The 72,089-nt window shown below is 39.8% G+C and overlaps 1 protein-coding gene, 2 long non-coding RNA genes and 1 other non-coding gene across 6 annotated transcripts; 2 read left to right on the forward strand and 2 right to left on the reverse strand.

Moving 5' to 3' along the window:
- The first annotated feature begins 15,597 nt into the window (after positions 1–15,597).
- Positions 15,598–18,440, forward strand: LOC118484102. 2 transcript variants are annotated; one of them, XR_004872674.1, is made up of 5 exons: positions 15,598–15,741; positions 15,816–16,185; positions 16,275–16,631; positions 17,145–17,226; positions 17,668–18,440. It is a non-coding gene; the product is annotated as an uncharacterized LOC118484102 (long non-coding RNA). The 2 variants fall into 2 exon arrangements; XR_004872673.1 differs by having other exon boundaries at positions 15,601–16,185; positions 17,668–17,869.
- Positions 18,441–20,569: 2,129 nt separating this feature from the next.
- Positions 20,570–23,257, forward strand: LOC118484103. 2 transcript variants are annotated; one of them, XR_004872676.1, is made up of 5 exons: positions 20,570–21,147; positions 21,222–21,588; positions 21,678–22,034; positions 22,548–22,629; positions 23,071–23,257. It is a non-coding gene; the product is annotated as an uncharacterized LOC118484103 (long non-coding RNA). The 2 variants fall into 2 exon arrangements; XR_004872675.1 differs by having other exon boundaries at positions 20,576–21,588; positions 23,071–23,252.
- Positions 23,258–32,090: 8,833 nt separating this feature from the next.
- LOC110944097 lies at positions 32,091–39,893 on the reverse strand. The gene is made up of 2 exons (XM_022185812.1): positions 39,375–39,893; positions 32,091–32,108 (listed from the first exon to the last, which is right to left on the reverse strand). The coding sequence occupies exons 1-2, from the start codon at positions 39,891–39,893 to the stop codon at positions 32,091–32,093; spliced, it is 537 nt and encodes a 178-aa protein (XP_022041504.1).
- LOC118484577 lies at positions 33,495–33,601 on the reverse strand. Its single transcript, XR_004873685.1, has one exon. It is a non-coding gene; the product is annotated as a small nucleolar RNA R71 (small nucleolar RNA).
- Positions 39,894–72,089: the final 32,196 nt, after the last annotated feature.

The following is a 72,089-nucleotide window of genomic DNA, read 5'->3' on the forward strand; positions in this document are numbered from 1 at the left end:
CGAAAATGAATGGATGATCCATTTTCCTCAACGGATTCTTCATCAGAACGGAAATGAAGGATTAAACAAACGGATATTCATTTCCATCAACGGATATTCTTCAGAAGCGAAAATGAATGGTTGATCCATTTTCTTCAACGGATTCTTCATCAGAACGGAAATGAAGGATTAAACAAACGGATATTCATTTCCATCAACGGATATTCTTCAGAAGCGAAAATGAATGGTTGATCCATTTTCTTCAACGGATTCTTCATCAGAACGGAAATGAAGGATTAAACAAACGGATATTCATTTCCATCAACGGATATTCTTTCAGAAGTGAAAAATGAGTAGCTAGTTCATTTTTCTTCAACGGGTGCTTCATCAGAATTGGAAATGAACAAGGTTCACTCAAGGCACATGACAAAACTCGCTGTGGTTTCTGTGCACTAAATTCCATAATTATGTAGGCCTCCATAATTACGTAATTCCTTGCATAGTCTGCACAGTTCATTTCATAATGTGTAGGGGAAGAAAAATCAAACTTGTGATGAGTGTGGCTAGACTACCATAGGGTCCTTTTAATTAGATCAACAAAAGATCTCTTTAATTAGACCACTCAAGGAGTCTTTTCAGCTATATCATCACATGATATTCCTAACCAGAATTTTGGATCAATCTGTTTAACTAGACCACTCAAGGGGTCTAATTATGGAATAGTACTTCATAACCCAAGGGACTCAACTCCAACGTAGAAGTCCATTAAGGATTTAAGATAGTACCTTTGGATATCCTACTATGAATCCCTTATACGAAGATATGGAAGATTCTACGAGGATTTGGATAACAAAATTGGATCACAAAAACATAAAAGGGAGAACATAAGCATATAATCACATAATTGTTTAATTTGGCCTTTAAATTGTTATCTTTGAACGCGGATACTTAAAGCATACCAGGAATCCAATCCGTGGATTTCATTTGGCACTTTAATCATTTTCAAGAATCTATCTATGAAGATAGGAAAATCTTAATAGGAATTCGGCTTTGTCCTTATTGAATTGTAATGTACGTATTGAATCATACAAAGAATTCAATTAAGGGCTCCGATGAACGATACCCATCCACAAGGATCTAATTATGAGGATAGAAAGATCCTACATGGATTTTGGAATTTGTGTAACGAGAGGTGTTCCGACACCTTGCACTAGGCGTGCTTACGTCGATACACAAGGTAGAAAGTTCATGAGGTTGAGGCACTAGATATGCCAAGGCGACATATGAAGCAGAATTTGAAGGTTGAGTAGCAGCAGGATTGGTAACAACTTTGCTTTGGATCGCAAAGCGGCAGATGTTAACCAAATGTCCCCATCGTCCACCATGGGTACATTTGAAACAGGGTATTTAATTTGGGTGATGACGGTGGCATTGATTGCACCAAGGAGCAGTTCCCTTATACGGCTTCATCCCTGAGGCGAGTCATGGTGATAGCTAAAACAACGGTCCTCTGGAGTACGACGCCTACTTACTGGGTAGTTGCAGCACCTGGTTCGGACATTTGGGTGTTGTTGCGATGAAGAGGCATCTTGAAGACAATGGAAGGCATAGGAGGAAACAAGCAAAAGATAGCCAAAAGAGAATGACAACACATGAAGATTGTGACCATTTGTTTGTTACCAAAGGTAAACAAATGAGACAGTGACTAATCAAAGTAAGCGGTTCAATATAATGTATCCCGAAGACATGCTTGCCTATAAGTGGACACTCACCCCAAGAGTTCCCAGGTAAGAGTGACTGGTCCGATACTGCGGATTTGTACGAACACTCTAGCCTTAGACAGAAGACCCAGGGTACAGGCATCCACTCTTCCAGTTTGCACGTGTTCACATTATTTAGACCCAAACTTTGACGAGTTTGAAAACTCAAGAGGCACTAAGCCAAATATGAGTCAAACTGGAAGGGTTCAAAACCTTATAATAAATCATCCTAGAACAGATGATTAGTTTTCAAGGCAGATCAATTTATGTTCTTATTGTGGTTGTCACTTAAGGATAAGTGACGGTATTGTTTTATGACTAAACGCAAGTAAACTCGCGTTAGGGTCCTAGGAAGGTTATAGTCTAGGTCAAAGCATTACTAATAACCTAATTCCCTATAACCATTGGCTCTGATACCAACTTTTCTGTCACACCCCGACCACGTAAAACAACAAAACGTGGCGGAAACGTCGGGGAGTGTTGTAACAGAATCATTGTTTCACAACCATGGAATAAATAGTTTCGTTTATTGAATTATTGAACTAAATGTTTTGATACAAATTTGATAAATATAACTATTATCCTCCAAGTTTTAAAGTCGCTAAGGCCTTGTCCATTCCTATGTGAGAATACACCAATATCATCATCAAAGGCCATCAAATAATGTACCTGAAACACATGTGAAAATAGGTACGTCAGCATAAAAATGCCGGCGAGTACATAGGTTTTGTATGAGTTTCAGATTCATGGCTCGTTTTACATATTTCAATACTTATTTAAAAACCTTGTTTTGAAAAGTATAGTATTGCGACATAAATAACCAACTCAAATCAAATTGGTTATATTTTATAAAAATCTCGTAGCCATGATTCTTAACCCCAAAACATTTGTTTAATTAAATCCAGATTTGTAAATCGTGTATGGAATAAAACTCGAATAGTATAATATACTGTTGGAAAACCTTGTATTACAACTTTGTTTTGTTTACCATTGCCCAAGTGATCTAGATAACGCAACGATATATAATGTATTAAAAGCACTTATATATAGGAAGTACCAGCGGCGTATCCACCATGCTTTTAACACATTATACCCGCCCCGTTACCTAATCACTTCCCTAACCCAACGGTTCAAACAGATTCAAACAGTTCGTGTCAATCAACGGTTACAAACGGTTCACATAGTCAAATAGTCACTAACGGTTCACATAGTCAAATGGTTACAAACGGTTCACATAATCAAATGGTTACCAACGGTTCATATGATCAAATGGTTACAACGGTTCAAATGATCATATGGTTACAACGGTTCAAAATGTAAAACAATGTGTCCATATGCTGGATGAGCATATGCGACAAAATGTAGTATATGGAAATCAATGTGCTAGCATGTTACGTGAACATACATAGCAAAACACAATGAAATCGTGTACTAATAATGTACTATTGAACATAGTAAGCATATGATATAAAAACATGGGAAACATGAAAGTATCAAGTAGGCACATGTGTTCCACCCCAAAACAGTTTGAAAACAGTAAAGGAGGGGACTATGTACTCACCTGAGGGTGCTTAGAAGTCTTGAACAACAACCAAGCAAAGCTAGAGTGATTAGGGAATCAAACGGCACCCTATATAGGTAACTATGTAAATAACCGGACCTAAATCGGGAGATAGGATAGAATGAGGTTCTATAAATCAAATGAGTAATTAAACTCATATGGTATGATTTAATAGACCCTACATTCTGATTGAAAGGCCTACCTAAGTGCTCTTGACCCGTTTCGACACATTATGGTAACATAAGCTACTATAAGGCGTCGTTAGCGTAAAACTATGTTCGGATGGTTAACTATGTGCTATGCCAAGTCTTACATGCCCAATTATCCCTAAACATGTTACTAAATCAGATTACTTGTCAAAAATATGTTCACATAGGCAAAATACGGATTTTAGCTTCAAAAGGGCATTTTGGTCATTTCCTATGGGCATACAAGCTAACAAGCAAATGACTAACCAATCCTATGTGATCATAAGGTATAACCTCAGTGGTTATTCCCTATGCAACTATGATCACTAACTAAGCTTGGTCGGATCCTAAAGATCGACCAAACGGGTCGGGTTCGAAAGGCTAAGCGGTGGTTTAGACCGCTTACCTCACGACCCTAAACAAGCACAAACTAGTAGTGTCGTGTTAGACATGTCAAAACATGTCTAACCTACTGGTTTGGTATCAAAACAAAGTGTTTTGATACCCTAAAGTAGTTCCGTTGCAAAATGCGTGCTAAAACGCATTTTGACCGAAACTTTGACTCGACACTACAACTAGATAACGTGGTAATCAGCGGTTATAATCGCGAAGGATTATAACTATCGTGATTACAATCACGTTTCAAAGTTCAATTGAACTTTGACTTGACCAATTGATGGTCAAAACCGAAAGTCAAACTGTTGGCCAAACTGTTTGACTTTCTGCACTACATAAGGAAAAAACAAGAAAAAGAATGAAAGAAGCTCACTTAAGGTCCTTGCTATCTTTTCTACAAGAAGACAAAGTCCCAAATGCTTGAGAGAGAGCTCCAAAGCAGATGTGAAGAGAAAAATGAGAAGAATGAGCAAGGAATGAATGAAATGGATGGGCTATTTATACTTGTGGTGATGCTCTAGGATCATCACAAGTGGTTTGTTTAGCCATTAAGGAATAAATCTCATCCATACAAGTGTTAGGAGCAGGTGCAAAGCCTTGGAGAACACTTAAACTTGCTCAACACACCAAGAATTTACCAAAACAGCCCCTGAATTTGCAAACAGATGCTGAAAACACACTTTCTGCCCAGATGAAGCGCTCGCGTAGCGCTAGGGCATAGGCCTTAGGGCTCGCGCTACGCTAGCATGTATCAGGTTCAGCAAAGTTTCAAAATTGACAGAAATGGTCCCTGCACGTGTTTAAAGCCTTTTTCGATGCGTTTAAACCCCGTTAACCTCATTTCAAGGCTCTAAAATGAAGTTAAAGCATAGGGGACTCAAAACATGCTCAAAAATATCTCGGATGTCGGTTCGTTTGGTCGTACGGTCACGTTTTTCGGTTATTTACGACGAAACTCGAACGGACGCGAAAACGATCCAAATTAAGCGACGAATGGAATTTTTTTGCATGGCGATCACTAAAACAAAAATATTTTAGTGTGTACAAAAATTTTGGATGTCCAGATGTGTCCAGAACGTAAGATATGCGCGAAAATGCAAACTTACGCCGTTTTTGACACTTTTAGTCCCTGTAAGATCATATAAGCATGTTTTCACACACCGAACCTATCAAAGCTTATTTCTAAGCCATGTTTAGGTTATATATGGTATGTTTAACTTATGATCAAGTTCCGGACTATACGTTGCCTTACGAAACGACAGACTTTTGCAAGTTGACGCAAATAGTCCCTGTAAGCGAATAAACTTGATTTCGGCATACCAAACCATCCAAAACTTATTTCTAAGTTATGTAAAGGTTATTTAAGGTATGTTAAGCCTATGTCACTATTCCGGAGTGTTTGTTGCATTAAACTGGTTATATTTACGCATCAGATCGTGTATAACCTTCCAGAAAGCGACTTAAAGCCCGAAATCGAACAAGAATTGATATGTGCAAATGATACACATATTTTCACAATTCCCAAGTATGAAATACAAAATTTCATTGGTTTGGCATTTGTTTGACGGTCACAGTGACACAGGTGTCACAAAACCCAAAAAGATTTTTTTCTCATTTTAGTTTCGACAACTGATACTGGGGATGGGAAGTTCAAAGCCTGTGTGCAGATCATGTAGGTGTCTGATGAGGGTTGGGTAAGCTGTGATTGCAAACAAAGATCTGGTATGATGTTTGAAAGCTAAAAGGTGTAAATGGTTGAAAACGTTGAAAAGTTCATTAAGTTGAACTATTTTTGAAGCAAAATAACAAAGTACTTCATAAATTTGATCATCCAGGGCCATTAACTTGGACTTGGAAGATCAATCAGTTGTTTCAAGGTCATTAGCTTGGACTTGGTCAACTGGGTGCCAGCATGTGAAATCAAACAAGTTGAAAAATGATTAAAAATTGAATTTTTTGAAAAAGTTAAGAGTGGATCGCTTTTATGACATCTATGGACCGCTCATGTGACAAGTTACAGTGTGAACCGCTCATAGGGCATGACGAATAAGCGGTTCAGTCCCTCATATATAAAGAACAGGGCCCGCTTATTCTACCATTACCCTAAACTGCTCATACGTCGATTGTCTCTGGGGCGATTCCACTTGTTTATCGTGTTCATCAAGATTTCATGCTGTTTTGACCGTGTTTTCGCTTGTTCGTGATAGATTACTACTTTTTACATCATGGGCAAGGTAAATCTTCTTTTAATTTCAGTTTTAATGTGGTAAACCATGTCTGTCGGCGTGTGTGTCTGAACGATTCATGTTTTAAACATGTTAATGTCTGTTTTTGTGTGAAATGATTGTTGATTTAGTGTCGCATGATGATATTAGGTGGTGTATTACATGTTAATTGATGAGATTTGTACATTAGATGAGGGTTGTCGGAACTGAAGATGTTTAGATCTAGATCTAGGATGTTTTAGGCTATTCTAACAAAATTAAAAGACACCTTTAGGGTCGGAATGTTCAGCTGAATCTGATTTTCGAATCAATTTTAAGTTTTAAGCTGTTGTTACACGTTGTATATATGTGAACCGCTTTTACAGTTGGGTTTGTTGAGGACCGCTCATAGATCATTCTTGAACCGCTTTTGCGAGCAGATGTACCTTGAACCGCTTATAGGTCCTGTTTTGAATCGCTCATAAGTCATACTCTAGGACCGCTTTTGTGTATTTGGTTGAATCGCTCTTGGGTACATTCCAGGACCGCTTTTAAGACATATTAGGTTTGTATCGCTTATGTGACCAGGGGCGGATCGCTTTTTGTGTAAATATTATCTAGGATCGCTTTTTAGTCAAAAGTTATGGATTGTCTTTAAGGGTGTACAGCTTATGAACCGCTTTTATGGTTGAAATGAGTTTGGATCGCTTATCTGGGATCGCTTTTTAGTCAAGTTTCAAAAGTTCAAAATTTTCTAAGTATTGATTTTTGTTGTTGTTATGCAGGCTTCTACGAATGTGTTGTTCGATCCAGTCCACAACAGTTGTGTGGATTTAGATGTGGAGAAATATCCGTTGTTATCTGAATTCAGCAGTATTCTGAGTTATATGGATCGTATACCAGTAAAGAAAGCAATGACGGAACAGAGGCCATTGTATCGATCACATATCAGCAGATTCTGGAACAGTGCTAAGTATGACGAGGAAAACAAAGTGATTTCAGCAGAAGTGGAAGTGAATGGAAAGATAGAGACTATACTAGTGACCGAAGCATTGGTTCGAGAAGTTATGAATTTTCCTGATGAAGCTAACTACCCAACTAGATTTCCTGAACGAATGATGAAGGGTTGCATGCTACGTTTGGGATACAGAAGCACGTTGAATACTGGGAACTACTTAAAGTCAAAATTTCAGAAGTCATTCAAGTTCTTGATTCACTGTATTTTGATTTCCCTGAGTCACACAAAGGGTAGTTATGATCAGATGAGGGATTATCAAATGAACATGTTAACTGCTTTAGTGTTGAACAAAAAATACAACTTTTCGCATATCATCTTTCATTATATGATGGAGAATCTAACGTCAGATGTTAGAGTTTGGAGATATCCACGCTTTGTTCAAATGATGATTGATCGTGCTTATCCTGGTATTGACAGACACATTAAAGATGATCTTCTTATTCAAGCACACATGTCTAATATCTCATTGAAGAACTTGATCAAGTACCATCCTCATCATCCAGAGCCGGAGTTGGTGATTGAACACTTCGGATTACTTAAAGATGCAAGTTATGTGGATCCTGATCCAGAAAATCATCAAAACTGGAGAAATGAAGAAGAAATGAAAGAAGCATTGTATGCTGCAGAGTTGAAGATAATTCAGGGTTTCAAACCAACCAAGAATGAGTGGTATGTGAAGGAGTCTGGGCGCAGACGTAGACTTGTATCTCTGGTAGCTGAAGGTGAAGGTTCTTCATCAAAGCCAAGAAAGAAACAAAAGAAGAAGGCTGAAACTATGCTAATAGATGAGTCTGAAGAAGAAGTTCCTGAGGTGAACATTGAAAAGGAACAAGAGGCGGCTAGTGTAGCACATATTGAAATTGAGACTGATTTGTTCACAACAGAAGCAGATTTTGTTGATAGACCAGTTACTTCTGAGGTTCAAAAGGAGAAAGAGAAAGTGATAGATAATGTTGAAGGCGACGATGTTGATAAAGACACTACTAGTTCTTCTAGTGGGTCTGTGTTTGAGGTAGTTGATGCAAAAGAACGTGAAAAGCGAATGAGAGAGGAGGTAGAAAAAGAGAAGTTACTCAGAAAGAGGAGGATAGAAGAGAAAGAAGATGCACCTTATGAACCGTCTCCAGAACATATTTCTGCATCTCAATCTACTCCTAAGAGTAAAAAGAAAGCTGGAGGTAGAAAGAAGGCTACTCCAAAGATAAAAGTATTAAAGCGTCCTCAAAAGATCATGCAAACACAATCTACACTTCCACGTCAACAAACACCTCCACATCAACCAACACCTCCACAATCTCCAATACATCAATCACCACCTAGACAACCAACACCACAACAATCACCAAAACAACCTACTCCTCCATCACATTCAACACCACCCAGATAACCTATTCCACAACAACAATCATCTCCTCTGTTTCCACCATCACCACCTCCATATCAAACATTCTATTCTTCACAAAATCTTTTTGGTACACCTCCTCTTGCTCAAACACAACATGGTTCTTCAAGTAGAGGTCTTGCAATACCGCATGATAATCTGCTAGATGTTGATTTTGATTTTGCAAACAATTCTCAAGTCTTGAAGTTGGAAAAGAGAATTGATGAGGTGATAGCAGAAAACAAAAAGTTGGCGGATGAATGTAAAAGAATTGCTGAAAGAGAAAAGTCTCTTGCTGGAAAAGTGCAGAGATTAGAAGGTGAAAACAAAGTGTTGGAACTAAAGATTGAAGTTGATCAGACAGAAATTGATGTTTTGAAAGTTCGAGTGTCTGAGTTAGAAGAGGAGAAGAGTCGTCGGGAAAGTGAAAACGAGTACTATAAGCTGAAGAACAAAGAACTTATGGCTGCTAAAGCACTACATGAACATAAGTTCTACATGCTGAATAGGGTTGTGGAAAGTATGTTGGAGACGTCTGTGGAACAAAAGTATGAAGAATTGAAGTTAGAGGATCTTCGTGCTGAACGTAAAGCAGAAGTAGAAAGGCAAATGAAAGAAAAAGGTAAAGCTGTTGAAGGAAGTTCTGTAATGTCTATTGTGCCTTCAATGGTGGTAGATAATCCAGTGCCTATATCCTCAGTTCCGGGTATAATTGAAGAAGAAATTCAATCGCCAAAATTAATTGGTGGCGAAGAAGAAGAGGATGATGAAGATGATGATGAGGAAGAGTTTGTTTATTCTGCAAGCAGTCACAGTTCAAAAGGTGATGATGACGATGACGCTGCAGGAGGTTCTGGTGTGAGAGTTACTGAAGCTTCAAAAGAAAAAGTCGTTGAAGATCTGTTAAACGATACAGTTAATGAAGAAAGTGGTGAAGCTGGGGGAAAGGGGGAGTCGAGCAAGAATCAGATTGTAGAGCATCACGAACCCCTGTTCTTATGTCTAGACGTGTATAGGGAGATGTTAAATGATGTAAATCCCGAGAATCCAATTGATCTTGAAGCTGATCTGGAATCTTTTGATATCAATAAACAGAAAGATTACAAGTATAACTATGTTGAGGATGCAGATCAGTACGATAGGGTTGAAGTAGAGGATTGTTCTGATAATGAGGATGTCCCTGAAGATACATCAAAACTTCCGACGTTAATGGAGTTTTTCGCAGCTGAAAACAGAGATGAGTTACGTCAGAAGGTGACTGAAGCAGTAAATGATAATGTGTTCGAGTGCTTGAGAAAAGAAGCTGAACAAGTAAGTCAATCAAATGTTGAGAAAGAAGATCATTCAAAATGGTTTAAAGACAGTCATGAAAGAAAGTTCAAGAGGCCTTTGAAGTTTTTTCAACGTGATAGATCTATTTCTCTTGGTGATATCATCAGTTGGGGTTTTCTTCCTCAAGTCAACGCCTATGCAGTTAGAAGAGAATATGGTGTACAATACTTTAAACGTTTATATGACATTATGTCATTACCATGGTGGGATGTCGATGAGTTATCTCAGGTGAGAACGTTGGAGTATCAGGTGAGACAGAATGATAAAGCAATGTGGGGATATATCAAGTATGAGACTCTCAGAGGTTATCTGAAATGGAAACCTCATCGTCCAAGACGGGTTGAAAGAGTTGATCCTGAAACTGGTGTACGGGAAACTATTCTGAATGTAAAGCCTCCAAGAACCATGACGACGATTCCTATGCCAGAAATGGAACAAGATTTTTACAAAGGGTTCATTGATTGGGTGTATAGTTGTCTTACAACTGAAGCTATCATTACATACAGAGCTGGGAGTGAGCTGAGATATATTCGTGTCTATGATCCTATGTGGCTGGTGAATTGTTCGGCAAAAGACATCGAATGCTTGTTTATTCACAAGATTCGTTATAAAGCAGAAGATAAAGATCAAGCTCAACAATTCCAGCGTGTGGTATCACTGTGCTTTCAAAAAGGAATCAATTCCGAAAGCAAATGGAAATCGTCTTGGTGGGCATTGGATGAAAATATGAAGAAGAAAGCTAAACGTGAACGTGAACGTGAAAATCATAGGATGGAAGAGAAAAGAGGAAAGTTTTTGAAGAAACAACAGGAAGAAGAGAAGGCAGAGAAGCGAAAGCGTGAGAAGATCAGAGTTGCATTGAGCAGGAAGCCTAAAGGGCGTGAAGAAAATTACAAAGCTGCTATCTGAAGACCAATTTTCAAAGACAAAGACTGCGGCTTCATCCAAGGGGGAGTTTGTTAGTACATTATGTCTAAAGCCTGCGTCTTTGTGAAGTTAGATTAACGTATATGGTCTAGATAGGTTATTTTGTAATAGCTCAGGGGTTAAAAGTGTATTTGTATGAAAGTAATGTTGCTGGACCGCTTTTGTGACAGTTGTCCACAAAAGCGACCCAAGCTGGATCGCTCATGTGGACATGTCACATGAGCGGTTCCAGATATCTATATATACCCCTGTGCTCATTTCATTTGTAACGTTGTCCTGTCCTGTACGTCGAACTGCTGACCTTCTGGCAATTGTTATCAAGTGAAGTAAAAGTGATTAAAGTGTAGATCTATCTGTTTTCTACTCCTTTCTGTACCGTACATCATCGTATCATGATAAAATGTGTTTCCGCCACATTTTTAGCAGGCTCTAGCTTCTATTGACTCCTCAGTGAGATCATACTCAATCCTACAATTGGTATCAGAGCCAGTTGTAAGCTAGTTGCTAGATACGAAGTAGTTTTCTTGGACTTTTGTAGATCTGGACTGATTTAGCGGTGGAAATGGACTGAATTTTGGACAGTAGGTGGGAAATACAGTAATAGTAAACCCTTGAAAGTTTCGGACCAAAATTCAGACTAAAAGTGTACTAAAAACACTCGTGAAGTTTGGACCGCTCTGACGTCATCTTTGAACCGCTTATATGGACCGCTCCTGAGTGCAATTCTTCCTGGATCGCTCATAATTTTCTTTCTGGATCGCTCCAAATGGTCATGTTAGGTGCTGGATCGCTTTTCTGAACCGCCTGAAAGTATGTTTTGCTGAACCGCTTATCTGTCACTCTTTGATCGCTTTTCTGAAACCTCTGGATCGCTCAAAAGTTCTTGTGGACCACTCCAAAAGTCAAGTGCTGGATCGCTCTTAGTGCAAAGTTTCTGGATCGCTCTTCTTGAAAGTTTCTGGATCGCTCTTTGTGCAAGTGTGTGGATCGCTCTTAGTGAATTTCTGGATCGCTCTTCTTGAAAGTTTCTGGATCGCTTATTGTGTCTGTTTGAAAAATTTTTCCATTAAGTCTGAAAATGGATAGTCAAGATTTCTATAACATGTTTTCGGGTGTTGGTGCTACTCAAAGCCAAGCAAGTATTATGTAGAATGTGAGTCTAGAGAACGAGCTTGGTACGATGCAGAAACCTCCCAAACTGATGAGTTTGGACGAATATTCAGGATGGTCAGTGAGGTTTAAAAATTGGGTACAAGCCAATCATTTAGAGAGTTGGATTAAGATCGAAAGAGAGTATGTGCCTCCATTAGACGGGATGAGAATAAAAAAGACAGTTGCAAGTCTGACGGATGTAGAACAGGTAGAATTCAAAGCTGAGAAGAAGATGGTCAGCATCCTGCAACAAGCGGTAAAAGAAGATATTTTAGTGCTACTACAGCACAAAGATACTTCACAGTCAATATGGCAATCATTAGAGAAAAAGTTCAAAGGCAGCGCGTCAATGATTAAAAGCAAAACGGCTTTGTTAAAGAAAGAGTTTGACATCTTCACAGGGATAAAGGGTGAATCAACTAAACAGCTTATCGAGAGGTACTGTCATTTGGTGTTAGAGATGAGAAGGTTGGACATTGAGAAGACGAATAAAGAATGGATAGACAAATTGTGCGATGCACTTCCCTATGAGGAATGGGGAACATACTTAATGATGTTGAAGAACTGTTCGGATTTCGTGAATTATAGCTTGAGTGAGTTCATAGAGAAGATTGAAGCTCATGAGCTAGAGTTGGTGAAAATTAAGAAGATCAAACTAATTTGTGTATATTTTTGTATATTAGAATAAACTCCAGAAATGGCTTCGTATGCTCATGGAGTACATCTGGCATGTCGACGACGGATGTTCCAGGCACATGACTGGATTAAAGGAACTTCTGAAGAACTTTCGCTTCATCGATGGTGATTTCGTTTCTTTCGCTGGAGATGAGAAAGGAGGGAAGATCGTTGGAGTAGGAGATGTGGTGTATGAAGCTCTCACGTTGGAAAATGTCAACTATGTTCCAGAGTTGTGCTACAATCTCATAAGTGTCTCACAAGTCTGTGACAAAGGAATATCGGTGCTTTTCAATGATATGGAATGCTTATTCCTCAAGCCCGGATATGTCGTTCCTGCAGAAATGATCATGCTCACTGCTCCAAGACAAAACAACACATACGTGCTCAACATGAAAAATGCCAAGACAAATGACAACTTGACCTGTTTGATCTCTAAGGCTTCATAGTCGGAGTCACTGCTTTGGCACAGGCGATTGGGGCATGTTAATTTCAAAAATATGAACAAACTCTCTAAGTTAAACTTAGTAAGAGGTCTTCTGATTAAAGAATTTCCATTTTCTGAAAAATGTATTGCATGCACCCATGGAAAGCAACATAAGAAATCGCACAAGTCCAAAGCAGTGAATATGATTACTGCACCTCTTCAGGTGATGCATATGGATCTTTTTGGTCCAATTAGTGTTAAAAGTCTTGCTAAAAGTTCCTACTGTTTGGTGATTACAGATGATTTCTCTCGATTTTCATGGGTCTATTTTCTTGAAGCTAAAAGCGAGACAGCTGAAGTTCTTAAATCGTTCATCCCGCTAATTGAAAACGTGACCAAACTGAAAGTGAAGTCTATCAGAAGTGATAATGGGTCCGAGTTCAAAAATCAGACCTTTATATCCTTCTGTGCAGAGAAGGGAATTCATCTCCAATACAGTGCAGCCAGAACTCCCCAACAAAATGGAATCGCCGAACGCAAGAACAGAACGTTGATTGAAGCTGCAAGAACAATGCTGGTGGATTCAAAGCTTCCAATCATCTTCTGGGCAGAAGCAGTAAATACAGCATGCTACGTTCTAAACAGGGTACTCATTGTAAAACCACATGGAAAGACTGCATATGAACTTCTCTTCAAAAGAAAGCCGCTCACTGACTTCTTCAGACCATTTGGCTGTTCGTGCACCCTTCTAAACACTCAGGAAAATCTCATCAAATTTGAAGCAGTGGGTGATATCTGCTACTTCATGGGGTATTCATCCACACAGAAGGCCTACCATGTTTACAACAAAAGAACAAAGATGGTGATTGAATCATACTATGTTGACTTTCAAGAAGGAAACTATACCAATACCGGAAGTACTCCTGATTGGTTCTATGATGTGGGTGTGATTTTTAACACCTTTGAAATTCCGGAAGTTGCTCCAGAAACAGAACCCGTTGAAGACACTCAAGTTGAACCACTGTTTGACTCATCAGACATTGGCTTAACATCGTTTACCACCCGTCTATCTCCATCAACCGCTGATCCTATTCTTGCTGTGAATGAAGCAACTGGTGACACGTCGCCTGAGAACACCCAAGAAAACGGTGCTTCTTCCTCACAGGCGAATGTGGATGAACCAACTCAAGAAGATGATCCACCAGTGATTTACGTGGACGAACACTTCACCAACCTTCCGCAGCAGATTGAGTCTCTAACAAATGCCGGATACAAGACAAATCGAAATCATCTTCTTGAAAACGTCATAGGCGCAGTCGAAGAAGGAGTGCGTACACGCGGGCAGTCGTCAAGCATCAACAACGGTCTCTTTGCAGCTTTTCTTTCGCAATCCGTTCCACGAGACATCGAAGACGCTATTCAAGACTCTAGTTGGGTCCAGGCCATGCAGGAAGAGCTATCTCAATTCCGGAAGCTTAAAGTTTGGGAATTAGTAGATTTACCTGAAGGAAAATTTCCAATTGGTACTAAATGGGTCTTCCGTAACAAGATGGATGATCGTGGAGTGGTAATCAAGAACAAGGCCAGATTAGTAGTGCAAGGTTTTCGTCAAGAAGAAGGGATTGACTACGAGGAAGTATTTGCTCCGGTTGCACGACTGGAAGCAATCAGAATATTCCTGGCATATGCATCATACAGAAATTTCAAAGTTTTCCAAATGGATGTAAAGAGTGCTTTTCTTTATGGGAAAGTAAAGGAAGAAGTCTACGTATGTCAGCCTCCAGGGTTCGAAGATCCTCATTTTCCAGGTCGCTATTTCAAGTTGGACAAAGCGCTCTATGGTCTTCATCAAGCTCCACGTGCTTGGTACGAGACTTTGTCAACTTACTTGTTAGAGTGTGGGTACACCAGAGGAAAGATTGACATGACTCTCCTCACCAAGAAGATCGGGGAAGATGTAATGCTGGTTCAAATCTACGTCGATGATATCATCTTCGGGTCAACTAACGAGGCGTTGTGCAGAGAATTCGAGACCGTCATGAAGGCAAAATTCGAAATGAGCATGATGGGAGAGCTGAATTTCTTCTTGGGGCTAGAAGTGAAGCAAAAGGAGGATGGGATTCTCATTCATCAGGCCAAGTACATTCGGGATATTCTCACGAAGTACAACATGAACGACTGTAAAGTTGCAAGCACCCCATTCGCCTCTCAGACAGAGCTTACTCTAGACCCTCAAAGAAAACCAGTAAACAAATCCTTTTATTGCTCGATGATCGGTTCTCTGATGTATTTGACGGCTAGCAGGCTGGACTTTATGTGGGCAGTCTGTCTTTGTGCTCGATTTTAGACAAATCCCAAGGAATCTCACGAAACTGCTGTAAAGCGCATCTTCCGCTATCTCAAAGGAACTTCGAAACTAGGTCTTTGGTATCCTAAAGATAGTAATTTTGATCTTATTGCCTATTCTGACAGTGATCATGCAGGTTGTAAAGTAGATCGCAGATCTGTATCAGGAGGATGTCAATTCTTGGGAAATCGTTTGATCTCATGGCAAAGCAAGAAGCAGATAACGGTGTCCACTGCAACATGTAATGCCCCGTAATTTCACATTTCTATATATTTTTCGAAAATTTGTATTCGCTTCTATTTTTTTTTGTAGAATCACAGGCGAAATCGGATCGAAAAGCGGATTAGAAACGACCACCGAAACGACTCCCGTGTTATTTAACGAAACGACGAACGTACGCGTCAAATATTAAATAACGGCATCATTTTACACGTTTTGTACCTAAAACTACATTTTACTACATTTCAGGACACTCGGGTTCGAAAACGGACCTCGTAGACGCGACCGCGCTCCTCCAAAATGCTAGAAACGAGTAACGGGCCTTGGGCCCAACATACCAAACCCTACCTATTTAAAGCTAAACACACACACTCTACACACACTCACACCACCGCACACACACACACACGCAGCTCTCCCCTCTCTCTCGTTCCATTTTTGGTGACCGACTTCCGGCAAAGCTCCGGTGATCGACTTCCGGGGGGGGGGGGGTGAAGGCGCGTACCCCCTAAACAGAACCCCCTGATCACGAATCCGGCATCCGTTTTCTCATCGGAGCAACGGAGGTGCCCGTTCTCGTCTACGGCATCCTTGGTTCGAGTTCAAGCCTGTTTCTCCGGTAAGACTTTCCCTTTCTTCTGTTCATCTTGAGTCCTTTTGTCTCGGTTCGAACCACGTCAGTTTCCGGCCGGTCTCGTTATGTTTCAGGTGGTGCCGGTGACGGGACGATGATGAGAGCGATGGTTACGAGTCGGTGTAGATGATCGATGATGAAGACGGTGAGGACCGACGGCGCCGTCGTCGGAGCCACGGCCGACAGCAGCGGCAGTAGTGGTGGTTCCGATTCGGGTTCGGATCTAGACCAGTCGGCTCGGGTTACCGGTTTCCGGTGACAGTCGGGTTTGGTTTAGATGTTTCAGTTTGTTCCGGTTCAAGTTGGTTTAAGTCGAGTTTCAGTTCTGGTTTGGAGCTGTTCTTATTTCGGGTGCTCGGGTTTCAGCTCAACACGGTGTAACTCGGGTCGGTTTCAGGTCACGACAGGACTAGACGCCTGCCGCCGTTTCGGTATAACTCTTGTTGCCCGTTTATATTTGCTAAATTTCCTTGAGCTGTTACTAAATTTCATTTTAATAATCGCCTAAACCCGAATCTGAAATCTGGAAGTTTGATAACAGTTGTGTTTGTATATTTATTTTCTAATGAAACCGGTATTGCTTTCTTGTTAATTGTGCATATATTTTCACAAAGATCAAAGTTAGTATTTCGTTAGTGAAGTTTGAAATTATTATGATGAATATTTTAACTGGAGCCAAAACAGAATACCTCTGGTTTAGCATGTGATCAGAAGTTACCCTACATGTCTTTGGTTCCTTCATTTTTTTTAAATACCATTCCTTTTATGTTATAACATAAAGGTATTAAGAATTATACCCAAATGAATTAATAACTATGTCAAAATTCTTTTATAACATTAAAGGTTTATTGTAAAACATAAATAATCAAGTTATAAACAATAAGTATTAGGAGTAATATGTAACTTATAAATATTAATTAGACGTAAACGTATTTCATACTTAGGTTAAGTGCTCTCGTTCAATCTCTTGGAATTCTCCAATCTTTACTCGTGCGACACTTCGAGAATTCTCCAAATGCAACCACTGTGAGTACACTCGACCCATTTACATTTTAAACCACTTTTGGGTTGTAACATGTTACCATACAAAAATTACACTTACACACATTTAAACGTACTTTGCGAACTCAATCCGATATACATGCTACTTGTTATGCTTGATAATACATGCTTTATGCCATTACTATCTTATACCCTCGCTTAACAATTATAGCGCTATAGGAGTAGCACACCACCCGACGGGGGATTGTTAGGTCTTTATACTATACGGTCTCGTCACTTTTGTGGCGAGGGATGCTAAATACTAGTGGACACTTTGGGTTTAGACGTAATGATATGTATGCTAATTACCTTGCTTACAAATTGTCATGTGGATTCGAGTAAAATGCTTTTATACTTATGCTATACTATTCAAACCTTGTGTGCTCGCCTTTGCTTTTGCATTGACTTTATTTTAACATGTTACAGGTGGATGTTGACGATGCATGGAATCTAGTAGGATGCTTAGATACACACTTAAAAAGAATTGTATTCATATTGTGTTATTTTATTATTCAAGTTGTTATATTTTGTTTCAAAACTTGTAATTGATCCTTTAGAAATTGAATGAAATGATTATTTAAATACCTGTCACAATTATTAGCGTTATGATGTCTCGAGCAATCTTCACACTTCGTCTCATCCCGATGTTTCCGCCATTGGTTGGGGTGTGACAGATTGGTATCAGAGCCATAACTATAGGGAATTAGGAAAAGTAGGAATGCTTTAACCTAGTCTATAGTTTTAGAGCTTTATTCTTACGTTTTACTTGAAATACTTGCATGCCACCTTATTTACTCTTATTTATTCTCTTTTGATCTTTTAAGCATATATGTCACTTATGTGTTAACACTTGACATGTTATACTTGCTTTATTATGTGCTAATACATGTTTTATTGTCCCACTCATTATGTGCTATTCTTGATATACTTCATTGTGCATTTTTATTTGTTTGTTTATTCATTTAACATACTCTTTCCCTCATGCATTTTACTCGATTATTCTGAATCTGACAACACTCATATTACACAAACGGGACGAGTTTACCAAAATAGGGGTGAAACCCACAATTTGGTAAACGACTCTCATCTCGCTCGATTCTATTTTTGCATGAAATTTACCATTAAGTTAGGAGTGAAATCCATATCTTAATGGAAATTTCAAATTTTAAATTCTAGTGGACCCTCGTCAAAGTGTTGAAATTGAATTTTGACCCGACGAGTACCAACCACACTTAGGATGCGAAATCGCCAAGTTAGGGGTGAAACCCGCACCTTGTCGACTAGCCCCACTCCTTGATTTTCAAAAATCCCGCCAAGTCTCGAAATTTTCGATGGATTGGGAACATGTAATAACTGGAAGGGTGAATACCGTTAACCGAGATATCGGCGAGAGTATTCCACCTATTAGGCCAAAACATGTTTCTCAATTTCAAAAGATCTTTCGACCACTTTGGTTAGTCAATGTTCCGTTTGGAACAATCCAAGTTTTATTCGAGCTTACGCTTTATTATTTTCGATCTTTTGTCAATTTTGAACAATTTTTCGCGATTTCATTTTTTTTTGCGCAACATCATACTCTTACTTTTCACACGATTATACATTATTTGCATGAATGATTTCACGTAATTTTATTTACGCTTTTGTAACAACGAGCAGAGACATATCATCGAGATAGGAGTGATTTCCTTAACTTGACGATTAACTCCGCTTCTTTTTCTCATCTTGCAACGACCTCACCAATGGGTTAGGGGTGATTCCCTTACCTAGGTGATCGTTACCGATACTTTCTTTTAATAGACTATGTTATGTAAACACGATCATTTATACATCTAAATCATTTATCATTAGTCAAATCTCTAATTATTTCAAAATGCATTGTTTATATAAACGAATTTCCTACCCTACAATCTATCTTTATATAGCTCACACACATGAAGTTCTTAACATTTCCACGGACGCTTGTTCCTCAAATTTCAAAACTTCACGAATTGCTATTCATTAACTTAGTCGATCTAACAAATCCATTGCCCACGAAATTTCGTATTCAACATAACTATTGAAACAAGCTCATTACATATCATTAAACTAGAGATTTTATATTTTCAATAGGGAATCAAATCAACTTTTTTCGCACACACCTATAAAATATTACCAGTAATATTTAAGCATTGCTAAAACTCCTTTTCAAAACCAATGAAATATTTTCAACAATCACTAAGTTCGTGTACCAAATTCCTTTTTCTAAGGATCAACTTTTCACAAGAAGCTGTAAGTTTCAAAATTTTCTAACACAAAGTTGCTTAAAATGACGCAAACTTATTAATCTCTAAAACCTTTTTTTTCAAAACCTCACTCAATACGTCAATTAAATTCAAAACACGTGGACAAGGAAACTTCATAAGGACCGACAATTTTTCAAGTTATATAATCTCTTTTAAAACCGTAGTAGCATTTCCATTCTTTTTACAAAGCACGTTTCACGTAACCAATAGTTGTTTTATATTCCCTTACATTTACAAACTAGATTCTGCATTTCATGACAACTCAAACTATTTAACTTCACGTTTTACGCAACAACTACATATGCATACCATTTTACACGTTTTAGTCAAGATCTCACAACAATCTCACGCGTGTCACTCGCTCACTTTTTCTTTCATACTCAAAGCTTTCGATCTTTTACGCACATAAACTCGTGTATTTCGATTTATACTATAAATAAAATCATTATTTTCTACATCCATGCTTATACATTTTACGCCTTCACTTATGTTCACACTTACATATTTATGTTATACTCGTGGTTCAAAGTTCATACGTTTTACGTTTATACATACACTCTCAATTATACATTTACGTTGTACTTACATTCATACTAATAGTACATTCACAATCATGTTCAGACACTTTATGCTTCCATTTGCACTTACACAACTTTGATACACTTATATTCATACACATATATTTTACTCATACTTAACCTTCATGTTTTATACATGTATTCATATTCATATCTATGCTCATACATACGTACATATTCATACTTAAACTCATAATTCATACGTTCGTACCCATACGCGAGAATAATCCGAGTGATTTGCTTATGTGGGTCTCATACATACTTAAGCATGAACTTGCTTACATACTACATTCTTACACGTACACATTCTTAATTTTAAATTATGTATACCCTGACTCATACACGACTAGTACAAGCTATGCGGATTATGCGACGGTCAATATAATCGCGGGTGCACACGGGATTATAGTGATAAGCGTATGAGAAACCATAGAGTGTACTACTGTGTATGGTAAGACACGGGATGTAACATGACACCGAATACGAAACGGACGTAACGTGGTCAAAACATGGTGGATACGCCGTTGGTACTTCCTATATATAAGTGTTTCACTAGATTACAAAACTTTCGTAAAATGTGCCGTGAGAAATTCAGTGTTTTGTAGACCTTTTGGACCTAATACAAACTTTAAACAACTCACAAACGCATTTATCCGTTTATCCACGACGAGACTTCATTCTTAGCACGCTACTTTCGTCTATCTGTTACTTATGCGATTCTTATACTCATAATCGTTTACTTGATCAATCGTTCACCCTTATACCTCAATTATTCTCTTTTGTCTCAACTCCAAGGCCTCGATTTTAAACAATCCTCTTCTGTTCGCCAAAACCCTTTCAAGTCTTTCTTCTGAATAAATTTCGGGACGAAATTTCCTAAAGGAGGGGAGACTGTAATGCCCCGTAATTTCACATTTCTATATATTTTTCGAAAATTTGTATTCGCTTCTATTTTTTTTTGTAGAATCACAGGCGAAATCGGATCGAAAAGCGGATTAGAAACGACCACCGAAACGACTCCCGTGTTATTTAACGAAACGACGAACGTACGCGTCAAATATTAAATAACGGCATCATTTTACACGTTTTGTACCTAAAACTACATTTTACTACATTTCAGGACACTCGGGTTCGAAAACGGACCTCGTAGACGCGACCGCGCTCCTCCAAAATGCTAGAAACGAGTAACGGGCCTTGGGCCCAACATACCAAACCCTACCTATTTAAAGCTAAACACACACACTCTACACACACTCACACCACCGCACACACACACACACGCAGCTCTCCCCTCTCTCTCGTTCCATTTTTGGTGACCGACTTCCGGCAAAGCTCCGGTGATCGACTTCCGGGGGGGGGGTGAAGGCGCGTACCCCCTAAACAGAACCCCCTGATCACGAATCCGGCATCCGTTTTCTCATCGGAGCAACGGAGGTGCCCGTTCTCGTCTACGGCATCCTTGGTTCGAGTTCAAGCCTGTTTCTCCGGTAAGACTTTCCCTTTCTTCTGTTCATCTTGAGTCCTTTTGTCTCGGTTCGAACCACGTCAGTTTCCGGCCGGTCTCGTTATGTTTCAGGTGGTGCCGGTGACGGGACGATGATGAGAGCGATGGTTACGAGTCGGTGTAGATGATCGATGATGAAGACGGTGAGGACCGACGGCGCCGTCGTCGGAGCCACGGCCGACAGCAGCGGCAGTAGTGGTGGTTCCGATTCGGGTTCGGATCTAGACCAGTCGGCTCGGGTTACCGGTTTCCGGTGACAGTCGGGTTTGGTTTAGATGTTTCAGTTTGTTCCGGTTCAAGTTGGTTTAAGTCGAGTTTCAGTTCTGGTTTGGAGCTGTTCTTATTTCGGGTGCTCGGGTTTCAGCTCAACACGGTGTAACTCGGGTCGGTTTCAGGTCACGACAGGACTAGACGCCTGCCGCCGTTTCGGTATAACTCTTGTTGCCCGTTTATATTTGCTAAATTTCCTTGAGCTGTTACTAAATTTCATTTTAATAATCGCCTAAACCCGAATCTGAAATCTGGAAGTTTGATAACAGTTGTGTTTGTATATTTATTTTCTAATGAAACCGGTATTGCTTTCTTGTTAATTGTGCATATATTTTCACAAAGATCAAAGTTAGTATTTCGTTAGTGAAGTTTGAAATTATTATGATGAATATTTTAACTGGAGCCAAAACAGAATACCTCTGGTTTAGCATGTGATCAGAAGTTACCCTACATGTCTTTGGTTCCTTCATTTTTTTTAAATACCATTCCTTTTATGTTATAACATAAAGGTATTAAGAATTATACCCAAATGAATTAATAACTATGTCAAAATTCTTTTATAACATTAAAGGTTTATTGTAAAACATAAATAATCAAGTTATAAACAATAAGTATTAGGAGTAATATGTAACTTATAAATATTAATTAGACGTAAACGTATTTCATACTTAGGTTAAGTGCTCTCGTTCAATCTCTTGGAATTCTCCAATCTTTACTCGTGCGACACTTCGAGAATTCTCCAAATGCAACCACTGTGAGTACACTCGACCCATTTACATTTTAAACCACTTTTGGGTTGTAACATGTTACCATACAAAAATTACACTTACACACATTTAAACGTACTTTGCGAACTCAATCCGATATACATGCTACTTGTTATGCTTGATAATACATGCTTTATGCCATTACTATCTTATACCCTCGCTTAACAATTATAGCGCTATAGGAGTAGCACACCACCCGACGGGGGATTGTTAGGTCTTTATACTATACGGTCTCGTCACTTTTGTGGCGAGGGATGCTAAATACTAGTGGACACTTTGGGTTTAGACGTAATGATATGTATGCTAATTACCTTGCTTACAAATTGTCATGTGGATTCGAGTAAAATGCTTTTATACTTATGCTATACTATTCAAACCTTGTGTGCTCGCCTTTGCTTTTGCATTGACTTTATTTTAACATGTTACAGGTGGATGTTGACGATGCATGGAATCTAGTAGGATGCTTAGATACACACTTAAAAAGAATTGTATTCATATTGTGTTATTTTATTATTCAAGTTGTTATATTTTGTTTCAAAACTTGTAATTGATCCTTTAGAAATTGAATGAAATGATTATTTAAATACCTGTCACAATTATTAGCGTTATGATGTCTCGAGCAATCTTCACACTTCGTCTCATCCCGATGTTTCCGCCATTGGTTGGGAAATCGTTTGATCTCATGGCAAAGCAAGAAGCAGATAACGGTGTCCACTGCAACAGCACAGGCAGAATACACTGCGGCCTACAGCTGCTGTTCACAAGTTCTCTGGATACAAAATCAGTTGTTGGATTATGGAATCAACATCATGAAGACTCCTATATTCATCGACAATGAAGCATGTCTGGGAATTGTGAAGAATCCCATACACCACTCAAGAACAAAGCACATTGAAATTCGAATTCACGCAATTCGAGATGCCTACGAGAAGGGGTATATTCAAGTGGTGCCGGTGGATACAACCCAGCAGCAGGCCGACATTTTCACGAAAGCCTTTGATAAAACTCGATTCAACGAGCTGGTAACCTGGTTGGAAATGGTTAATTTCCTTGAATGGAAATGAATCTTGTGATCCAAATCGTCCGTAAATACTATATCCCTTAAAAAAAACCATTTGTTGAGAGTAAAACAAGTATCGAAAAATGTCGCCCACCAAAAAGATTTTCTGTTTAAAATTTTATTTTCGGGCAAATGGACTCACAAAAATAAAGATTTTAGGGGGGATATATTCAGAAAATCCAAAAACAGATGTTTTTGTCTGACTCCTGCCAGAGGAAGTGATAGAAAATTGCTAACACTTTGTCATTTCTTGCAAAAACATAAAACAAAAAGAAAGAAATCAGGGTACTAAGCAACGACGTGTCGGTAGATTCAGCAACACCGACGAGTAAACTGCTGTTAGGGAGCAATACATAACGTCTACACAAGAATTCTGGCTTTTCTCAAGCATTACGCATCTCAGTGGGTAACCGTTGCGGCATATGACTTAATGGTCTTGAATCTTGCGTTGACAGATTGCCAAAGTCTGAGATTTCGGGTCTTTATATTGGTATTTCATTCGGGGGATATCATACTTGTTCTTCTGCTGCATCCAGATACATGCTGACCTAGACGCTATGATATCCTTTTAATAATAAGTGCCTTAAAAAAGGCCAAACCCCTCCTAATAAGCGCCATCTTTGGCCAAAACCCTTCTCATAATAAGCGCCATTTTTGGCCAAAAACCCTGGATAGATTAGTTTGGTCACTCTGCTGTACGGCGGTACTGACCTGTTCACCGAACTATGTATCTTAGCCCTCGATAGTTCTTGGGATCTCTGTTGTACGAAAGTACAGACCTGATCTCTGCTCTATCGTTGAAGATAATGAAGCCAATATACTCACATGTTATGAGGAATCTTTATGCATACCTTGATCGCGGGGGTATGTCCTGATGTGGGACCCACGGGCGTAATATCTCTATTCTCAATAGCTGGTGTGAGGGCCATCGAAGACTTGTCAATATTACCAAAAACATGATAAAAATGCTCTCCGAAGGCACGTTGAAAGAAGGATGCATGGATTTAAGCGGACAAACATACTGGCAGTTTTTCTTGTGCCCTGGCTAGTAATAATAATAATAATAATAATTAAAGAAATTGACAAGTGTTGGCGATATGATCTTCTGCAGGTAAGTTAGGCGAGCGTCAAATATTTCAAGAAAATCTGCATCAAATGGAACCTCTCAGAGCTGAAAATTCGAAGTTCGGAGTCAAAATGGCCCAAATTCTATCAAGTTTGTGAATATTTCGAAATAAATAACATTTTAAACAACACTGGGCACGTTTTACAAGAAAGTTTGAAATCCACGAGCGAAATTAAAATTGTTTTGAAAACCTTCCAGTGGCGGCGAAATTAAGATACCAGCGAAACTGTTATTTCGCTGGTTATCTAGTTTCATCTATAAATATCCAACAAACCGTCATTTTTCAAATTTTTCAAAAATCGTCTCTTTCTCATTCTCGCTAATTGTTGCTGATTATCAAACCTTCTCTTAACAAAATTGTCACAAGATTCGTATTTGTTCAAAGATTTTCAGGATGGTGAAGAACATAGAATGGGATAAAACGTCTAAGCATAATCAAAGCATCAATCTGGATCAGGTGCCACGGGATTTTGAGGATGCAGCTAGATGGGTTCGATCAAGCAGAATCGGATACGCGGTCGAAACAGCTGTTAAAGTATACAAAACTCACATTCGAGAGTTCTGGGAAAACGCGAAGCCTGAAACTATCAATAACGCAAGAGGGATGTCTTCAACTGTGCGCAACAAACGAATAGAGGTGACTGAAGAAAGAATTCGCAAAGTTTTAAAGCTGCAAGACAACGCAAACGATCCAATTTCGCTAAAGAAAGATGATATCTTGGATGGATTACGGGGAATGGGGTATGTAGGAGACTTTCGGCACAAGAATGAGATTAAACGAGGTGAACTCACAAGGGACTGGAGGTTCATAGTTCACGTATTTGCTATGAGTTTAGTTCATCGCAAAGGTGGGTTCGACGGATTAAATTTGGAATGGTCAGCAGCTGTGTTAAATTTATGTGTGAATCAAAAGTTCAACATCTCTGGTTTAATCTTCAACAATATGCTGGAAAATGTCAGTGGGCCGACTTGGGCGATGTATCCAAGGTTCATCCAAATGTTAATCAATGATTAATACAAGAACCCCCCTAATGATGGAGATCTCTACACATTTCACGTTCCTACAAGTCGCCAGTTTACAGAAATCAAGACAAATAAATGGGTAATGCTGCACGACTGGATGTATCCAGCTGAAAGATTGCCACTGGTAAAAGAAGCATATAGAAAATACAAGGAGGCAGTTCGAGAAAAACAGCAAAGAGCTGCTCAAGCGCAAGCTGAGGCAGCTGCAAAGGAAGAGCGCTCGAAGGGAAAAAGGAAAGAAAAACAAGCTGCTGAAGATGAGCCACCTAAGAAGAAAAAGACATCTGAAAATCCTGAAAGACTCATGAGTGCAAGCATCAGGGCGGCCGAGACTGAAGAACATCGTCATCATATTCAAGATTTGAAGGAAATTTTTGTCCTGCAGGAAAAAGAAAAGAGGGAGAAGAGACTCAAGAGAAAAGAAATATCAGCCTCCGAAAGACCAGAGACTGTTATTGAAGAAGTTCAGTCATTGAACGATTTTGTAGATGCGTTGATTGTTGATCCTGATGAAGCCTCAGCAAGCAAAGGCTCTTCCAAAGTATCTCCTGTGAAGCCAACCAGGTTCTCAAAGCCACCGGTCCCTCCACAGAGGGTTCGTCCCTTTCAAGAGCTTTACGATAAACTGATCAAAGATACCGGTCCATCTGTTGCCAAGGAAATCTGCCTTCTCAAAAATCAAGTAAACGACACAAACTTTTTGAGAGAGAAGATTAAGGATCAGCGTAAGAAAAATAAAGAGATGAACGCCTACATGGCCAGGCAATCAAAGTTTATCAGATTCCAGCAGATGGGGTTAGAGAAAATGTATAGAATGATGAAAAATGTGTGCGAGCAGTTGAAAATAAATCCCATGTTCTCCTTTGATGAAATCTTCAACTTTGAAGCCTTCATACAGGAAGAAACTGCCAGAAAGGAGAAAGAAGCTGAGGGTAAGAAAAGACGCCTGGAATCGGTTGAAAAGGCAACTGAGGGAGATGAAAGTGATGAAGAGGAAGTTGACCGAGATGATATGCCAGCTAGATTCATCGAATGGGGTCTGGAAGAGGAAGTACTTTATGAGCAAGAAAATGGAAAAACTTTCTCTCCTCAGCATCCAGAATGGTTCAAGAAAGAAAGAGAAAGACTCCCTGATTTTTATCAGGTGATAACTGTCGAAAAGAGTGAAGCTACTGACAGAATCATTAGCTGGATGTATGACAACCTGAGAGGAATGTTTGTGGTTAAAAGACTTGGTGGCGTGATTCAGTACTTTCAGACCGGATTTGATCTCTTTACACTTCCCAGGTGGGATTTGCGTGAGCTTGGTCGTCTGGACATCCTAAATCCAGAAGAAAGAGGGATCGGCAGAGACTTTGAGCGCATAATCGCTAAAGAAAGCAACAAGGGTTTCCCAAATCATAGCCCGCAGCGTCCCAGACGTAGAGTGTCGAAAACAACCATTGATCCAATAACAGGGAAGGGAAAGGTGACGTGGGTGATCAATCCTGCCAAAGTGGTCACAAGAATCAAACTTCCTGAAGAAATTCCTGTTGCCCTCAACGACTTCAAGAAATGGTTCTATGATAGCAAAACAGGTGAAGCTGTGATCAGATCCAACGAAAATGTGGATATTCGTATCTTGGAACTATGGATGTTTTTATGTTTGGGCTCTCAGATCTAACAGTGTTGAATGCTAGCCGCATAAACGTGGGAGCTGGTAATGCAAATCTCGAGGAGGCTATGCTATTTCAGAGAGCAGTTGAAAGAGCCTGGAAGTTAAAGAGAGAAATGCTGGAAATGGTAGACAGAATTGAGAAACGAAAAGAAACTGAGGAAAAGAAGAAGGAGGCAAGGAAGAAAAAGAAGCATGAACGAAAGAAAGGACCTCTGCCTCAACAACTGAACCCACCACAACAACATCACCTCTGGCCTCATCCACATATGAGGCCACTATGGAGGATCAACCAATCAGTGAAGCTGTTACCACTCAAGAAACTCCGGCTGCACCAGTCGAAACTCAAGCACCACCCGAATCGACAACGAACGAAGATAATCCTACAGAGCCTGAAAAGCCAGCTACAGGGAATCCAGCAGAAACAACTGAAGAATGAGAAGACAAGTATGCAACGATCTAGGGGGGATATTGTTGGAACTTTTGAGATCGTTGATACTTGTGCTGGATTAGTTTTAATAGAGGTTTGTAGCTATTTTGATAGTATAAGGGCTTATTTTGTAATTCTATAGAATTAGGATTCCTGACCTAGTGTAGATAAGATTCCAGCAAATTTATAAATTTGCTGGCTAGTCAGGATCACTATATATAGCCCTTGTATTGTAACCAACTCAAGCTTTTGGCTCTTGAATGAATATTGGTGTTGTTTACATTCTATCATTGTTCTTGTGCTCAAATCTGATATCCAAGGTGCTCTATTGATTTATTTCATTGTTTGGATTCAATACAACACTTGTTGTATTCATTAATCCATTAGCTTCACCTTTATCTTTGATCATTCTTGACTTTTCATAGCTCAAACACTTAATCAATAGGTGTTTTGGGCTAAAACAACCAACCACTGTGATCCGGATTGATATTGGGATCTACACCATGTGCGATAAACGAGCCCGTATAACCTTTATATTAATAAAGGTCAAAATAAAACAATAATTATTGTCGCTCGCGGGCCGCGAGCAAGATCACAAGTTCCGTCACGGGGCGCAACAACCTGTTACTTGCCGGACACCCTGATGGCCACGTGTCCCAACACACGTCAAACCTACTCGATGACTCAGCAACCATAAAACATTATCTACATTTCGCGAGGGAGAGACAGAAGTTCGTCGCGGGGCGTGACCCGCCCCTGACCAGACTATAAATTGAGCTTCGATCTGCATTTCAAATCGTTCAAAATTCTAAATTCTCTCTCAATTTCTATAGGCAGAATTATTAACCAAAATACCCCTAAAGCCCGAAGCTCTGCCTCGTTGTAAGTATTATAACCCCCAGTTACGTATTAGTTACCCTACCTGATTGATCTAGGGCTCCGTAACGCATGTCAAGGCTCTGCCTGACTCAGCTCGTTGGAGTTCTGTCTCGGTAGTATGACTAATGTAATTTGGGTTATCTTACTAACACATGTGCATTGTTTAAATTTAATAAATAAAATCCAGGAGAAGCAACAGGAAGCTATAATATTACCAGGAAGCCTGTAGAAATACCTAAGTCTACAAATGTGAGTACATTAACTTTTTCTCACTGTTTGTGAGTACATCTTATTTTTATATAAACTGTTTTTACAAAACCTCAATTATTTTAAAGTATATTTAACAGTGATTGAGTTCATGTATTCTACAATTACTGTCGGTATGTTGGGGTTTTGTATACATTACTTGTTACTACACTGTGAGTAGTAGCATGACCACAAGTCAGGATTGACAGTACCGTGGGTGGTAATTGGGTAGATATAAACATTGTAGTCGCTCTCAATACTGTGAAATTATAAAACTGTTTTGATCAAACTGGGATGCACTCACCAGTATTTCTTGCTGATAAAACTTTTTAAAACGCGTTTCAGGTAACTTAGTGTAAAGCTAATAGAAGCTAGCTAAAGAGCACTGAAGGCTTAGAAAAGTGGCTATAAAAGTTACCTAAATAAAAAGGAGATTATATTTTCAATAATTAGGGTTATCCCTATAAATGTATTATCAGAAAAACTTCTGTTTTATCCCATGTATTTATTATGAAATCTTGGTGTTTTAAAACTCTGAAACTATTTCCTAACTACGGTCCTGATAAAAATTTCCGCTGCCAAATTAATAAACACCGATACCATCTGACTAGCTCGCGGCTCCCGCTCCCAGGATGGGGTCAATGGCTATGACACACTTAGGGTTTTGTCTATGTTTTCTGTTAGACATGATTTAATGTCCGTTGTATAATGTTCCAGGGCGTACCGAATGTGACAACCCGCAACTTTAGTTTACTACTTTAACATGGTCAGGTTAAAGTAGTAAACTAAAGTTGCGGGTTGTCACATTCGGGTTGTCAAATTAACCACCAGAACCGATAACCAAACCATAACCAACATAACCGAACCATTAATAACCGATAACCAATATAACCAATGGTTATGGTTATGAAACTTTGTATAACCGCTTAATCGGTTATGGTTATGGTTATGGTTATGAAGCTTTGGTTAACCGATATAACCGAAACCGAACCGAACTTGTGATGTTAACTTTATATAATGGATTTGTGTTTTACAAAACCATATAGAGGATTTTTACTAAGATAAAAGTATGTTAGTAACAAAATGATCTTGATGTAGATGCCATTTATTTTGATAAAGAACTAAGGTGTTATGGCCATAATTGTTTTTGTGTGAGAATTACCTTATTAAAAAGAACCCTAAATCGGTAGTTTAACCAAAAAGTTTAGTCTCCGTTATCTTATAAAATAGGCTCAAGCTAAGTTCAAATCGTGCACAACCCTATTAATTTCAAACCTTGCTTGGTTACTTAACCGAAATTAACCAAAACCGAACCATAACCGACTTCATAATCGATTAACCGTAACCGAAGTTTGGTTATGGTTATGGTTACCAAAACTCCATAACCGAACTAGCGGTTATGGTTATGGTTAATAGTAAAAACCAAACCAAACCGACCCATGCACACCCCTACTAACCATAGTTAATTTAATCATACACTCATATCACTGCATTTAACTAGGGTTACTTAAATGAGTCTATGTTGGTAATTCGGGAAATTACCGGAACACATACATGATAACTTATATGATGCATGACAAATACGTGAATTATAAGCTTTATTTGTAAATTGCAAGTTGTTATGTGGTTTATGTGAAAATTGCATAGTTAGGGGTGTATTATGGATTTTAAGGAAGTATAATAAAACAAAAAACCCTAAGCCTTCTCACAATCTCACAGTACGACAGTTTCTTTTAAACATCCTCTAATCATTCCTACACCAATCATACACACAATCATTCACTCTACTCTCTGATCTTTCAATCCTTCGAAGAACAAACCGTAGAATCAACCCAAGGTAATGTTTGTGTATACGTTGTTGTTTCTGTTCCTTCGATTTATTGATGTGCACAAAATGCAACATATAAATTACATCAATTGTGGCATAAAACTAACCCTTTTTTAGTACTAATGTTGGAAAAAGTGTGCTTTTGTCTTCCTTTTGTATTTTCAGGATTAAATGAGCTCAAATGAACAAAAGAAGCAAAAAGGCAGCTAAATCTAACATAAATACAAGAAAAGGAACAAACGTGGCATGCCCGACCTCCCGACAGCATCTTCCCAAGCAAAACAAGAAGACAGATGCCAAAACACGCCCCGTGCTCACTGAGCACGGGGGCGTGCCCAAGTGTCAGCAGAAAAGACAAAGTGGTAGAAGCTTCTATTACCCACCACGGGGCCGTGCTAAGCGGACACGAGGCCGTGGTCAACTATAAGATTCGCAAAATCCAGGCAAATCTCAATAGTACAGATATGCTTCTGCACACGGGGTTGTGCTCAGCGGACACGGGGGCGTGGTTAACTAATGCAGACAGCATTTAATGAAATTGCAATTAATGAAGACAGAGACGGATGGGCATGGGGCCATGCCCGAGCTTCTATTCAGCCTATAAATAGGAATGCTTGGAGCTCTTGTAACTCATCCCTTGGCACACCACCTCTCTCACACTTCACCCACCACCCACCACCATCACAACACCATCATCCACCACCAACATCCATTGTCCATCATAGAGTGTGTGAGTCGTCTCGAGATCCAAGATTGATCGTAAGAGTTCTTGACAATCAAAGGCCATGTTTGCCTAAGTCTCTTACATCACTTGGTGAAGACAAGTGTTTAGTGTAATAGTTTTTATTTTTAATCTTTTGCACTTTTTAATTGGTTTTCTATTAATGACTTTAATTACGAGTTTCTTATGTTGAAGGTGATTCTTCCTTATCGTTTCTCCATGGTGTCTTGGCATTATTTTATTGTCTATATAAAATAAAAGATTTTCATCATTCATATCTCCACGGTCTATATGGAGGTATGTTGGCTACCTGGTCGGGGGCTAAGGGAACGGTTTGGTAAGAGTCTTACCATTGTTCAGTGTATAGATCCTGCAAAGGACCTGGGTCAAATTTAGTAGGACCTCCTTCAATACCCAACGATATTGGATGGCGGGGGTCCAAATCTTTGATCTCCTCATAAGTTAAACTACTATTAAAACTTTAACCCGAAAGAGGGGCCTGCCACATTATGCATTAATAACTTAATTAATTATCTTTCAATAATCCGACCCTTTAGGATTGTATCCTTGCTAACTCAAACTACTGGGTTGAGGGTAACGTCGCCTTCAAAAGAGGGGCCTACTACAATAACTAAGATAATCTCTTAAACAAGTGCAAAAGTGCAAAAATAATCAAAGGTTATACTACACACGAGTCGGATCCAAGTGATTCATCTTGTCTATCTGTTTTTATTTTTATTTTATTTTCTGCATTTTAGTTAGTTTTATTTTTCTAGTTTAAAAACCTTTTTTCTAACATTTTGATTTGATTAGACGTTGAGGATAAACCAGTACTAAAAGCTCTTGTGTCCTTGGACGACCTCGGTATCTTACCAACACTATACTATGTCCACGATGAGTGCACTTGCCCATATGTGTGTTTAGTGTTAGTAAATATCGTGTTTTATAAATTTAAAACTTGGTTAAAAAGTATAAAAAGGGCTTAAAATATACACCTAAAATATATAACACTTCACACGCATCAAGTTTTTGGCGCCGTTGCCGAGTACACAAGGATTTTAAGAAAGTTAGGAATCAGCGGCCTAATCATGTTTTTTATTTTTTTTAGGATTTTCAGCTTCTGTAGAACTCAGCACGAGCCGTGCCTGGTCGGACACGGGCCGTGCCCAGCAGTGTCACTGGCAGTTTTTATTTTCCGAGTTACAGAGAGCTGAGCACGGGGCCGTGTCGGTGCAACACGGGGCCGTGTCCAACTTTCCAGTAACAGGGATCCAGAAAACAATCGTTGTACCTCCGACCACGGGCCGTGTTCACTGAGCACGGGGCCGTGGTGAACTTCCTGACCAACATTCTTTTCTGTTTTTTGCAGGACTTGGAACCAGACACCACATCTGAACTTTCTACGTGGTGTATGAGCTCCAGTTCTAGTAGAGACATAAAAGAACCTCTAGAAGAACCCGAACGCTTTCTCATAAAAAGACTTAAAACTAAAAACCAAGAGAAGGTTTCGGGGGACCCACTTCCAATGGCGGACCAACGGACCCTCATGGATTACCTACGACCCACCGTGGGTAATCTCGGCGCCGCTATCAATGCACCAAATGTCGAAGCTAACAACTTCGAACTTCGGCCACATTTGATACAAATGCTTCAGAACTCCGCAACCTTCCTATCCCCATCTACATATTACTAATTTCTTAGAAATATGCGATACCTTTCGGATCAATGGAGCATCAAATGACGCCATCCGCCTTCGAATGTTTCCATTTTCACTAAAGACCGAGCAAAAGCTTGGCTCAACGCGCTCCCAGTTGGTTCGGTAAACACCTGGGATGAACTAGCCCAAAAGTTTCTATATAAGTATTTCCCTCCCGCTAAAACGGCTAAATTAATGACTGAAATTAATACATATTCAAAAGAGGATGGGGAATCGTTATATGAAACTTGGGAAAGGTTCAAGGAGTTATTGCGAAAGTGTCCTCATCACGGTCTTGCGGTATGGCAACAAGTATCCACCTTCTACAATGGGTTGTTGCCACACACAAGACAAACACTTGACTCTACCTCTGGGGGACTTTTAGGTAATCGCCGCCCACATGAAATATACAATCAAATTGAGGAAATTGCTCAAACCAATTTTCAGTGGCACACTCCCGAGGCAATAAATCTATTGCCCCGGGCGCCTATAAGGTTGATGAAAGCACTTCTTTACAAGCCCAAATCGAGGCCCTTTCTTCAAAAATCAAAAAGTTAGAAATGACAAAAACAGTCTCGGTTATGGCTTGTGAAGGGTGTGGTGGGCAACATGAAAGTTAGAGTTGTATGAAAGAAACAGATGATCAACCAGAGTCGGTAAACTACATTGATAATAGACCTAGGCCGTCGGGTCCTCCAACGGGTACCTACAACCAAGGATGGCGTAACTACCCTAACCTTGGTTGGAGAGAACCCGGTAGTGGTAGAAACCAACAAAACCTAAACCAACGAACAAACTTTCAACAACCAAGAAATGAGTCACAAAATTTCCCTCAACAACAAGGTGGACGAGAAAGGCTTGAAGATACTATATCTCGCCTCATCTCCGACACTGAAAAGAAAAACTCGGATCAATTTCAACAATTGGAATCGAATTTTAGAAATCAACAAGCTAGTATACAAAACATTGAAAAACAAATAAACCAATTAGCTCAAAATTTCTCCGAGAGACCACAAGGCGTGTTACCAAGTAATACCGAAACAAACCCAAAAGCACAAGTCCATCTCATAACATTAAGAAACCGTACCGTGGGTTCCGAAGAAGCTCCACCACCACCAACTGAGGGAAGCACAACACCGCCCCAAAAAGAGAAGGCTTCTCCTCTAATTCAAGAGCCTACTAAGGCTCCTCCAGTTCCATACCCCGGTAGGTTAATTCGTCAAAAGACCAATGAGCAATTCGCAAAATTCGAAAATCTACTAAAACAATTGCATGTTAATATTCCTTTTATCGATGTCCTAACTCAAATGCCTAAATACTCAAAATTCATGAGGGACTTCCTCACTCATAAAAGGAAAATTGAATCATTGCAATTAGTTAAATTAGGCGAAGAATGCTCCGCCCTCGTACTCAACAAACTCCCACAAAAGAAGATTGATCCTGGAAGCTTCACAATTCCTTGCTCGATCGGGGAATCCCCCGTTCGTAATGCACTAGCCGACCTTGGGCCTAGCATTAACCTCATGCTTGCATCAATGTTCAAATGACTCGGCCTAGGAAAAACAAGGCCTACCAAGATGAGTATACAGCTTGCCGACAGATCCGTTAAATACCCGCAAGGTGTCGCTGAAAATCTATTGGTCAAAGTCGACAATTTCGTCTACCCGGCCAACTTTGTCATACTAGATATGGAAGAGGACACCAAAGTCCCCCTCATACTAGGGAGGCCATTTCTAGCCACCGCGCAAACAGTGGTAGACATGAATGACGGAACACTTACTTTGAAGTTTGGGGATAAGGAAGTGAAGTTTGGGGTTAGGAAGAGAGTAGAGGACGATGACCCGGTCAACTACATGAAGGTCATTGATTCAAGTTTGGATGATGCTCTCCGACGGTGCCACATGGGATGCAAAACATCCCGCTTGGAAAATATATGACCTCACTTTGGGTCTAGCCAAGGACCCTTATAAACGTGGCGCACCACAAAGGCATTCCGCGGAACTATACTTAGTTTAGCTTAGATTAATTTTTAGTTTAATTTTAATTTGCAGGAATAAAACACACTCGGGATGGTAAAGGATAACAAGGGAAACGAGAAACATCACCCCATGCACGAAAACAGGGCCATCCGACAAAAATTTCTTCATTACAGCAAGTTCAGCACGGGCCGTGTCCGCCCAACACAGCCCCGTGCTGCACAGTCTGCAGAAAACACCCAGTTCAGGTAACTAGACACGGGTCGTGTTCACTGAACACGCCCCCGTGTCCAGACTTCTGTTTCTCTTTACTAAATTTTGTCACTGGCACCTAAACACAGGGCCGTGTCCAGAGTGCCAGTAACATAAAATTTTGCTTTTAACACCCCTTTACACATTCAATCAACCTAAAAACTTATTTTTGGGACATATTGAGGATAATGTGTAATTTAAGTGTGTGGGGGGGGGGGAATGCTAAAACTTTGAATCTTGCAAGTCCTAATCAACAAGCCTTACACAAAACTCTATTGGAACCGCTAATCACCCCAAATTTTTTTCAAAAATTTTCATTTTTTTACTTGTCTAAGTTTAAGTTGGGAATTTCAAGTTCTAAAAAAGGTTATATTTTTACAAGTTTACAACCAATAGCGTCGTGATAAAAAGAACCAACATAAGAAAATTATGAAACGACATGACAAGCTTAGTTAAAATTTGATTATATATACTTGATCACATAAAAACCCATTCCCACAAAAGTGAGTTTTGAGCCTTTATTGAGCAAACAAATACATATCTTTACACTAAATGCTCATTTTTCGTTTCTTGTGTGAATAGCCGCTTGGTTTGTACGACTCTAGAACTTTCCACAACAATGCATTCCCGGTCCTTACCAACTTAAACCCGAGTAAGTAAATGATGGAGGCACTAGGACTAACCCTTTTTCCTTTCTACACCATTATTTTTCAATTTTTTTACCACCTACCCAAAATCCCCCTAGATTAACCCCTTATACCTTTTCATTTCTTAACCCAAAACAATCACCTTTTTTACCCACCTAAACCTTTTTATTTTAACCTTTTTTTTAGTAACAAAGCTCGGTTTTTCTTATGACCTAAATATATATATATATATATATATATATATATATATATATATATATATATATATATATATATATATATATATATATATGTGTGTGTGTGTGTGTGTGTGTGTGTGTGTATATATATATATATATTTGATGAAACCAAATAAACAAACAAGTTCATCAAAAATAACTTTGTTTGAAAGAAATGGTTCATCAAAATAAAAATAAAATTGTGAAAAATAAAAAGTTTTTAAAAAACCGACGCTTTTTACGCTTTTCGCCCTTTTTTCTAACCACTAACCCAACCACTCACCTTTAGCCCAAGCCTAACCCTTCACCCAAAAAGTCCTCTTGATATTTATAAAGGTATATAGTTAAAAAGGAGGAGGATTGATTTCTTGGCAAGCTTATGGTAGGAGTAAGTTCCATGCCGCTTTCGAGAGAATCACTAAAAAAATAAATACACATTCGGCCGAGTGTTGAGTGATCCCCCGTGAGGTATGTGAACTTGTATATAAATGGAGTTTTAAAAAGGCATGTTATGCCCTAATAAGTAATTTATATTGTGAAACGTTTTTAATAAATCATGACGAATAGGATTGTAAATAAATAAAAATAAAACTTAATAAAGAATCTTGGAAATCCCGACACTCTATGACAAGTCCAAAAAAAAAAAACCTTCTCTTCTACCCATTCCATTTGGGAGTGAAAAAGCCACATTATAAAGAGTTTTGCTTAAGGACAAGCAAAGATTCAAGTGTGGGGGTATTTGATGTGCACAAAATGCAACATATAAATTACATCAATTGTGGCATAAAAATAACCCTTTTTTAGTACTAATGTTGGTAAAGTGTGCTTTTGTCTTCCTTTTGTATTTTCAGGATTAAATGAGCTCAAATGAAAAAAAGAAGCCAAAAGGCAGCTAAATATAACATAAATACAAGAAAAGGAACAAACGTGGCATGCCCGACCTCCCGACAGCATCTTCCCAAGCAAGACAAGAAGACAGAAGCCTGAGCACGGGGGCGTGCCCAAGTGTCAGCAGAAAAGACAAAGTGGTAGAAGCTTCTATTGCTCACCATGGGGCTGTGCTCAGCGGACACGGGGCCATGGTCAACTATAAGATTCGCAAAATCCAGGCAAATCTCAATAGTACAGATATGCTTCTGCACACGGGGTTGTGCTCAGCGGACACGGGGGCGTGGTCAACTAATGCAGACAACATTTAATTAAATTGCAATTAATGAAGACAGAGACGGATGGGCACGGGGCCGTGCCCGAGCTTCTGTTCAGCCTATAAATAGGAGTGCTTGGAGCTCTTGCAACTCATCCCTTGGCACACCACCTCTCTCACACTTCACCCACCACCCACCACCATCACAACACCATCATCCACCACCATCATCCATTGTCCATCATAGAGTGTGTGAGTCGTCTCGGGATCCAAGATTGATCGTAAGAGTTCTTAACAATCAAAGGCCATGTTTGCCTAAGTCTCTTACATCACTTGGTGAAGACAAGTGTTTAGTGTAATACTTTTTATTTTTAATCTTTTGCACTTTTTAATTGGTTTTGTATTAATGACTTTAATTACTAGTTTCTTATATTGAAGGTGATTCTTTCCTTATCGTTTGTCCATGGTGTCTTGGCATTATTTTACTGTCTATATAAAATAAAAGATTTTCACCATTCATATCTCCACGGTCTATATGGAGGTATGTTGGCTACCTGTACGGGGGTTAAGGGAACGGTTTGGTAAGAGTCTTGCCATTGTTCAGTGTATAGATCCTGCAAAGGACCTGGGTCAGATTTAGAAGGACCTCCTTCAATACCCAACGGTATTGGATGGCGGGGGTCCAAACTCTTTGATCCCCTCATAAGTTAAACTACTATTAAAACTTTAACCCAGCTACTTAGGACTGTATCCTTGCTGACTAAGACTACTTAGCCGAGGGTAACGTCGCCTTCAAAAGAGGGGCCTACCACATTATGCATTAATAACTTAATTAATTATCTTTCAATAATCCGACCCTTTAGGATTGTATCCTTGCTGACTCAAACTACTGGGTTGAGGGTAACGTCGCCTTCAAAAGAGGGACCTACTACAATAACTAAGATAATCTCTTAAATAAGTGCAAAAGTGCAAAAATAATCAAAGGTTATACTACACACGAGTCGGATCCAAGTGATTTATCTTGTCTATCTGTTTTTATTTTTATTTTATTTTCAGCATTTTAGTTAGTTTTATTTTTCTGGTTTAAAAACCTTTTTTCTAACATTTTGATTTGATTAGACATTGAGGATGAATCGGTACTAAAAGCTCTTGTGTCCTTGGACGACCTCGGTATCTTACCAATACTATACTACGTCCACGATGCGTGCACTTGCCCATATGTGTGTTTAGTGTTAGTAAATATCGTGTTTTATAAATTTAAAACTTGGCTAAAAAGGGCTTAAAATATACACCTAAAATATATAACACTTCACACGCATCAAGTTTTTGGCGCCGTTGCTGGGGACACAAGGATTTTAAGAAAGTTAGGAATCAGCGGCCTAATCATTTTTTTATTTTTTTTAGGATTTTCTTAGTTTTTCAGCTTCTGCAAAGCTCAGCACGGGCCGTGCCTGGTCGGACACAGGCCGTGCCCAGCAGTGTCACTGGCAGATTTATTTTCCGAGTTACAGAGAGCTGAGCACGGGGCCGTGTCGGTGCAACACGGGGCCGTGTCCAACTTTCCAGTAACAGGGATCCGGAAAACAATCGCTGTACCTCCGACCACAGGCCGTGTTCATTGAGCATGGGGCCGTGGTGAACTTCCTGACCAACATTCTTTTCTGTTTTTTGCTGGACTTGGAACCAGACACCACATCTGAATTTTCTACGTAGTGTATGAGCTCCAGTTCTAGTAGAGACATAAAAGAACCTCTAGCATGATGAGGAATCACTACCGGTGAAGGATTGTTAGTGATAATAGGCCAGAAGTGAGCTTCGATTCCCCGTACTACTTCACGATGATGTCTTTGAGGAGCACCCAATGGTGCTCTTGGTTGACCCATTTGCCCTTGCATAGGCCCTTGAGGTGCAAACGGTGGTTGATATTGATATTGATGCATTGGCGGTTGTTGTTGAATCGGTCTTTGAAATTGTGGTTGTGTAATTTGAGGGCGCACTTGATGTAGCGGTGTAGGGCGTTGCAATTGTGGCCCTTGAGGTCTAATGTGTTGCACCCCAACCGGTAATCTACCCATGTCTTGAAACTGTTGAATCGGTTGACTTTGTTGACCCGCTCCTCCTTGAGGTCCCAAATATCCTCCATCACCCCCATAAGAAAAGCCTTCCTCTTCATACCCTCTAAAATCCTCTTCATAACCGTCATCATATCCATCCCCTTGAATACCCGAAGATTGCCCAAAGGGAAGAGTTGAGTATTGAAAACCCGATTGGTTTAGTGATCTAAAGGATAAAGTAGCATGAACAATAGTTGAGTTTGGTGCTATTGTAAAGTTAGAGGATGATTGACCCATAGTTGGGGGGAAGAAATGTGAAAATGGTGGAATTGTGGTAGAAGGGTTAAAGCTATTCGTGGATTCAACTTGAGTAGTGATCGGTTGCGTGGTATTGGTTGGTGTAACTTCAAATGGTGGAGTAGGTTCCGTAGTGGTATTAGGTATGGTGGTATTTGGTGATGGTTGTGTGGCAGTAGGTATGAAAGATGAGGTCGTTTGACCCGTTGTGGGTGGTACTTGAGATTCTTGCATGATGTTTCTTGGTGTAATGGGTGAAGTGGGTGAACCAATGATTCTGTTTTCTCTTAGTAAAACTCTGTTTTGCCTCAGCGTTCTTTCAATTTCCGGATCAAACGATAGTGGTGACGACTTGTGAGAGCCTCTAGTATGCATACACCTGTGGTACCACACTAAACACAACCAGCGTAAACCCGAAAATAACAAACAAAACTACTAAATTAACACACGTTGCGCACTACTCCCCGGCAACGGCGCCAAAATTTGACGTGCAGTCGTGGTACACGCAAATTTAATCCAAATAACAACTAACAGATAGTGGTAAATGGGTATCGAACTCAGGGAGTATGTGGTGAATGTGTTGATTTTATAGCTTTGCAATTTAACTACAATTAACCTAAAATGCAGAAATTAAAGATCAATGATTTGGATTGTTGTTTTAGAAAACTAAATTATCAATTACTTACTAATCAAGATTGGATGTTTAATTTAGATTATGAGAACAATGACCATCTTAGGATTCAGTTTCTTTTAACACTTGTGTGAAATTCCAACTAGAAAGAGTTACAGAGACATAACTCGTGTATAAACAATTGTTGTGATAAAAAGGAACAAAGTACTTGGATTATATGAATGCGAGGTTGTTTCCCGATGATCAATCAATCAATATCCAACCCTAACCCTTCCCGTGATATCTCGATTGTCAACGACACCAAGAACGTACGATTTAGACTAGAATTGCAATATCAATTAACAAGCTACAATCAATTACTCATACACCATGATAATCAAAGCAAACACAAAGTTATCATTCTAGAAATAAAGGAACAAACACAAAAGAGTCTAAGAAAACCTTCACCTAAGATGATCACCACAAATTTAGTCGGACATTATTCGGTTGATCATCATAACTTCAATGTTCAAGTTCATACTAATCGAAAACACAAACCAAATGTTTAGAAATGTTTAGAACCAACAAGAACCAGCCAAAATCGCCCCCAAAGTGCAGAGAAACTGTCCAATGATGAATAATGTGAAAAGACACCATCAAAAAACGGTTTAATGAGGCAGTTACGCATTTTTCCGTCATCTCCACCGTAACTTACGGTACCCATCGTAAGTTACGATGGACTTCAAACTGCTACGGTGATTCAGGACTGTGTTACGGTGGGAAAATGCAAGATTTCAGGGCCACCGTAATTTACGGTGCCCCCCGTAAATTACGGTGGAGCCCTGACTTCTTTGTTTCTTCTCTTCTTTCCTTCCATGCATAACCCGTTCCACTACAATCCGTCCAAAGCAGCGTTTTTTCCATTTTTAGCTCCCGAACTGTACCTGAAACATAAGCAACCATAGTCATCTAATTCAAGATAATTACGCGATCAAGTGAGGGATAAACACGTATTTTAACATCATTAAGGGTTGTCCTATGGACCACCCGTCAATAGGTGGGGGTTTGGTTCGAGTTTGTTAAATGTTGCATGGAAAACACCTAACATGCCACTGTGTGCTACTGTATGTATGTTCAGTCTTGTATGATGAAATCTGTAAACGATAATCATAAAGGACCCTGATGTTTGGATACTAAGGGATTGCAAATCCTATTTAAACCCTATTTGAACGTAAACACTTACATTGAGGTTATGTGCAATGTACCTTAGGTCGCGTGTAACGGACCTAACCATTAATTAACGCTAGAAGCACATTATCAAACCGAGCAAACCAAGGTGAGTTCACTGCTCTTTTCCCAAGCATGCATCCGGGAAGGGATATCGGGTAACGTTTTCAGGGAAGAATACCAGGTTAACGGGATGTTTGTTATTACTCAGTTTCTATCATATAAGACCCCTTACATCTACCGATTGTTGCCGGGAAGGCAACGAGGTATTTAGTTGATAGCGTTATTAGGTTTGGCACCCTCACACCGGGCCGGAATGGACGGGCGTGAACTATTTACCTTGACCACTTGACCAATGCTTTGATAGAGGCATTGGGGTTTGGGCAAACACATCTAGTAGCCACATACGGTAATCGAGTTAATAACATCATCAAAACATATCGTTCAACTATTTTAAACACATATCTGTAACTAAATGCGTTAACAAAACTTTGAACTCACCGGCGTCGTCTAACACACTTGTCTGCATGCTTGCAGGTCTATAGGTTTATATCATTGGGACTTGCTATCTGGGATGCTGGAGTGGTCATGGGTCGAGATACTTGGAATCACAAGACAAGTCTAACGGTTTTGTACATTTGGTTTATGAAACTCTTAACAAATGATTATGCTTCCGCTGTATACAACGAATGATATGTAACGTTTGTAACACTTTCTGTTAATGAATGAAAGTTTTATTTAAATATATTTACGAGTTCAATGTGATTGGTGGCTTGGATCCTGGTACGTCACACGCCTCGTGGGGGTTTCCGCATGTGGTATTTTGGGGGTGTGACAGTTTGGTATCAGAGCCACTGGTTATAGTGAACTTGGTTTTAAAAGAATTTTAATAAAACCAGACTATAACCGAACAATTCTGAAAACGTGAATACGACCATGACACTCAGCTCCAGATTGCAAGGTTCGTCCCTCGTATACTCATTGTACTACATAACTGGTGAACACTTACATATGATATTGCATGTGATTGCACGTTTAGCACAACAGTATGAATTCCTGTGTTACTTGCATGTGTTATGTGGCTGATAGGGTGGTATTTCCCTAAACATTCATGACATACGTTCCGTGATGCTTTTTGTTTGCTACTCGAGTTTGAGGAACCATTTGACATGAGTTAGGGGGAGCTGAGATGAGTATGCAAATCACAATATTATTGTGGGTGCACACATAATAATAATTGTTGGTGCATATTCTGTGACAACAGCTTAGATTTGGTCTTTGGATATCTTGTAATTAGTTAAACGATAAACAGTTAGCGGGTTTAGCTTTGTATTAGTGAAATAATAGAGTTTGGGCTAAACTAAACCCAATTGGATGTAGGGGGGACGATTTTGGCCTTGCCCATGTAGGAAACCCTAGTCCAATTAGTAAACCTTGTGTTATATAAACAAGGTTAGGCTTTAGGGTTTAGGTTAATCAGTTAATCAGCCAAAACAGTTGTGAGAGAGTATTTTCGTGAGAGCAATTAGGCTTGGACGAAATTTGTAGTTGGTTAGGGTTTGATTGATTGTAATTCTCGTAATCGATAATCAATAGAAACCCAGTTTGAAAGTGATTGCTGCTTTTGTTTCTACAAGTTTCTGCTTATTCTAATCAAGAGGATTCCGCACTCTTGATCGGATTGACAATTCTGTGAAGATCCATACACATCAAGGGGACCTACAATTGGTATCAGAGCTTTAGGCTCTTGAAGGCTCGGTTCAGAATTGTGTTCTGCAGAATCAGGGAGTTTTTTTATTTTTGTTAAACCTGAAAATTAGGGTTTTTAAAATTTTCGAAATTTTGTGTTGGTTTGATAAAATTTTCGAAAATAGTTGGCTGTTTTTGATCTTCTGGTTTGTTTGTTTGGTGTTTTTCAGGATTTCTGGAAAGATTCGGTTGATTGTTTGAAGGATTTTGGCTGGAAACACTTGAAGATTCGAAGATTGTTCTTCGTGTTCTTCACGTTCTTCGTTCTGTTTCTTGTTGATTTTCGAAAATCACTGATATTTTGCTGTTTTGATTTTGCAGATTTGTGTTGGAGAGGAGATAAGATCTTCAGAATTTTCAAAAAGATTGAATTTCCTTATTAATGTCTAGCGAATTTAGCAAATTCGCAAACAGGACCAGCATAATTAACTGATCGGCGAATTTGGAACTTAATAACTTGGTCATCGGCGAAATTAAATCCAAAGGCGACTTTGGTAATCGTATAATTTTCCACAGCGAAATTATTACGATTTTTGGCGAATTTACTGTTCGTCGTAATCGCGAAATAGACCAGCGAAATAGGCAGCGAAATTGACTTGTTCAGCGAACTAAACCAGCGAATTTGACCTTCAAAACCAGCGAAATTAACAGGACCAGCGAAATTGACTAAAGCAGCGAAATTAAAGTGGTGGAATTTTTTCTGGCAAGCGTCGATAAAATTTCAGTGTTTTGCAAATAGAAAGTGATCCGTAGCTCGTTTGACAGAACCGTCTGCACAGTTGAACTCAGTTGATTTTTAGGGCAAAAAATCCCGAATTCAGTTTTTGACATTATATATCATTGGATTCGTCTTTTCAAGACGATTCTAACGGTGTAATTTGGTAACCACTGTTTTCGGAGATATTTTGTACGGTTTTACCAGTCTGTTACGTTTAAAATGTCGAACATGACCAACTTGAATGCACCTAAGATGATGAAGGTGGAGAACTATCTTACTTGGAAGGACAGCTTCAAATCCTTCATTAAATCTCAGGATGCACGCATGTGGATATGTATTGAAGATGGGTACGTAAACCCAGTACATGATTTTGAGGGCAGACCACGAGTAACAGCCTATGTCAACATGAAAGCTGATGATAAAAAGACGTACGAGGCTGAAAAGAGATCCTTGGCTGCAATAAAGACATCCTTACCTGATAGCATCAAGCATATCTTCAAGAAGTACACAAATTCAAAGGATATATGGGATGCATTACAAAGGCGATATCAGGGAAGTGAGAGTGTCACTCAGGCATTTATGGCAGAGATATTGCCAGTAGATGTGGCTGAAACTACTGTGAGTGATGCTGAATCTGAAGTGAAAAATGTTGAATCAAAAGTGGATGTTGAAGTAGAGAATGAGAGTGAAGCTGAACAGGTTAGTAATGATCAAACTACAGAAGTTCATGAGAAAGAGGTACAATCTAGTTCTGTGTGTTTGAGGTGTTGTGAGCTACAGGGTGAGGTTGACAGGTTGTCAACACAAAATCAAAGTCTGGTAAGCGAGATGTCGAGCATAAAAGAGTCAAACTTTTTCGCTAAAAGAAATGAAACTTCATACTTGAAAAAGATAAAAGGGTATGAAAGTGAAATTGAAGCTTTAACATGCAAATTAAATGAAAAGCTTCAAGTCATAGACTTAGTTCATGAAATGATGGCTGAGAAAACAAAAGAAATTTCTGATAAATGCAAAGAGTTGTCAGATGCACAACTCAAAATTGTTGAACTTGAACATAAATTAAGTCAGTTTAGAGATTCATCTTTTGTTATGAAACACATGATGGGTGGGTTAAAGAAAAGTAATGACAAGACCACTGTGGGCTTCCAGGGCTTTAATGAAGTCCCACCTCCTCTTAGTCATGACTATTCTTTTCTGCCTGATGAAGATGAACTAGCAGCCTATATGTCAACTGCACCAAGTAGTTTCGCATCCACATCAAGTCAAGGTGAAAGGTCTGAGAGTGATGATGCTAAGAAGAACAATAATAGGGAACATTTGAAAAAGCAAAATTCACCTCCTAAGAGCAAAAATCAAATTTTTGTTAAAAAGATTAATTTTGTTCAAGGTAGTGATATGAAAAATGAAACCGCTGTTATTGAAAAAGAATCAAATGTAGAGTTTGCTAAAAATAAAAACAAAGAAATATCTGAATCAAAGCAAACTGAACAAAATTCTTCCAAGGCATCATCACCATCAGATAAGGGATCTACCTCAGAGACTCCAGCAAAGAAGTCTTTGAAAAGGAGATCGTGCTTCAGGTGTCACATAAAGGGACATGTAGCTAGCTGCTGTCCTAACAAAAATAGTGAAGCAAAAATGAGTGACAAACAGAGAGGGAAATTACCAGTGAAAAGTGGTGATAGTGAGGAGAAAGGTTCAAATTCTCCAAAGAAATCTGCTCCTAAGCAACCAGAGAAAGTTGTTGTTGGTGTAGATAAGGCTGGAACAGGAACTCCACAAGTTCCACGTTTTCAAAGAAATCAACCTAGATTTCAGCCTAGATCTCCACCAGGCAGATATCAGAGACCTAGAAGCAGTTCACCTAGAATGAACAACTTTAATTCTAATAATTTCAGAAGTCAATGTCAATATCAAAATCGATACCAAAATAATGGTGGTAAACTTTTTATAACAATGGCTTTAGAAATTACAACAATAATGCTTCTTGGAATCAAAATTCAAGGTTTCAAAATCAAAATTTCCAAAGGTCAAATTGTCCAAATGTATATAGGAACCCTCAGGACCAAAGACCTAGTGGAAATCAAACCCATTTCCATCAACAGGTCTGAGATCCAAGACTCCAGTTAGGAGTAATGGATATTGGATGGATGTTCAAATAGTTGGTGAATTTGGACGACCCAAGACCATTAAGGCTTGGGTCCCCCAATCTAACTAATTTCTTAAGTTAGTGTGTGCAGGAGCTGCTAAGGAGGAGTATCAACTTATGTTGATATTGGCTGCTTCAGGCACATGAAGGGGGGTGTGAGATTGTTGATATTTTTTTTAAATGATTTAAATTGAAGTTCAAAGTGCTGAGTCGACACAGAAGATAAACTGGCAGATCTTTATACTAAAGCATTTGACAGGGCTCGCTTTGAACATTTAGTCGAACTCAATGGGATGAGGAATCCTGAATAACTGGTTTTTCATAAGAATTTTGTAAATAGTTTACTGCTTTTTCTTAAAAATTAAAAAAAAATTGAAAAATCAAAAACATAAAAAAAAATAAATAGAAAATCAAAAATGAGTTATCACTGTGTGAAAAAGGAGAAATGATAGTACATCAGCAAGTTAGACTGTCACACTGAACTTGAACCTAAATTGCTTAAGTGTGATAGCAGCTTCATTATACGATGTACCAGTAGGCAAAAAGCATGAAATAATCAACTTACCAATGTGATATAAACTTAAATGAACTGAATATGAGTGGGGAACACATCAGTGGTGTATGGTTCAATGACCTTAAATCTTGCGTTGATAGATTGCCAAAATCTGAAGTTTTGGGTCTTTATACTGTTATTTCATCTGGGGATATCTTGGCTATCTTTCTGTTTAGAACTAAAATTTGTACATGACCCCAGGAAAGAAAGTCACTTGGAATTAGCTCATTTCTATTTGAATGTATGTATTTTTTTCCCGATACACACAATTTTGATTTGATTCTGAAATCTTCTCTGAAAAAAGTCGTGTACCTCCTCTGCTGCATCCAGATATATGCTGACCTGGAGGTGCTAGGAACCGACAGCTTCTGCTGCATCCAGATACATGCTGACCTAGCTGTACGTTGTCGCGCTATAGATCTAATACACCCGAAAGAGGCCCTCAAGTGCCCAAAAGAAACCCAAGAAACCTATATCAAACTGAGAAAATCTCATTTGATCTGTATATTATACCATCTCTGCTAAAGATCTATTATGTTCTCTTCTCAACCTATTCCCAGTTAAGATTTCAGAAATCTGGATTGGACTTGTGAAATATGTGGTAGGGAAGATACTTGCATGATAGAGTGTGTTGTTTATATTTCCAGAATTTGATTAGTATTTATTTGGGTGTTCATAGTTAAGCAATTAAAACATGATAAAACAGATTATATGCAGACCTAGACACGTTCAGGATATCTTAAAGGATGATTTCAGTATACTCACCTACTACGATGAATCTTTGTGCATACCTTGATCGCGGGGGTACATCCTGAAGTGGGACACGCTAGTATATCAGTAATTAATATTACCTTAACGTATCATATGGTAATGGTACTTGAAATATTCATGAATTTTGTTTAAGTGGACAAACATACTGGTAATCATCTTGAACTGCTTTTCACGAAAAATTAAATAAAGAATTATCTAATTGGGTGAAACAGTTTGATTGTGCTGATATGATCTTCTTACCAGTGATTCTCACAAAAATAGAGTGTTTATTGCTTTTGTATTTACTTGCTTTCAGAAAATATAAAAATCCAAAAATAGTGTCTTTTTCTGTTTAACATTCTTAACGTACGGAAAACTGTTATTCTTGGAGGAATTGTTACCGATAGGGGGAGACGGTGTTAGAAAGTGGGTTCAAAATTTTCAATCAGGCAGGATCTTCTGTGTTGGACAAAAGTTTTGCGTGTTGGTGATGATAAGTTGAAAATGCCAAATCTGTGATACAGTTTAACTATCTCTTGAAAAATAATAATTTATTTAATTTATGTTGAAAAATTCTTATGGTTTCTCGAGATGTTTGTTTTATAGTATATAGATTGAAGTAGTATGTTGCTGAGAAGTTGCTGTGAAGATGAGAGTTTGATTGGCTGCATGGTAGAACCTCCTTTCTATATTGCAGACAAGGTTGCAGAGTTGAAGATTGCTTTGCAAATGCTGAACTGGAGTTTACTCAAACGCTAACGTGTTGAAGATTTGGTGATTGGATGCATCAGCTTAGGGGGAGTCTGTTGCTGACAGTTTGTTGCTGACAGTTTGTTGCTGACAGAAGCTGTTGAAGCTGAAGCTATCCAAAGACCAAAGACAGTGCAAGATTGCAAGAAGACTGAAGACAAAAGACTGAAGAAAAAGTTTTTATGAAGCTATTGTCAAGGGGGAGTTTGTTGGTGCATATTCTGTGACAACAGCTTAGATTTGGTCTTTGGATATCTTGTAATTAGTTAAACGATAAAAAAGTTAGCGGGTTTAGCTTTGTATTAGTGAAATAATAGAGTTTGGGCTAAACTAAACCCAATTGGATGTAGGGGGGGCGATTTGGGCCTTGCCCATGTAGGAAACCCTAGTCCAATTAGTAAACCTTGTGTTATATAAACAAGGTTAGGCTTTAGGGTTTAGGTTAATCAGTTAATCAGCCAAAACAGTTGTGAGAGAGTATTTTCGTGAGAGCAATTAGGCTTGGACGAAATTTGTAGTTGGTTAGGGTTTGATTGATTGTAATTCTCGTAATCGATAATCAATAGAAACCCAGTTTGAAAGTGATTGCTGTTTCTGTTTCTACACGTTTCTGCTTATTCTAATCAAGAGGATTCCGCACTCTTGATTGGATTGACAATTCTGTGAAGATCCATACACATCAAGGGGACCTACAATAATGTGGGGTGCATGTGAGTCCCAGTGAGGCCTAACAAGTGAAAAGGGGGTTCTGCTCTGTTATTTGATCAACATGAAACATAACAAGCCTATAGGAGTCGTAGCAGTGATTGTCTCCTACTCGAGCATTACCTGAACACCTAGCAAACTGTGTAGAATGTTAGGTGCTTGTATGAACGTCCCTGAGTGGATGTTGCAGCGTCAATGATTGGTCGATACCTTCCTCACTCCTCTTTTTTTTTGCTGGAACTCATGAATTGACGTCTTAAATCTCGAAGCGTGATCACTTCTGCAACACTCTCGCAACAAACCAGGCAGTACACAAGCAACTTGCAACATCGATGGATAAGAGAATGAGCGTAGTACTTTACCGACCTCAGTATTGGGACGACCCTAATTATCGACGCCGAACATAGCAGATTGGCTTCGAACAAATCCTTGACACTAGTAAGCGACTTATGGGAGTCAACACTTACGAATCAATCGGGACATAAGTGATGACAACGGATTATAGTGTGGAATGTATGACTACCAGCACCATGAGCAGTGCGATAGGACGTGGCACAGAATGGGAAAAGATGGACTTGGTTGGTGAAAGATCGCAGGACTATGTTTCAAGCAACGACATTAGAGGCAACAGTCACGACAACATCAAACTACTCGTAATTGTAGCCGACAGTATGGAAATGAAGGTGCCTACGACGTGGATTAGCCATTGACAAATCAAGACGACAACAACTAAGGGAACGGCGGCAGTACTGAAAAATCTCGTAACGAAAACAACGACACTGGGAATGATGTTCGTGGAAGGGCATTTAGGATTGGCGTGGGCGACGCCAGGATTATAGCAACATGGTGGTCTACACGTTCTTAGTAACTAATCTTCTCGTCCCTGTTCTGTTCAACCCTGATACTTCTCGAAATCGAGCTTGTTGTGGAATTGGCTGATGGCAAGTCAATTGAAGCCTCATATGTTCGTTCGGATGCAAACTTGACCTTGTGGGACAAGTGTTCAGCATTGACCTCCCTTCTGCTAACCTTGATAGTTTTGATGCAATAGTCAGTATGGATTGGTTAACCAGATATCGCACAGTTATACACTGTGAAGGGAAAGTTGTCGTCTGTCATAAATATCCGATTGGGGCAGAGGTTAGCATCAATTCAGCTGTGAAGGCCAGAAGTGCCTACGGAAGAATCACCTCGCTATGTTAGCACTCACCACTGATGATAAGGCAAAGGAAAAGAGGATCGAGGGTCCACCAGTTGTTCGTGATTATTTCAGTATGCTACCCGAGGAACTTTCGGGTTTATTTCCGCAGCTGTTAGACAGAATCTCAGTTTGATCCCGCGCCAGAGGCAATTCTGACTACTCGTACTTCTTACTGCCTTACACCAGGAGGGTTGCAAGAATTACCTAGTCTACTACAGGAACTATTGAACAGGAGTCTTGTTGGACATAGTTTTCGCTTTGGGGAGCCCCAGTTATATCCGTGAAAATAAGCCTTTCCATATGTGTACCGATTATCGAGAACTCAACAAGGTGACGGTCAAGAACCATAGCCTCGACCATGTATTGCCAACTTGTCAACCAGTAGCGAGGATCAAGCTCTCATTCGAGAATTGGCTAACGAACGAACTATCATCAGATGGAAGTCCAATGGGAGAATGCTCTTAGAACGGCATATCAAACGCAATGCGGCCAGTGCGACTTTGTACACCATGACCATCGAGATAATCAACACACCAGCAGCTTATGGACCACAAGAATCGACCGTATTTATTGATGACATTTTGGGTCATTTCCTGGAGGAAGGAACATCATGGATGACGCTTATGTCTTATCTGAGAGCTCCTGAGGGAGGAGTCATTACATGTGAAGTCTTGTTAAAGGTAACATCTAGAATCGAGAAATGCATTTTGATCACGTAACCAACGAAATGGGAATATGCGTGGATCGTGCTAGGATCCATTTTGTTAGAAACTGATTGACACCAAAGATTCCTTCAGGGGTACAACAATTTCTTGGTTTCGGTGGATGCTGTTGTATATTCATCACAGGATTTTCAAAAAAATCGCACAGCCTAGACCCCTTTAGCACAACAGGGTGCTGTGTTCGTGGGAGACAAAACAGGAGGACATCCTTTCAGCTTATGAAATTCAACTCTGCAATGCACTGAGCATCGTCTTCACCCGAGGGTACTGCTGATCTAGTGGTACACCGTGAGGGTTCGAGTCAGAATCCCAATTACGCGCCAATGCACCATGGAAAAGTGATGGCTTACGTAGTGGGTTTACAAGAAGAATTGCGCCAGTCATAACCGACGGTGGAAACTGTGGACTTTGGATTTAAGTTGGAAGCATCACTTGGACGGTACCGAATGCACCACTTAGACCGATCACAAGGTCCTCCCGTGTATATTGGTTTAGGAGGAGCTAAGCACGTAATGATATCGCTGTATGGAACTTTTGGACGATTATGGCCGTGAAACCTGAACGTGCATGAGCTTTGCAACTCACTATCAACTCTAACTTACGGTGGAGGTGGGCGGCCACCTGCCACCATTTGATTTTTTTTTCTAAATTACAACTTTTTCCCATTATTATTTATAGTCATGCATGTCACTTCCCTATTGGCCCAACAAATTTATGATTTTATCCCGTTTTAAAATTACGATTTTACCATCAGTTCAAAATTATGCTTTTACTCTCACTTAAAAATAAATTTACGATTTTGTTCCCAGCTAAAAATTTTCAATCTTTCCCTCGGTTCAACATTATGATTTTGCCCCCTGATCAGACTAGCTCTTTTCAAACTGGGGAACTGGAGGAAGAGAATTTTCAAGTTAACCCATGAGGGGCATGGAGAAGCGACCGTTGGCAGGTCGGACGATATTCGCTACCTCATGGGAATGTGGGACTCATTATACGGCAACTGTAGGGAATTTATGTGAGCAAGCACACCGGCCTTGAAATTCTATTCGTCTGGGTTTTGATGAGAGATATTAGGATCTCTAAGTCTTGTATTGGTGATCGAGTATGAAAGCCCACCTAGCAGTCATCTGGGTTTTGATGAGAGATATTAGGATCTCTAAGTCTTGTATTGGTGATCGAGTATGAAAGCCCACCTAGCAATGTATGTGGATGATGTTGACTCGTCCGAAAGTCAAGGTGGAATAACAGAAACCTTCTAGTGGTGTCAACTACCAGAAACACCCGTTTGGAAATGGGGACAGACTGCCACGGATTTTGTCACAGGCCTACCTAAATCTCAGAACAGAACCGATATCACCTGGGTGATCGCTGATCGTCTTATGCAACTAGTACACTTTCTTGCAATCAAGGAAAATTGACAAGTCTTCGTATCCTGTGAGTAATTATCTGTGAAGGGCGGTTTCTAGGCACGGGGTGCCAACGCTTGTTACCTCTGATTTTGATCTATACCTGATTTATGACAGGCAATACACAACACCCTTGGTTCGCGTCTAGACATGAGCATTGCTTATCACCGCAGGATAAACGGTCGGAGTAAACGAACCATCCTGACACTCGAAGACATGCTACGAGCATGTGTCTGATTGACTTTTGTAAAAAATAAAAAATAATAAAAAATATTTTTGGAAGGCCACCTATCTTTGGTTGAGTTCTACTGCAGCAGTTACCATTCTAGTATTCAGACAGTTCTATTTGAGACATTGCATGGACAGTAATGCCAATCTAATCACAGGTCCAGGACTTGTACTCGAAACTCTTGGGAAGATTGCTTAGATCAGAAATCGTTTGGAGGCAACGCGTGACCGCCAGGAAAGCTGATAAGCTTAGGAAACACTGGGAGTTCATTGTAGGCGATCGTATCATGTTGAAAGTCTCACCCTGGGAGGGTGTGGTACACTTTGGGAAGTGGGGCAAGCTTAATTTACGTTACGTAGGGCCATTCAAAATTCTGGAACAGATTGGTAAAATGGCCTACAAACTCGAGTTACCAGACGAATTGGGTAACGTACACAATGTCATTTATGTCTCGAATCCAAGGCAGTGTTTGTCCGTTGAAACACTTGTGATACCTTTACTAGACAAGTTGTAGTTGTCGAAGAACCTATCGAAAACATGGACCAGGAAGTCAAGGATACAAGAATGGTCGAAAGGATAAATGGGTCGTACGGGTCAGATGGCGATCGCTATTTGAACTCGATAGTTAATGTGTTGATTTGTTAAGTTTATACTCATAGGTGAGTTTGATGAATGGACACGCAAAGTCACTAATCGGAAAGGAATGATCATCGTAAGGTATGGATAACGATCAATGGAATCTACTTCCGTTAAGTATGTATAAAAAGGGTTGTAGCTTTAGTAGGAGGTTATGACTCGACTAGAGATGGATGTGTCATAACCGAATATATATATGTAAAACTGTAATGCAAAATGTGGAATGAATTTCAAAATGTACGTAATGATCGTCGGGTGGTACTGAACTTGAATGCTCGTAACTGTGGAAATTCTGATAGAATATACGAGACGGCAAGTATCGTTAAGAAATGCTAACCTTGATGCTCGGCTTGTTGGCCATGTTCATTTGAACAAGACCTTGTAGAAAAGATACGCATGGCATAAATAACAATAGTAACCATGGAAATAATGCTTAGTCTTCGTGTTAAGTACGGATAAGTAAGTTTAAGAAGGGTGATTTTAGTTGTAATAATAAGTCTTTGAATGATTATAGTATGCGTATGATAATATATCGACCCCTCCTAAGAGCTTAAAGGTAATCAGAAGTAATGATAGTAATGGAATGTTTAGGATGGCTCATAGTGAACAAAATGAAAGATAGCATATGATGTATGAGTAGTATGAAATAAATCGAATTATTTCGATTAGTAAATATATGAATGTAATATGCTTAAATAGGAAGTTAGAAACAAGCCGTAGACTTAGGTTTGTACGATTATATTTATTCGTGAATAAGACTTTTGGCAAAGATCCCGAATGTATTCGTGTTGTATCGAACATCATGAATGGATAGATCAAAAAGTAAGAGTAGTATTGGTCTACTAAGAATGAGAAAGGTTTCGGGGACGAAACCTTCTTTAAGGGGGATAGACTTGTAACGCCCCAAAATCCGAATGTTTATATTTGCCGTGTGTTCCTATATGACACGTCATGAAATAAGTAACTAGGCTATTTAACCTAGTTAAATGTATGGTAAAAATTATTAAAAGAAGGAAGCAGTGCACATTATGTTAAGTGGCAAACATGAGGGGTTAAATGGAACAAGATGGAAGTTGAGTTATTGAAATGAAAGTTTAACACACACACAAACACACACACACTTCGTGTGTGTTCACGAATGTTCAGGAGCTCCATAGAGCTCTAACCCTAAACTCAACTAAATCACCAAATTGAAGGATGATTCAAGGCTTAAATTCGTGAAGGAACATGGATTAATGGTCACCATCACAAGGGAATCATAAGGTATGCCTTAAAAATTAGATTGGTGATCTTTCACGAAGTGGGTTTTGATGTAAATCGCGAATTTGTATGAAATTGAGTTTAGTTATGTGTTAGAATCATCATATAGAAGTTGTGTTATGTGCAATTTTGATTGTATCGATGACTTGGGATAAAACCCACTTAGAAATTGTAAGAAGATGAAGTTTAGTAAAGATTTATGATAAACTATGTAATGCTGGTGTTAGAATAGTGTTATAGAAAGTAGTTAGATGGATAATTTGATATAAAACATATGATGCTTGGTTATGATAATGATTTGCGAAAGATTATGTTAATGCATGGATGAACTAGGAATAATGTGCTTTAATTAGTTGTACAATATGCATTAAATGGTGTACGCACACCAAGTGTATGATGAAATGTCTAAGTGAAGTTAATATGTGAGATTGTATGAAATAGCTTGATATATGATTGAGATTAGGTAATGATGTAATTAGTAGTATACTAACGTGAAGAAGGTGCTTTAGATGGAACTTATACAAGAACTCGGGTTGAATGTATGTCTTGGTCAAGGCTATGCATTAAGGACTTGTACGTTGTGTTTAATATCACTAGGTGATCATGTGGTTGTAAGCATATTTGCATTGTGAGTAAGAAATGTATATAGTGTCATTGATATAGCATAAATGATGATACGGATACATGAGGATAAGCCGAAAGTTTGTATGATGAACTGTTGACTTTTGAAGGTCAACTACGCATACGAAGCATGATTTGGTTTGTTGTCGTAAAGGTAGGATTATAGGAAGTTGTATGGTACATGTTATGTTAATATGTGTTATTTGTGATTACATGATGAATTTCATGAGGTTGAAAGGATATGAATTGGATTATATGTCATATGCTTGTTAGTCGTCACTAATGAAAGTCAAAAATGTGAAATATACAATCGATATGATCGTTAACATTTACAATTATGTATGCTAATAAGAATGTGATTTCGATGACATGAAAGTATAGGAATCATGTCGAGATGGAATCAAGCACGGAAGGCTAACGGGTCAAGAAGTGGCGAGGAAACGGATATGAACACGGATGCATGAGGTAAGTGATTTCCGAATCACTTCTTAGTTTGTTAAGTAAGGTTATGTTCTAGTTAATTAGGCATGATAATTGAATTCAAATAAGAAGGGTTGTATGAAATTGATGATTTACGTCCAGTAGGCCGAATGGGTAAAAAATGTGGTTTTATTACTATACCGAAAGGGTGGTGTAAGTAATTGATTACGGTACTATAACCGGGTATGGGTAGAATTGTACATAAGTACGCTAACCAAGAATCGGAGACGCGGATTAATAGTCTAAAGACTCGGTTGTGAGTCATGGTTAATAGACAAACAATTTCTCATATGAAATTGTATTAACAAAGTTTGCTTTCGTATAAATGAATGACATGAATAGGTTTAACGCTTACCGGGTATCGGGTGCATAAATCCCAAGTACAAACCTCGGATAATGTAAAAGTATTATAGTTATAACGTTTATGTAAGTCTTGGGTTAAAACAAATGAGTAGTTTGATGAAAACATGAACGGGTCGAATAAGTGAAAGCGGGTATATAAAGCCGAGAGCTTTAAGTGAATATTTTCCTTAAACCGGATGTTGGATTTCAAGTTCATATGATAGAATGTGAATTTACAAGCATGTAGGAAGAAACGGGAGGTTAAACGGGTAAACGGTTCAAAAGTTATGCGCGTTTTAGTGCGTACGGACTACGAAACGAATCTGCAGCAAAAACACCTCTTAACTTAAGAGGAGTGCAAAAGAAACACCTCTTAACTTAAGAGGAGTGCAAAAGAAACACCTCTTAACTTAAGAGGAGTGCAAAAGAAACACCTCTTAACTTAAGAGGAGTGTAAAAGAAACACATCTTAACATAAGAGGAGTTCAAGTAAATTATCCGTGGACCATGACGGGCCTCCCAAACATGATTTGATCGTTCCTTTGACGTTTATGGGCTATAAATCTAAGTCTAAGTACCATGTAATTAGTGTATGGATATATAAAAGGTATGTAAGATCTTGAACGTGTAAGTAAGAGTATATGTACATATGTAGACGTGTATTTAAGTATATATGAAGGCACGTATAAGTGTATGCAAGTAAGTAGAGACGTAGTAATGTATGTAAGTATGTAAACGTGTATGACGTAGTAATGTATGTAAGTATATAGACGTGTATTTATGTATATGTGAAGATACGTATGTGTATATGAACGTATGTAGAGACGTAGTGATGTATGTGCGTATGTAGATGTGTATATGGTATATATGAGGGTACGTATGAGTGTATGCATGTATGTAGATACATAGGAAGGAATGTACGTATGTAGATGTGTATGTATGCATGTAAGAATGTATGTATGCATGATTTAGATACGTCGAGTAATACGTTATTAATAGTGTGCCTTGAGAATGAAAAGTAATGCAGGTACATTATTGAAGCCTCACCAGAACATGGATACGCGGATGGAATGCTTAAAGTTAGAAAGATAACGCATTGGGAAGTGTATGAGATTGAATCTTGTTTATGTATTGTGTACTAATGTGATGAATGTATGTGGTGAGTGCAGGTTGTACGAATCACGGGCGGTTATCACGAGGAGTAGAGATCGAAGACCGAGTCACAAGATAGATTGTACGGGAATAATTGAGTATGTACTTTAGTAAGCAGGACTTACACTTTGTTTTTGTAAAAGATACATATTAAAATGAACTTTCAAGTAGGTCAAGATGTTTGTAATGAAAGAAATTTTATTGCACGAATTTTCGCTGCGACTTTTTGTCAAATATGTATTAGGGTCTTACATGCAACTTCAGTTTACTACTTTAACCTAACCATAGTTAATTTAATCATACACTCATATCACTGCATTTAACTAGGGTTAGTTAAATGAGTCTACATTGGTAATTCGGGAAATTACCGGAACACATACATGATAACTTATGTGATGCATGACAAATACGTGAATTATAAGATTTATTTGTAAATTGCAAGTTGTTATGTGGTTTATGTGAAAATTGCATAGTTAGGGGTGTATTATGGATTTTAGGCAAGTATAATAAAACATAAAACCCTAAGCCTTCTCACAATCTCACAGTACGGCAGTTTCTTTTAATCATCCTCTAATCATTCCTACACCAATCATACACACAATCATTCACTCTACTCTCTGATCTTTCAATCCTTCGAAGAACAAACCGTAGAATCAACCCAAGGTAATGTTTGTGTATACGTTGTTGTTTCTGTTCCTTCGATTTATGCAAACCCTAGACATCTAAACAATCTCTGTCATTAATTGATTTTGTCTGTTGAATGTGTGATTGCCTTATGTGTTAATGCATAAACTGTTTATCAGATGTTAGTGATACTATTGGCATGCTAGGAACTGTTAAATTGTTGTTGGATTCGTAACTTGTTGGTTAATGTTATAATATGTAGAACTGTCAAACTGATGAATCTAATTCATAATATCGTTGATGTTTGATGTTGTGCTGAAAAGAAAAACTGCAATTAGGGTTTGGTCGACTGTGAAGTTCGTAGTCAGGGTTTGCAAATTTCTTAAGATCCGAGTTTCATATGATTCATAGTGTCTGAGTTTTGACAATGAAAACCCTGAATAAGATCCGAGTTTCATATGATTCATAGTGTCCGAGTTTTGATGCTTGGAATAAGATCCGAGTTTATTGTTTTGTATATGGTCCGAGTTTAGTTGGGAGAGGGTGTCCGGGTTTGCTATGAAATCAAGTCCAAGTTTTATCCTTCACACATTAGTCCAAGTTTTATCTTTCACACATTAGTCCAAGTTTTATCCTTCACACATTAGTCCAAGTTTTATCCCTCACACATTAGTCCAAGTTTTATCCTTCTCACATTAGTCCAAGTTTTATGGATTTTGTTGGGTCCGTGTTTGTAAGGGGATGCCTTGTCCAAGTTTAATAGGCAGTCGTGGTACACGCAAATTTAATCCAAATAACAACTAATAGATAGTGGTAAATGGGTATCGAACTCAGGGAGTATGTGGAGAATGTGTTGATTTTATAGCTTTGTAATTTAACTATAATTAACCTAAAATGCAGAAATTAAAGATCAATGATTTGGATTGTTGTTTTAGAAAACTAAATTATCAATTACTTACTAATCAAGATTGGATGTTTAATTCAGATTATGAGAACAATGACCATCTTAGGATTCAGTTTCTTTTAACACTTGTGTGAAATTCCAACTAGAAAGAGTTACATAGACATAACTCGTGTATAAACAATTGTTGTGATAAAAGGGAACAAAGTACTCAGATTATATGAATGCGAGGTTGTTTCACGATGATCAATCAATCAATATCCAACCCTAACCCTTCCCGTGATATCTCAATTGTCAACGACACCAAGAACGTACGATTTAGACTAGAATTGCAATATCAATTAACAAGCTACAATCAATTACTGATAATCAAAGCAAACACAAAGTTATCATTCTAGAAATAAAGGAACAAACACACAAGAGTCTAAGAAAACCTTCACTTAAGATGATCACCACAAATTTAGCCGGACATTGTTTGGTTGATCATCATAACTTCAATGTTCAAGTTCATACGAATCGAAAACACAAACCAAATGTTTAGAATTGTTTAGAACCAACAAGAACCAGCCAAAATCGCCCCCAAAGTGCAGAGAAACTGTCCAATGATGAATAATGTGAAAAGACACCATCAAAAACGGTTTAATGAGGAAGTTACGCATTTTTCCGTCATCTCCACCGTAAGTTACGGTACCCACCGTAAGTTACGGTGGACTTCAAACTGCTACGGTGATTCAGGACTGTGTTACGGTGGGAAAATGCAAGATTTCAGGGCCACCGTAATTTACGGTGCCCACCGTAAATTACGGTGGAGCCCTGACTTCTTTATTTCTTCGCTTCTTTCCTTCCATGCATGACCCGTTCCACTCCAATCCGTCCAAAGCAGCGTTTTATCCATTTTTAGCTCTCGAACTGTACCTGAAACATAAGCAACCGTAGTCATCTAATTCAAGATAATTACGAGATCAAGTGAGGGATAAACACGTCTTTTAACATCATTAAGGGTTGTCCTATGGACCACCCATCACATCCCCACACTTAACCGTTGCTTGTCCCAAGCAACTCATCAAACCATTTTCAAAACAAGCGATCAACATAAAATCAAGCATAAACATGTAGTCCTTTTACCAACCCTTTCTTAACACCCAAAATAACGCACCCCTCGCTATGTCTCTCCTCTCGGCAACAAGTAAGCACTAGCAACTATGAGCTAGTCACACAAAAGGCAAACGGGTGGTTCACAACTATAGGCTTGTTCCTAAATCGGTCCTTCTCCTACATGTGCCAAATACGAATGCAAATCAAAGGGACTTTTAAGGTTGTAACGAGGCTAGGCGAATAGGTAGGAAATGGAATATATATGACGTAGCGAAAACTTTACCCGGTCTTTTATTACACAATGAAATAACAAACAACTACCAAACTTAAACTTCTATGTACAAGACAACTAAACATCATTTCTTTTTTTTTTTCTTTTTTTTAACATATAAATAAAGCTGTCAAAGCAAGCTTTTAATAACATATCTACACACTACTAAAACACTACAAACACTATAAGACCGGGTTAAGTCGGGTAAATTTTTAGGAACTAGCTACGGGGTAACAAACGATAGGCTTTTAGGCACAAAATTGGGCAACTAAATGTCCAAACCCCCGCCCCTCTCGCAACCATGCTCATATATATAATTAATGAGTTCCAACCCCCCAAATCCCACACGCGCACTCACCAAGACGAGGTTACCTATTGCCCTTTTCCTTTTTACATTCACATTCAACTAAGGATTCAAACCGTATTAAGGCACAAGTTCTAATGCACCCCCACCCATTGCCACTCTCATCAAAGGCAAGTATTATTTATTTACATGTGTGGCTTCCACTCTCACCAAGAACAAAGGTATTAAGGGTTGTCGGTGCATTATTCCGAGTTAGCCCAAGGTGTTCAAAATCTCACATTGTTTTGCTTGATTTAAAATTTTTCAAAAACTTCAAAAATTTCCCCCCATCCCCACACTTGGGATACATTGACCCCAATGTATGGTTTTAGGAGGGTTTGATCGCTAAAAACTCTTTAACACCAACTGAAAGCTCAACACTCAAACCACAAATTTCTTTTTGGTATTTTTCATTATATATATATATATATATATATATGTATATATATATATATTTAAACATTACACCACCAACTCTTCCAACCCAAAACAAAACATCACAAACTAACACCACCCAACCACCCGACCATAAACATAAACAAACCAACAAATATTCACAAAATATACAAGAAGGAGCACGACCTGACTAATAATAGCGCGGTTGAGGCGGCCCGAAAATGGAAGACATCATCTCGTTCCATTCTCCGAAAGCAAATGCGCCGCTACCGCTTCCTCCTTGTTGCGAAGCTCCTTGTTGTTGACGCGGGTCTAGCCATTGTGAATGATGGAGCGGCGGGGTTGGATATGATACCCTACCATCGTATGGTGGTAGAGACGCATAATCCACCGGAGGTGGATCCACAACCACGGGTCGCCCGACATGCCAATCCGCATGCAACCTTCTCGCTTGATCATCTTCATACCGGTTATTCATCTCTAGCTCATGGGAGTAAGCATGTACACGGTTCCATGATTCTTGATGATCAAAATTATGCTTTAAAGCCCGCTCCATGCTAGTGATGCGTGCAAGTGTGTATATGTTTTAGGTGTATATTTTAAGCCCTTTTTACACTTTTTAGCCAAGCTTTAAATTTATAAAACACGATATTTACTAACACTACACACACATATGGGCAAGTGCACCCATCGTGGATGTAGTATAGTGTTGGTAAGATACCGAGGTCGTCCAAGGACACAAGAGCTTTTAGTACCGGTTTATCCTCAACGTCTAATCAAATCAAAATGTTAGAAAAGATTTTTAAAACTAAGAAAATAAAACTAACTAAATGCTGGAAAATAAAAATAAAAATAAAAACAGATAGACAAGATGAATCACCTGGATCCGACTCGTGTATAGTGTAACCTTTGATTATTTTCGCACTTTTGCACTTGTTTAAGAAATTATCTTAGTTATTGTAGTAGGCCCCTCTTTTGAAGGTGACGTTACCCTCAACCCATGGTTGTAAAACAAGGTTTCCAACGCCGAGTACTCCCCGAGTAGTCGCTACAAGGCAGGCTACCGAGGCGACTTTCTTTGACTCCGCCTAATTACTCGGAGTCGGTCAAACGCGGTCAACCTCGACCAAAATTGGATCTAGTAGGTTAACTCGGGCCTAGTTTGATTTAAATAATAATATGACATAATTTCTATACCTATTATATTAAAGAATGAATATCATTTTCACGTATTTTGTTATAAATATTAGTAAATTTGTGTTATTTGACATATATTTAATCTCCAAAAAGTAATTTCTTTATAATTTAACATGTCCGAGTACTCCCCGAGTACTCTCCGCGTATACCGAGTACTCTCAACTCCCCGGTCGACCGACTAGGGAGCGCCTAGCGACTTTTACAACCATGCCTCAACCCAGTAGTTTGAGTCAGCAAGGAGACAATCCTAAGGGGTCGGATTATTGAAAGATAATTAATTAAGTTATTAATGCAAATTATGGTAGGCCCCTCTTTTGAAGGTGACGTTACCCTCGACTAAGTAGTCTGAGTCAGCAGGGATACAGTCCTAAATAGTCGGGTTATAGTATTAATAGTAGTTTACTTATGAGGGGGTCAAAGAGTTTGGATCCCCGCCATCCAATACCTTTGGGTATTGAAGGAGATCCTACTAAATTTGACCCAGGTCCCTTGCAGGACCTCTAAACGCTGAACAAGGGCAAGACTCTTACCAAACCGTTCCCTTAACCCCCGACCAGGTAGCCAACATACCTCCATATAGACCGTGGAGATATGAATGGTGAAAATCTTTTATTTTATATAGACAGTAAAATAATGTCAATACACCACGTGTAACACCCCGTGTTTTCGAATGTCAAAGTCAAAGTCAAAGTCCAAGTCAACTTTGACTTCTTTGACTATTAATGTTTCTTTTGCTTCTGTATTATGTGGAGTAAGTGTTGTCTAAATGAAATGATCGAATGTTTAACCAAAGCGACCGATTTACGACTGTGAATAGTAGGAAGTAACAATGCGATAAAGTTAACTAATCAGTAATCAAACCGATCTAACTATCATCGAACTCGAAACTCGAATTACGCGAATTTTGGTATGGTTATACGTGTGTGTGTGCCTTATGTGTTATCTGTGCGTGTTTACCTTATGATTTGTGTGGTGATCAATCGAAACTCGAATCGAAACTCGAAAAGCAATCAAACCCAATCGAAACCGACATCAAAACGCGAATTACAGATGATTGTATGTTAGATATAGTACTGGGACTGAAAGTAATTTGACCAGGAACTCTATCGTATTCAAATCATTGTCCATCGAAATCGAAATATAAAAAACCGTCGCGAAACACTCGAAAAGGGTTGCTGATCGAACAGGAAGCACCCTGATCGAACAGGCCAGCCGATCGAACAGGTTGTTCGATCGAGCAGGCCATTCGATCGGAGGTCCTGGCCGATCGGTTGACACTTTCCTCTTTTGGAGCCTATAAATAACCCTGTCATTGTCACTCTTTCTACTTTTGGAAAGCTCTGACCGAACCAGCCCTTGTTCTTCACCTTTTCTCAGATTTCTCTCAACTCCGGTAAGTTTTCACTCTAATTCTTGTACGTTTTTTTATCATTACACGATTCTACACCTTTCTATCTTTCAAAACTTGAATTCTAACCATGAAATCACCAAGATCTAAGTGTTCTTGGATGATGTCATCATGGTGTTCTTGAAGAACATCATACCTTGGCCTCATTCAACCATGAATAGCTTATATCTAACCGATTTCCACATAAACAAACTAAGATTTGCAAGAATCTTAACATTTTCGGGTTAAACATCAAACTACCGTTCTGAACAATTCACCGGCCGGACTTGGGTGATTCCTGTCCGAACCGGTAAAGCAAGTAAGAACCCATGTTCTATGGTTTAACTCGCTGTCAAAATACCTTGAAATCATATCAAAACAATCAAAACAGCCAAGTGGTAGACGAAAGGCCGACCAGGTCAGCACCCGTTCTCACGGGGGTTGTTAAGGACAATTACTTGCATGGATTACGGTGGTAATCATGTATTGCGAACTGTCTCGGACAGTAAAACCGCAGTCGTTGGTATCGATAGATCCATGTCGATAATTAACATGCATCATTCCCCCCTGTGTACGTGTTGGTTATGCGTAAACTATTCGAACTCTATATACTATTATTAAACTTGTATGCTCACCATTACATTTTATGTATTGACTTTATTTTAACGTATGTGACAGGTGTTTAATATATTTGCTTGCTAGGGAAGTGAAGCTAGAATAAAGCTTTAGAGGCCCCCAACAAATAGTTGTCTGTCAGGAACAAGCAACTAGGGCATAGTTGTCTGTAGATCTTGTCAGGTTGGGTCTTAGAAGCATTGAACAATAATTATTTATGTTAAATCTGAGTTGTCGGAACAGAATTACTTGTTTGGATGTTATCTGTAATAATGTATTTGTTTATTCGGGATACGGTATGGGACGTATCTATAACTGGATTCTATGAATAGTTGTTGTGGAAACTTCTGAACAATCTGTTTCGCTCAGTGCCATGCCCCGATGATTCTGCCATCAGTTGGGGTGTGACAGATTGGTATCAGAGCCATAACTATAGGGAATTAGGCTAGACACGACCTAGTCCGGGTCGCTGTCTTAGAGACCTAGACTATAGTTAGGAACCAACAGACCAAACCAATATGCCTCATATTTCTTGCTTTGCACTACACAGCTATCACCTCACCATCTGACGCCGAACGAGTAATTTGGTCAAGATTAGGTGTGAAAGCCTCAAAACTCTCGACTAAATTATTTGTTCCGGCTGTAATTTATTCACAAATGAGGAGATTATTCATCGGGAATAGGTGTGGAAACCACAAACTCTCGACCGAATTATCTGCTCAACTTCCTCAAATTTTGCTAAAACAAGGAAGAAATTGCTAAGCCAAGGGTGAAACCCGAATCTTGGCAACTTATTCCAACTTTTACTCATCTCACCAAAGCCTCGACGGACTCCAATGACCTGAACTCACAAGTATGACCTAGGGAATACGCGCGGAATGCCCAAGAATCGAGGCAGAAACGCGATCCCGAAAGTTGGAAAGTGACGACGGGTTTACTGCGAATAGTCGAATCACTTTGGGTAGTCAATGTCTAGTAGCCGCAGACAATCCAATTCCGGATTTTGTGTTATGAGTTGGCAGATGCAACTCTGATGATTCATCGATTTTATGTGTTTTGAGTGTGTTTGCCTGTTTAAATGTTTAATTTTGATGATCGCTCGATTTTTGCTATCACCCCGATTAACACACACAACTCGTATCACTATCCTATCTCAAAATGGTAACAAGTTGCTATAGTTCTAGACGATACTATGCTACGAAATACAGTTATACTATACTATTCGACACGCTATACGACTATACGATGCTACTCGATATACTATACGCGACCAATATATACGAACGACACGCGAGCTTTGAATGATAGGTTTCTGTATTCTGACTACCTCTGCGACTAAATAGGAATGTGTTCTGTGTTTATATGTTTCCGTGCTCTTCGTGCTTGTGTGTTTCCGTGATCTATGTGCCCTACGTGCTTCTGTGCTCTATGATTACGTGTATCTGTGGTTATGTGCCTATGTGTTTATGTGATATGTGTTTCAACGTGTTCTTAAGCTTTAGTAGTCTAGACGTGTGAGGTGAGATTCGATTTCGTTGCGTTGAGTCCTGTGACGATGTCTGTTGCAGACCATGTCGTCGTCTGGATCCCGACACCACCTGACTTGTCAAGAGAAGAGAGATAAGTGTCTCGCCGCCATCATCGCCAAAAGTGTAGCAAAGGCTGTGAGCAACGTTTATGAGAACGCCAGCAAGTCGTCTGAAGAATCGCGAACAGACGCTCCCAAAGATGCAAACAAGGCTGCTTTCAGTTTCAAGCAGTTCAAAGCATGCGGACCCAAAGAGTTCACCGGAGAAGATGGCCTTACCGCCATGTTTCACTGGTTTGACTCAGTCGAAGTCACTCTGCGACAAAGCGGATGTCCTGAAAATCTCTACACTCTCAATGCTACAGGCATCTTCCAGTCCCGTGCTCTAGACTGGTGGACAGCCGAAAGTAACAAGCGCGGAAATGATGCAGCTTACGAGCTAACATGGGAGGAGTTGAAGGCAATTATGATCGACGAATTATGCCCTCCTCATGAACGCCAAAAGCTGGAGACAAGTTTTGGACCATCAAGCAGAAGGATGGAGACAACGCTGCTCTCACTGCTCGCTTCAAGCAACTTAGCATCATATGTCCCGATCAGGTCAAGACCCCAGACCAAACCATCAAGAAGTACATTCGAGCTCTGCCCGATTGTGTAGCCGACTTTGTTCACGCCACCAAGCCAGCAACGATTGAAGAGACTTACCTACTCGCCGCTGAGATCAATGACAAGCGAGTGAAGTCTGGCTTTTGGGATAAGCAAACCAAGTCTCTGCACCAAGCCACCGCAACAGCATCCACCGACACCGCCACTGCTAAATCCTCCAAGTCATCAAGAAGAAAGAAGAAGCACAACAACAACAGCTCCAGCAACAAGAGCTGTGCTGCCGCAACAACTGCTGCTCCTCTACAAGCTGTACCAGCTCAGCAGCAACAGCACCACCGCTCAGCTCCAGTGATCAATGCACCGCCAGCGAAGCGTGCATACACAGGCCCTCACCCGCTCTACCCGACATGCTCGTATCATCATCCAGTGGGTCTAGCCTGTCGTTTTTGTGCTCACTGCAACCTTTACGGTCATGTCACTGCGAACTGTCGTTTTGGTCCCCGTCAAGCCCCAGTGTAAGCTACTGTCAACCAAGCTCTACTCCCCGCCCCTCAAGGCCAACAAGCAGCTCAAGCACCTGCAGTCAATGCTCGAGTCTGCTTTGCATGTGGTGATCCTAACCACTTTGCAAACAGGTGCCCGAACAGGGTGGTTAAGCAAGAGCCCCAGCAGCAACAACAGCAGCCTCAGCAACAGCAGCAAGCAGCCCATGCTCGAACCTTCAACATCAATGCCCGTCAGGCTCAGGCGGATAACAACGTGGTTAATGGTACGTTCCTTGTGAATGGTATTTATGCATCGTGTTTGTTTGATACTGGAGCCGATAACTGCTTTGTATCATTTGAATTCGAGAAGCTCCTTAGTCGTATGCGCTCTTATCTGTCCTCGTCATTCGTAGTCGAAGTCGCTACTGGAAGAACTGTCGCTGTTAACTCTGTTCTTCGTGATTGTACTCTGGAGCTCAACAATCACATCTTTCCAATCGACCTTATTCCAATGCAACTCGGAAGTTTCGACATCATAGTAGGCATGGACTTTCTTCACGAAAACCATGCTGAAGTTGTGTGCTTTGAAAAGATGATTTGATTCTCGCTCGCGAATGGTGATTTGTTATGTGTGTACAGTGAAACTGCGTCGAAAGGTCTCAAGCTCATGTCATGCGTCCAAGCCAGCAAGTATCTCCGCAAGGAATACCGAGCCTTCTTGGCCAACATTGTAGTAGCGGAGAAGGAAAAGAAAAAGAAGGTTGAAGTCAAAGACGTTCCAGTGGTTCGTGAATTTCCTCAGGTGTTCCCTGATGATTTACCTAGACTACCGCCAAGTCGTGATATTGACTTTCGTATTGACCTTATTCCTGGAGCTAACCCCGTTGCCAAAGCTCCGTGTCGACTCGCTCCATTCGAAATGCGGGAACTCTCGAATCAACTCCAGGGATTACTTGAAAAAGGCTTTATTCGCCCGAGCACCTCTCCGTGGGGCGCGCCAGTCCTTTTCGTCAAAAAGAAGGATGTATCGTTCCGGATGTGCATCGACTATCGGGAGTTGAATAAGCTAACCATTAAGAACCGATACCCTTTGCCTCGAATCGACGACCTATTTGATCAGCTGCAAGGTGCCCAACGTTTCTCGAAGATCGATCTGCGTTCAGGCTACCATCAATTGCGGATTCAAGAGGAAGACATCCCCAAAACCGCTTTTCGAACCCGATATGGCCATTATGAATTCGTTGTTATGCCTTTTGGTCTAACTAACGCACCCGCGGTCTTTATGGATCTGATGAATCGCGTGTGTAAGCCCTTCTTAGACTGTTTCGTCATCGTGTTCATTGACGATGTCTTGATCTATTCCAAATCGAAGACCGAACACGCGCAACATCTACGTTTGGTTCTCGAGCTACTTCAGGGGAACCAACTCTATGCCAAGTTCTCCAAGTGCGAATTCTGGTTAGAGGAGGTTCAGTTTCTGGGTCACATCGTGAATAGTCAGGGTATACACGTCGATCCCGCGAAGATTGAAGCCGTCAAAAGTTGAATTACGCCTAAGAACCCGTCTGAAGTTCGTTCGTTTCTCGGACTAGCGGGCTATTATCGACGATTTATAGAAGGATTCTCCAAGATCGCTGTGCCACTTACCGCTCTTACTCATAAAGACAAGCCTTTTGTGTGGGGAACCGCACAAGAGTCTGCCTTTCAAACCCTCAAGCACATGCTGTGCAACACTCCTATTCTCACGCTGCCCGACGGAAACGACGATTTCATTGTCTACTGTGATGCTTCCAACCTTGGTCTTGGTTGTGTTCTCATGCAGCGAGACAAGGTTATAGCTTACGCATCTCGTCAGCTCAAGATCCACGAGAAGAACTATACAACCCATGACCTCGAGCTAGGCGCGGTTGTCTTTGCATTGAAGATTTGGCGACACTACCTGTATGGCACTAAGTGTACAATCTACACTGATCACAGGAGTTTACAGCACATCTTCAATCAGAGGGAACTTAATATGCGTCAACACCGATGGGTAGAACTCCTCAACGATTACGACTGTGAGATTCGTTACCACCCAGGCAAGGCGAATGTGGTTGCCGACGCGCTCAGCAGAAAGAGTTATATGCTCAGTATCCGAAACGTTCAAGCCCAGTATAATCTCGAAGCCCTCATCCGCGAAGCCCAGCATGCGTGTTTTAATGAACGCACCTTGAAGAAAGAAAGGATCTACCACGATGGAGCTCAGCTTGTAAGCAAGGCAGATGGGATATTCTATTACCTGGATCGAATCTGGATTCCCAGATGAACTGAACTGCGAAAGATTATCATGAATGAAGCCCACAAATCCCGATATTCTATTCATCCCGGTGCTGATACGATGTACCAGGACCTGCACTATAAGTACTGGTGGTCGGGCATGAAACGGGATATCGCTCTTTACGTTGGCAGTTGCTTAACCTGCGCAAGAGTCAAGGCTGAACATCAAAGACCTTCTAACTTACTCGAACAACCGCCGATACCTTTATGGAAGTAGGAGAGTATAGCTATGGATTTCATAACGAAACTCCCGCCCACGCCATCAGGTCACGACAGTATTTAGGTTATAGTTGATCGTCTGACCAAATCAGCCCACTTCTTGCCAATACCAGAAGACTACAAGGTGGAACGACTAGCCCAAATCTACACCGACGAGATCATTTGCAATCATGGTACACCTCGCGACATCATCTCTGACCGTGATGCTCGGTTTACTTCTCGATTGTGGGAAACTTTTCAAGCGGCTCTTGGTACGTCGCTTAATCTGAGTACTGCATTCCATCCACAACCGATTGACAGACTGAAAGAACGATCCGTACTCTTGAAGACATGCTCCGGGCGTGTGTCATAGATTTTGGTGGTAGTTGGAACAAACACCTGCCACTAGTCGAATTCTCGTATAATAACAGCTATCATGCCAGCATCCAAATGGCACCCTTCGAGGCCTTATATGGAAGGAGATGTCGTTCGCCTATTGTGTGGCACGAGATCGGTCATTCGCAATTAACCAGTCCCGAGATACTACAAGAAACGACTGATAAAATCCTCCAGATTAGAGATAACTTGGTAAAAGCTCGAAGTAGGCAGAAAAGTTACGCCGATAGAAGACGCAAGCCCCTTGAATTTGACGTTGGCGACTACGTACTCCTAAAGGTATCCCCTTGGAAGGGTGTAGTCAGATTCGGCAAGAAAGGGAAACTAGTGCCTCGATATGTTGGACCTTTTAAGATTCTGGAAAGAATCAGAAAAGTCGCCTACAGACTCGAACTACCGGAGGAACTCAGTAACGTCCACCCGACTTTCCATGTGTCTAACCTCCGAAAATGCCTTGCTGATCATGATCTAATCGTACCACTCGACGATCTTCAGGTCAACGAAACCTTACACTTCGTGGAAAAGCCTGTCGAAATCATGGATCGCCAAACCAAGCAACTCAGGCGCTCACACATCCCTATTGTGAAAGTCCGATGGGAAGGCAAGCGAGGCGCGGAGTTCACTTGGGAACTCGAAAGCGACATGAAGGCCAAGTACCCGCAGTTGTCTAAATAGATCTGAAGCGTCAAATTGGTAAATCACGGTGATGCGCAGCTCTCAGCCTAATTTCGGGACGAAATTCCCTAAACAAGGGGAGGCTGTAACACCCCGTGTTTTCGAATGTCAAAGTCAAAGTCCAAGTCAACTTTGACTTCTTTGACTATTAATGTTTCTTTTGCTTCTGTATTATGTGGAGTAAGTGTTGTCTAAATGAAATGATCGGATGTTTAACCAAAGCGACCGATTTACGACTGTGAATAGTAGGAAGTAACAATGCGATAAAGTTAATTAATCAGTAATCAAACCGATCTAACTATCATCGAACTCGAAACTCGAATTACGCGAATTTTGGTATGGTTATACGTGTGTGTGTGCCTTATGTGTTACCTGTGCGTGTTTACCTTATGATTTTTGTGGTGATCAATCGAAACTCGAAAAACAATCAAACCCAATCGAAACCGACATCGAAACGCGAATTACAGATGATTGTATGTTAGATATAGTAGTGGGACTGAAAGTAATTTGACTAGGAACTCTATCGTATTCGTATCATTGTCCATCGAAATCGAAATATCGAAAACCGTCGCGAAACACTCGAAAAAGGTTGCTGATCAAACAGGAAGCACCCTAATCGAACAGGCCAGCCGATCGAACAGGTTGTTCGATTGAGCAGGCCATTCGATCAGAGGTCCTGGCCGATCGGTTGATACTTTCCTCTTTTGGAACCTATAAATAGCCTTGTCATTGTCACTCTTTCTACCTTTTCTCAGATTTCCCTCAACTCCGGTAAGTTTTCACTCTAATTCTTATACGTTTTTGATCATTACACGATTCTACACCTTTCTATCTTTCAAAACTTGAATTCAAACCGTGAAATCACCAAGATCTAAGTGTTCTTGGATGATGTCATCATGGTGTTCTTGAAGAACATCATACCTTGGCCTCATTCAACCATGAATAGCTTATATCTAACCGATTTCCACATAAACAAACTAAGATTTGCTAGAATCTTAACATTTTCGGGTTAAACATCAAACTACCGTTCCGAACAATTCACCGGCCGGACTTGGGTGATTCCTGTCCGAACCGGTAAAGCAAGTAAGAACCCACGTTCTATGGTTTAACTCGCTGTCAAAGTACCTTGAGATCATATCAAAACAATCAAAACAGCCAAGTGGTAGACGAAAGGCCGACCAGGTCAGAATTGCTGGCCGAACGGCTAGGCTGTCCGAACGAACAGCCCAGCCGATCGGACATACCAGCCGATCGACCGGGCCAGCCGATCGGCTAGCACATGGTCCCACACTTTTAAACTTCATGAAGTGTGCTATTGACGAGGTGATGTTCGATCGAATATGCTACTCGATTGGTAAACATTACTCTTCAGATCATGAGATACTATGCTTTAACACTTAATCGATTTTACAACTCGTTCGTAGTATGGAGTGCCACCCGATCGAGCATGCTGTTCGATCGAGTGACATCCTGCTGAGGATCACTTCTGAAGTTCCTAACCGATCGGTTAAGCCGGCCGATCGAACAGACCGTTCGATCGATCGACCTGAAAGGTAAGAACACTTCAGTGTTCTCAAATTCTACAACAAAAACTTCAAAAGTTCAACCATCATACACAAACACATGCTTCTCAGAGGAAGAAACAATCCACTCGAATGGTCCAGCCGATCGAACAGGACTGTTCAAACGGACTTTCAAACCGAACGAACAGCCCGTTCGATCGAACCTGCTGTTCGATCGACCAGGCTATTCGATCCATTTACACTTGTTTGCATTTTCCGCGTTACTTATCGTTATGCTGTCGAACTATTCAGGCTAACCCTACTCTCAGCGCTCCCTTCAATCCATAATCAATCACTGTGAGTATACTCGAATCCCTTTTTGCTTTAGCACTTTTGGGTGT

Source organism: Helianthus annuus, chromosome 11 (genome assembly GCF_002127325.2).
Source record: "Helianthus annuus cultivar XRQ/B chromosome 11, HanXRQr2.0-SUNRISE, whole genome shotgun sequence".
Classification (NCBI taxonomy): Eukaryota; Viridiplantae; Streptophyta; class Magnoliopsida; order Asterales; family Asteraceae; genus Helianthus; species Helianthus annuus.

Excerpts from the sequence above, each read along its gene's own strand:
- LOC110944097 (XM_022185812.1), bottom strand. The coding sequence starts at position 39,893 with ATGGGTCAATCATCCTCTAACTTTACAATAGCACCAAACTCAACTATT.